The sequence below is a fragment of the Micropterus salmoides genome, unplaced genomic scaffold (genome assembly GCF_014851395.1).
Source record: "Micropterus salmoides isolate LMB-PRFRI ecotype aquatic unplaced genomic scaffold, ASM1485139v1 Ms_hic_scaffold_16, whole genome shotgun sequence".
Taxonomy (NCBI): Eukaryota; Metazoa; Chordata; class Actinopteri; order Centrarchiformes; family Centrarchidae; genus Micropterus; species Micropterus salmoides.
In genome coordinates this window covers 18,855,184-18,908,319 of record NW_024040707.1, presented here as the reverse complement: position 1 = coordinate 18,908,319, position 53,136 = coordinate 18,855,184, and the positions used below count along the sequence as shown (strand labels likewise).

The window sequence follows — 53,136 nt, the reverse complement described above, 5'->3', positions numbered from 1 at the left end:
GACAGTGCAGCAAGTTCTGTAGCTCTCTGGACACGCTGCTGGAGAAAGCTGTGTAGATCCACGGGTTGGTGCAGGAGTTCAGACTGGCCAGCAGCATCAGGATTGTGAATGCCACTCCTGCAGAGGACACACACACACATTAACAAGACAAGTGCATAAACATAGACAAATGTTACATACAGTGAGTACATATACACAAATAAAAATGTAAATTTTCACATGTACAGTTTGTGAGCTAAAATATTCTTCCAACTAGGGACAAATGATCACAGATTGCACATTGTTCTCTTCTCTCTTATGAAACAAACATCAATATGGACAACAATTATTCAGGTTGAATATAAACCATTCAGGATTTTTGTTTTAATTTTCCTCCGGAATAGCAACAGAACTGTAAATATCCAAGAGGGACAAAATCCAACCTACTTCCCCTTCCAGTTTTTTTTTACTGCTATTAATAAGTATTTTATGTAATAACTAAAACATGCTTATTACAAAGCGGCCAATTGAGGACAATAGATAAGATAAGATAAGATGTGTGGTGTGTGTGTGTGTGTGTGTGTGTGTGTGTTCATGTTTTTTTCTAGGTGGGGACTTGAACCTGAATGCCCACTAACTGATGGGGACTTGTGTCACCATGGGGACAAAAATCCCCACGGGTAGAGACTGCTTTTGAGGGCTAAGACTTGGGTTTTAGGATTCAGGTTACAATTGGGTTATGGTTAGGGTAATAGGCTAGGAAATACATTATGTCAATGATATGTCCCCATGGGAATAGAGGAACAAACGCTTATGTGGGAGTGTTTGTGTGGAGCTGGAGTAAGGACTCATTCATATGTTTGCATAGTTGTATACACATGTGTGCTTGCATGCGTGTGTGTATGTGTGCAAGCTTACATGCATTGCTGCGTGCGTCTGCTTGTGATTTTGAGCATGTGTGCGAGCTGCTGGCACGGATCATTGCTGATGAAATATCAACATCTGGCTGTGTTGCAAAATCAGCAGGGGATATAAACAGGTAATTTACTGGCCTCTGATATTTGTCGTCAGCTTCAGATCAGAGGACACCCGCTCAGCCACAACTTAAGGCTACACTAGCCTTGCTTGCTCCATCACCGGCTGCCAGTAAAGACATCAACAGATGAGGTTTGTGTGCCAAAATGTACAGTGGCCAGAGATGTCATCCAGGGGTTTCTGATTGTTGGTCAAAACAAATGTTGTTTTTGACCTTGTATTTCACTAACTGTTACCACATCTGAGCTGCAGTTAGGTTATCTTGGAATAATGAGTGATATCATGTTCAGACTTGATGAGCTGGACAACAGTATTGATCAGAAGTAGGTGTTAGAAACCAGATCCGATTGTTTTGTTTTTGGTTGCCTGTAGTGCAAAACAGATTTAGGGCAATTAAAATGGATAAACTGGGCTAAGGATGATCAATCCATCTGAAGAAAACAACTTAAGTGATTCACTGGCAATGATTATTACCCAGTGTCTGTTGTTGTTGCTTTTTGAGGGTGAATTGCAGGTGAATCGTGAATAAGTATAAATCATGTATCTGACTGACCATGGTCTGGAGGGTTGGGGTCCCAGGCCGCCCAAAGCTGGACGATGAAGAAAGGTGACCAGCAGATAGTATAGACCAGCACGATGACCAGGGTCATTCTCACTGTCTTGGACATGGCCTTAGTGATGCTTGGAGGCGGAATGGTTGGAGGGTGAGGGGGGGCATAGTCAAGGGAGCAGGGGGGTGAGCCTGAGGCCAGCTCGTAGGACGTGTAGGACTCCTGGCAATCTGAGCCGCTCAGTGTTTGCTGTTGTGTTGGCGATGTTGTTGTCACATGTTCACCACGGCAGCTGTTGTAGTGAATAGCGGATGATACATAGTTGTAACACTCGCCTACTTGGTTGTTATGGGTGTTATTGTGAGGGTTGTTATTCACACCCTTTAAGAGCTGTCCTCCTCTCCCGTCCCTGCCCCCTCCTCCAGACGCCCTCCTCCCCCTCTCCCTGGCCCGCTCTTCCTCCTTCTTAAAAGGCTGGAAGCGGAAGAAGATTTCATTCTTCTTCAACTCAGCCATCACCATCCTCTCTGACTTCAGGTAAATGTTATTGTGAATCTCTCGGAAGATTCTTATCTGAAAAATAAGGATATTTTCAAGAATTAGCACAGTGTTCTGTGGGTAGCAGTGTGACAACACACTCCACCATTCAAAGACCCATGAATTAAGTTTTACGACTGGCATACACAAGATGCAGATGCTTGTCTTTGCTCTTTGCAGACAATCTTGTTTGCATTTCTGCTTGAACTGTGACAGGAAATTTAAAACGAAACAAAATGTCTGACATTTTTATGCAATTCCTAAACTCTGTTTCAATCAGAAAAGCAACCATAAAAAAACCCGCCAACCATTGCTCCTCTGCCTTTTTTTAAGATTTAAAAATAGTTTTATAAGAGCACAAATTTAGACACTGATATTTAGTTGAGTCAAACTTCCTTCTGCAGAAACTACATCATACTTAGAAGAAGTGTCTAAAGAGGCCTCTCAATTTGAAATCCGATAATGAAAAAAGGTCAGGGATTCTATGTTTGGCTGAGATCTAGTACATTCCACTTCCTGGCAGGAGGTTCTCAGAGTGGGCAGATTTTCTGTGCAGACGCTACAGCAGTGGTCCTCCAAGTGCTGTGTTAATTAGGGGAAATAACTGGACCCTGGAAATATCTTTCCCTAAATAGAGCAGTAGGGCTGATGGGAGACAGCCCAGAATGCCTATCCACTATGGGATGCTACATAATACCAACCACAGTCCTCCAAAGAGTACTGAACAATGCATGCCAAATGCGCCCTCCATGAAAACAAAACACAATTTCATTCATGCCATACGCTTCAGTATTGGATAATGGTCTTTGTGGATGGTGTAGAGATTGCGACTCCAGCCAGTACAACCAGTATTACCTGACAGATGGTAATAATGAGGGCAGGCAGGAGGAAGACAGCCACAGTCATCCAGGTGACGTAGGCCTTCAGCCCCCACGGCTCAGCAAAGTGACCCCAGCATTCGTACTCTCCAGGAGCCACTTCTGAGCGAGAGAAGATGAACACCTGACCAGACCGAACAAAAGAAGGGTGGTTAGCACACCCATAGACATGACTGTCAGTTTCCTCTTCAGTTTGCTGAACCGCAGTGACCTCATTAGGCTAAAAATAGGCCAACCTACTGAATTCTACTGTAGAAATCAGGGTGTGAATACCCGCTGAGGTCTCATTTCCTATTTCGCCATGTGTTTTTGTCTGTGTGTGAGGTTGTGTTTGCATGTGTGTTCGCCCCTCCCTACCTGTGGTATGCTGAGGAATAGTGCCAAGCCCCAGGCCACCATGACAGGGGTGTTCCAGCGGGACATTGCTCCACCACGGTAGGCCTGCAATGGGCAGCAGATGGCATGGTGCCGGTCTACTGTCATGGCAACTATCATGTAAGAAGAAGCAAACATGCCCACAATCTGCAAGTACTTGATGGACCGGCAGAGCAAGTCAGGCCCCTGAAACTTCTCTGTGATATCCCATATTAGTTGGGGAAGAACCTGGACACAGATTGAAAAAAAGAGTCAATGTATTTATATAACAGTGGCTCCTAGCAGATTGGAGCATTTTTTCTAGTTTGGCCCTTAGAAATGTAGAAGAGAAACACTAAAGGACAAGTCTGGGGATATTCTATATTTTCTCATTGTCAACAAAGAAAATATAAAGCCCAAAACCATCAATGAATTGATCAGGCTAACAAGTATATATAGCTTATCTCTCTATTGTACCATTGTTGTCCAAATTTTCATCAACATTAAAGAGCCAGGCCATTGCACACTGCATGACATGTTCCTTAATTACCATGAATATGGGCGTTGCAGTTTATTTTGACTTAGGCACACATACACTTTCCTGCAGTTGCTCCACAGAAAATCATAATAATAATAATAGTAATAATACATCATAATTTTTACTCCTGTTTGAGCAATGTGCCCAGGAAATTACAGTCGGTTAAATGATAAAAGTACATGTTTGTGAGTAATGTTGAAAGATTTACATCTTTACCAGGAACTTAAGGGCTTTCTACAGATAGGATGGGAAGGTCACAAAGTATTGAACGACTGACTAACACATTGTTGGATTTGGTCTTCTCATTGGATGTGTTGACAATGAGAAAAATATAAAATAACACCAGCCATGTTTAAAGGTCTTCTATTTTTTGCTATGGACAAGCCTTGCCACATACAAAGTGTAACTGAAACAGTGTAGCTGAAACACCTGTTGAATTTATTATCACTGAATCCAATGCCAGTTTTGTAGCTAAGCAGTCCAGACAGTATACCATCAATCACATTAATACTCTAAACCAAAGTTACAAAATCAGCTACACAACCAAGTTCAGCTAACCATCTATGCAATTTGCACTATATGTCATCTTAAACACATGTTATTACCAACTTACTACCCACTAAAAGGCGAGTTGCTGCTACCTGAATTAATGCATGAATAATAAACAAATTGGAATAATGCAGCAAGAAGAAAAGTTTAAAAATAAATAATACATTTAGCCAGGCCATCTCTTACTTATGAGCATCAATGGAACTCAGTACCATGATCAACATTATCCCATCCTATTACTCATTTCAGGGTAATGTTGAGAAATGGCTTGTTTATGCTTTTAACACAATGTAATTATCAACAATTGTATATTGTATTAGTTTTATTATTTTAGGATCCCTAACAACATCAGGCAAAGGGAATGCCGATGAAAAGTAGCCTGTAGCTAACTCGAGTACATTTACATTTTGTTTGAATGTTGATCAATGTACAGTGTCCCATTTAACAATAATTTGGCAACATTTTTCACGTGATGAATGCTGCATTGCTGTTGTATGTGAAAGTTTGACTGTTATTCTGCCCACTCTCACACTAAACATTCCAGCAGTGATCTCAAGTAACTTGTGAACTAACCTGAAAGAAGGCCACCACCAGGTCAGCTACACACAGGTTGACCATGAACACGTGCATCGGAGCATTGTGCTTCCTCCTCCTCAGCAGCACCCACAGCACAAAGCTATTCCCCAGGGTGGTAAGAGCCAGCACCACCCCGAGCACTGCTATCTCTGCCCGGGCCAGGCCCAGGTCCCTAATCCTGGGCTGGGGCAGGGTGTGAGGCGTGGTGAAGGAACCATTCTCAGGGAAGATCCCAAAGAAGGATCCCCCACTGTGAGAAGTATTGAGGGAGTTCAGCTCAGAGACAAACAGGGACGAGGAAGAGAAGTTGTTTCTTCCTGTGGCGACCAGAGAGGAGAGGGCTAACCCATCCCAGTCCGTTTCCACACTGATGCTTTCCATTCCTGAAAGACAAACAAACTGTTTGCGGGAAAGCCAATAAAATCTGTTGTTGTTTCTGGTTTGTTTAAACGATGCTCTGCGCAAAATTGTCACCAGGAGTCAAACTGGTGCAAGATCATGAGACTGTCTATGCTCAGATTTTAACCAAGAGCACATTTTTATCAACAAACAATTTACTTGTTCTTTGTGACAATATTAGCATCATGTCTGGCCTCTTTATTTAATTTCCTCTTATTGCCCTCAAATTTGTCAGCTGAGTAATTTTGCTCTTTTTCCTTATCGCACCGCTGAGAATCAAAAACCAAAACACTTGGGTCTTTTATTTAAGACACATGTTGATGCAGAGATTAATCACAGGGGCTCTTTGTTTTTGGTGCATCTGTTCATTTTCACAATACACAAAAATAGCTTATTTTGTGTAATTTTATTAAATTTGACTTAAAGTTATGAAAGACTGTACCAATCGTGCTGCCATGTGAATGTTGTTGTGTTTTGGGGCTCCAATTTTTTAATAAGTCTTCAGCATGTCTGTTTGTCCAGCTCTCAAAGCTTCCAGTTCTGTTTGACGCAAGTCCAGCAAGGTTTATTTTCTTTTTCATATTTTCTCAAGGTTGATTTGACAGCTTTCCCCTCTCTCCCACCCCTCTTATTCCTTCACCTCCGCTCTCATAATCGCTCTCATCCCATGCTTACCCCCATACATTCCTGTTCCCCCCTGTTTTTGTTCCCCCCTCTAACTTTTATTCATACACCCGGGCATTTTTTTTTCTCTTCCCCCAGTCACACTCTCTCTTGATCTCAATAAATTTCATGTTTATTTTCCTTTGCTTTAAATAAATGGCTCAAAAGAACAGAAAGTTGACAGGAATGAGATGACAATTTAAGAAACAGAGTCGTGAGATGCAGGGGGCAGCCTTGGTCAAATAAACTGCACGTAGAAGAATGTCTGGGATGAAAAATGAAGGAAGATGGAATAAGAGTGATGAAGGCAGTGTGGACAAAGGTCAAGCAAAGAACAAAAACAGCCCAGAAAAGGTCAAATAAGAGATTTGGGAAAAGGGGATGATAAGATAAGAAAACAGTGGGTGGCCAAATATATATCTCTAAAGAGGGCTATGTCCTGTTACTTGTCACAGTGTGTGTTGACTGATAGCATTGAGTATTATTTTGACTAATGTGCAAGGAGTGGTTAGGTTAGGTTAGGTGGACATTCCACTTCTAAAAATAGGAGGAAAACTACGGTGACAGTGTAGTCCAATTAAGTGTGACTAAGAAGACATTAAGTGTTGTTCTCACTACTCCACTGAGACCTAATGGCCAATTTGTTTGTAATACCGGACTCACTGCTGAGCAGGGGCGTTTTTAGGATCTTGAAACATTGGGGGCTTAGCCCAGCCCATAAAACTTCATATCTTCACATAATAATTGACCCTCCACCAAGCAGTAAAGCAACAGTAAACATCCTCTACTTATACGGCACAACAAAAACTCACAACAACACTGTTAACTGTGTCATGTCTGCTAAATTGTAATGTGACGTGTGTAAATCAAATTATATAACAACAAAACTCCGACAGTATGAAGCGGGGGGTCTTTTGAGTGTTAAACACTTAATTTCCTGCATTCTGGTGTTTTTCTGCACCAATTTATTGTGGACATTATTTATGTAAAGGGACACACAAAATTCAGGTAGCCCGCAGGGGGCTGTATCTTTGTTTCACTGTTGCTTTTAAATGACTTGAAGGCTGGCAATTCTGCCTTCAGATGTTATGACTGATTACTCGTTTGATTGTCCTTGTTGCTGAATTGTGGTGAATATTTAAGAACATTTTGATATTTTATGACCTTGTAAATAAAAAAAAAATAAAAAAAATGTATTCCCATCTTAAATTGTTCTACCACCTGCCTTGGCCAGGACACTCTTGGAAAAATAGTTTTTCTGGTTTAATAAAGGTGTAATAAAACAATTCAAAATCTAAAATTGTAATAGAATATAATGCAGAGCAGCTCTCAGCTTTCAGATATGTTTCTCCTGTAGATCAACTTTTAATATCATCACTGCTGAATCAACACACATGCAGGCGTGAGTTTTAATTCAGTTATAAACTCTGGGACTTTATAGCTCCTGTGTTTCAGCAGGTTTTCTGCTCATATTCAAAGTTCTGCACATTCAGAATCTAACTGGGTTCTCTGACGTTTCCAGAATAAAGGATATTTTCAGAGGTCAAACAGGATAAATCATCATAAACTTTGAAATCAATCCGCGGTCCACCTGCGTGCCGCACCATGTGGAAGGGATCCATACCACAGATTCTGCAACCCATTACACCACTACTATCCATGGTAGTGTGGGGATTTAATTCTTGCATGTTTGGTTGTGCAGGATCACAACCCTATGCGTCCACATGAGGAAAGGTCAAGATAGGCTATCAGAGTAAAAATGGACTGTCTAGACTAGGCAACTTGATGAGTTTTTAAGTAGCCCAATAAAATATTCCTGCAAATGCAGTGAATAAGCTGATTATCTGTAATTTAGCTATTTCTACAATTATTTTCTTTTTTAAATCTCCATGAAGGTGTTGATAAGATCACTTTAAAATATCACTTTTGCTGCCCACCAACGTTTGTTACCTGTGCCTTTTATTATGGAGATGTAGCCAACCAAACTGCTTGCACAGGTTGCCAATACAATGTGATTATTCCTGAAGTATCTAAATAATCTTCACAATGCAAAGAATTATTGTGGCAGTAACACCAGAGCAGCTCGTTGGTGAAGCAGGTAAACCTACATACAGAGGAAGCTGTGCGAAAAATAAATGTGAGTGACATTCTGTTTATGGAGTCACCGTCAGACATTGCTATAAAACAAATAGATAGAGTGTGTGAAGAAAAGAAACAGGCTAATGTCCACAGGACACTTTTAATATATCTCAGTCAATGCAGTGATCATCTGACATAGATCTTACAGTGTGTAGTCTTCATTTGCTATGCAGAGACTAAAGACGCTTTTAATGCGCCGTTAATGGAAAGTGAAAGTTTTTCACTTGACGACTTGTGAAAGAGCGACACAGGCTGCAGTGCCATGGTGTGCGTTCACTGGATTTCAGTTGTATTAGTAGAACAATAAAGCCTTAAACTGAAAAGATATTTGCCTGATTTTCGAAATGTTTGCATCTGCCCAGCTCTGTGACTGTGACAAGCGCCCGACCAACGCTTTACTGCGCACACAGCCTGGATCACAGCTCATTTCAGTTAATGAAGCAACATTCATATTACAGACTGGTTAAGTTATAAAAGGTATGAATGGAAAATGTAGCAAAATTAAAAGTACATTAGATGTACCCACCCCTGCTGCAGACATCATCACTGCTGCCTTCAGCTAGAAATAACAGCAGCACAAAAGAAATAATATTAATATGTAATATTGGGGCACTTTGCTGCACTGGCCTCCCTCAACATTTCTACAGGCTACATTTTGTTCGCGACTGATGTGGAGTGTGTGAGTGATTGACTGGTCACTTAGTAAACCGCCTCCTATATGAGCCAGCTCTGAAATCGCCTGAGCCAGAAAGGCAATGCGAAATAAAACTTTACATTAGGAAAGAGGGGGGGACAAAACATAGATTTTGAAATGAAACATGTATAATGCCTCCTCTGCCTATCAGGTGATTAACCTCACCACAAATCCACACAAGTTAATTTCAGCATACGTAATGTTAGTTAATCGAGTAAAGTAAAATTTTCGGCTTTTTGTTGTTTGTTTTTTAAAAATCCTTCTGAGAGCCAGGGCTTTTCAAAAAACATCCGGGGCTATAGCCCCGAATGCCCAGGGCTAACAACGCCGCTGCTGCTGAGTGTGTGAGATAACACAGCTGAACATATTGTCAAGCGTTACATGCTGGCTTTGCCAGAGGAATGTGCTCAGATGAATGCATGACAAGCCAGGCCAGCTGGACCTCTCCACCCAGCACGAAGGTAGGGACATGAGTCAAAGGAAGAGAATCCAAGTGGAACCATTTCTCTTAAGTCAAACGACGAGTCTTTGGTTTGAGTGAATCACCTGCGTCCCCATCAGGTGAACTCAACGCTGCTATAAATGGCTAAACCAAGTCAAACTTTAATTACCTTCCTCTAACTCTGCTTTGGAATTCTACTCAAATATCGGCCCTCTCCAAAGGTCTTTTGGATCAAAGCTAGTTGAGTACTTTCTTATTATCTGTTTATTATGTTTTCCTTTTCAAGTAATTTTTTTAAATTAGGGGTTTAGACAAGACCTTTTTTATCAGGGAATATCCAGGCCTCTCTTTGTCAGGACCTGAGGAGCCTTGTACCCCTCTCTGTAATTACAGTATCATTGATGAGAGGATTCTTTGCGGTGCTGTGGTCCTTTATACCTCCATACAATCCCATTATGCATATTTGCCCATGTGACTAATTTCTGATGTGAAATCCCTTTTTCAAGTATGCTTTTTCAAGAAAAGGTGTAATGACAAAGGAACCACACAGTATTACAGTAATACCAAAATAATTTCCCCAAATAGTACTCAATAAAATGAAATAAAAGGATAAATAGTTGGTATGAAGAACCTTCTTTAATGGTGTCAAGACTTATGTGTTGATCATAGTATATGGGAACGCATGTGAGGCATTTCCTTCTGAACGGATTCACAGAGGATTTCTTCATCTCTAAGTCTTGTTCTGATCAATTCTGGATTTGCCCTTGTTTTCCTGAACTCCTGAAGGACACAAGTATTTTCTGCAAATATGCTCATGTCTCATTTGCATGGCTTGTGCATCCAAGAAATCAAGATGGATTGTCTTCAAATTGCTCAATGGCTCCACTACAGGAGACCCATGCATAGCTCAAAAGTTTGGCACTGATGATCTCTGTCCTCAGAGGAAATTCCCTAAATTTAACATAGAAAAGGTAAACATTGCCCGCAGAAGTGCTGGAGGTAATTTTATGTATTCCGTTACATACCCCTGTCTCTGAAAATGTATTCTGCTTTGCTCTCTTTAATAACACAAGCACAGCATTCCTATCTGTCTGATCGACTTAATGTTAAGCACAAATTATTCCATCTCTCTGTGCTGGATGGACTGTAGACACAGCTTTTAGTAGTTAATGCAGTATGTTGCTTCCTCCCTTTACTTCACTATGATTAATGATGGAGCCTCCCTTGCTTTACTCTCCAGATGCAAACTGGTGTGCACATATTTTCATGTCCTCTCCATCCTATACCGCTTTCCTGCACACAAGTCTACAGTGCCTCAGGGACGACAGGCACATGGTAATTAAAGTGCGCAAGAAAACATTATAGCTACCTGGTCATTTACTTTGACAAACTACATCATCACTAGACACTGTCTGTGTCATAGTCCTCTTAAACAATCCTAAAGCATGTTGAGTGCCAAATGTTTTAAAGAAATAGATTTCTGGCAGGAAATAATAATCACAACGGTGTTATTTGGTTAAAATTACTCATTTGGCCATTTTGACAATAATGTAACAAATATTCAAAATAATTCAAGCCTAAAGGATACTTTGGTCATAACTCTGATTCCATGTAAGCATATAATTTCAAGATTGCCTGTGAATTGGACTCATGGACTTCACTTGTTCGTCAGCTGGAGAGTTTGTGAAACAATTTTGAACTAATACTCTTCATATTAAACAACACAACACAAATTGTACACATTAAGAACAATACCAGGATGTTTCCAAATGTCAGTATCTTATTCATTATATATTTCATTTTTGTGGATCATTTGCCAATACAGGCTCTACTATTATACAGTGTAAGATTTTTGGGGGGGCAATTTTTTTTACAGCCCAAACCTGTCATTGTTTTTCATTATTTTCTGTATGATATGAACATTAACATGCAGGCTTGACTTGACTGTATATTGCATAATCTGCCACAGTGAAAATCAAGTCTATTAATACATCAAGTCTATTAATACATATATATATATATATATTTGTCAGTGTTGCTTGCATATTGGTAATGCAGTTTGAGGACAGTTTGATATGATGCCTGCAGCTCACAATAACGCAGCTTTGACAAAAATCCTTGCAAACTTTGAAGGTTCACATAACTTATTCAAAATGAGTGGAATACAATGGATATCTGGAGTAGCAGACAAAGTACATTCAAATTTAGTAAGTAACAAAAAAAATCAGCTGCTATGGCCCTCCAAGTTGAGGTTTTAGTCATGGTCAAAAAGGAATAGAAACTTTTTTTTCAAAACAAGAAATTGAAATTGTAATAAAAGTAGAAAACATGAGGCACACTCTGAACCTCCTGTGCTTACTCTCTATTGTGTTTTGATTACAAACCATTGCCCGTCTCTAGTTCTGTCTTGCCGTATCTTGTGTGGCAGAGAAATACATTTCTCTACCTATTTCATGCACAGAATGCCTTACTTGCATTTAAAGACACTGACAATGAGGATGAACTTGGTCGGCAGATTTCAAGCCAATTTAGCAGCCAAGGTGAACTAGTGGTGGCAGCAGTGGGGAGAAAGACATGGTGTTTAAGCACTACGTGCAATAATCCAAACATAATGAACGATCCATCACTTGCTCGCCTGTCTTGTGTGTGCATGCCCTTGATTAGTTCCCTTTGAACAGTCTGATTAATGAGGACCTATCTGTCTAGTGTACATTCAAACAACCTGCTGCTAATTTCCCTCTCTAATCTGCTCTTCTTCTTCTTTTCTATTTCTTCAACTGTCCTGTTATTTTCTCAAATTTTTCACATTCATCCGCCCACTCTAGCTCTCTCCTTCTGTCCCAACCAATCCACCATCTCCTGTCATTAAGGATCAAACCGGCAGAGGAAGCTGTTTCTGATATGCTTGTTAATTTTGTTTGATTATAATTATCATCCTCATTAATAGACTTCAGCAGCAGGAAACAGGATTAAAATGGTCTGACCCAATCTGCACCTAAGATGACTTAAAATAAACATATGAATCCAGTATTAGATCGCACCATGTGATATACTTAAGCTTTGGTATTTTATACTGCTTTTCTGAGTATTGCAAGAGACTTTATTTACATACCAATCAATAGATTCTTTCACAATAACAATCTGGATGAGTCAGGTGGTTCCACTCGCGGGGCTGTGCAGCACTTCATCTGCATAATGAAGCAGATATGACCATGTTTTTTTTCTTTAAGCCCCACATGTGAGTAAATTAGATCCCCATTGGCACTTTCACATTCAGCATAGATTCACCATCTGAATGGTTCAGTGACAGGTGGATATATTTATGCATCTCACTTTGCGGAGGCACCTGCTGTACTCATTAAAAATCTGATTCACAGCTCTGTATCCATTATTTATTCCTCTCTATGATTGTGTGTCACTCAATCTATATTCTTTACCGCAGACCGCAGCCCATCGGAGAAACAAAAGTAACACTTTGTTCTTTTACTGTCTTGCCAAACCCATTAAATGTTAATAATGTGGAACCACAACTCATTGCACACTGATACAGTCATTACTTGCCCACATTTCATCTGTGTATGTGCTGCAGCACTCCTTGAGTTTTGTATTTGCAAACGTCATCATGAGTTTATTTCCATAATACAGTGGCCAGTGGACAGAAATCACTGTGTGGAAGAAGGTCCAAGTCCCCTTATCACCGCTGATAAATCCTGTTCATAAGACCACTGACTGTTTTTCTTGTCATGTATCATTAACCAGCACACCACCAACAAGCATGTGCCCTAAAGAAAACAGGGCCCTTTTCATGTCACACATGTGAGTATTCCCTCTGAAGAGTGGAAAATGGGCCTGAGTGTTACCACATCAGCTAACACAGGCCTGGAAGTTTGTAGTTGATATGGTCAGATCCGTGCCACATGATGAAATGAACACAATAAAATGATTCCCCGTTAGGGACCAGACTAAATTGACCATGAAAATAACAGTAATGATGATGATGATGATTTATCCTGATGGCGACTACAATCAAGGAAGTCATTTTGTGCATATTATAGACCGTGCCAAAGAAAAAAAATTAGGAAGTGTATGATTAATGGAAAAACCCTTATAAAGTATTTTGGTTGATACAAACAGCTTCATGCTCTCAATCATAAAAAATATTTTGCCAAAGAGTGATTTGGAGATTCAACTTACAAGCTAGTGAGATTTCCTTAATAGTTTAAATGCTTTAACAAAAGTGGAAAGTGACTGTTAAAAGGGAGTTTTTCCTTGCCACTATCGCTAAGTGCTTGCTCATGGTGGGAATTGTTGGGTCTCTGTACATAATATCACAAAGAGTACAGTCTATACCTGCTCTTTATGAAAAATGCCCTGCGATAACTGCTGTTATGATTGGGTGCTATATAAATAAAACTGAATTGAACTGAGTTGACTTGACAAGACAAACTGCTGTGACGGTAGAGATATAGGCTTTTGTTTAGATTTAATTATAATTTTGCTGTGATCGTTGCTTCACTGTGAAAAGAAACTGTTAATTTCCATTTATATTTTTAAGTAGTTAGTTATACAAACCTTTTGAGCACTAAATAAGTGACCTTTTCAGAGTCTCCTTTTTATCGTCTCAATTTGCCTTTTAAAATAAGGGCAAGTCACACATATGCACAAATAAACAGACATACAAACTTGCGCATGCCCATAAAAGAAGAGCACCCCAAGGTGAGTACATACGCCTTTTGTCCCCTCTCACCTTGTTGTCAGTGCATGGTAAGCTTTCTCACGCGTGTCCTTTTCTCTTGGTGCGTTTAGCTCTGGTCTCTGTGACTGAGGGACAAAGCATTAAGAGCCGTCACCATTACAGCGCATTAACATTACACGCTAGAACAGATCACATTAACAACCTGACAGTTCCCTTGAGCTTTTAATCCACGGAAAAACTTATGGGAACCACATGACTTTTCAATTAGGCTCTGCCATAAAATATTTACAATCAAGCATACTCGTGCCATTCTGTATATGTTAACATATATTACATATGTTGAAATCAGGGCTGACAGGCCTGACAAATACACACTGTAAGTCAAAAATCATTGCTTCATCAAAAGCTGAATGTTTCATGTGTCTATTTTTTTTGTCAAATCGATTGAAGGTGATATTCAATGATTTAACAGATGACCACACCTGGAAAATTGTATGTAGAAATCATATATCAATGCCATGTAAGCTTCTTTTCATGCCTTCTTTTCAACAAAGTATGCGGCACATTTTCCAAATATTGTTGTTTCCATACATTAATTCACTTCAGTCATAGGTGCAATTTCCAAAACAGGTGTAGTGTTATTGTAAACACATTTGATTTGTTTTCCTCTTTTTCAATATCCTTTCTTTTTAAAGATTTTTCTTCAAGAAAAACAAGACCTATACTGTTACGTTAACAGTATAAATGTTATGCTAATCAAAAGAGTAAGATTAATGATACTGATGATGACAACATAACTCTGTGTACAAATAGCCTGTACAGAAAATTTCAAAAATAAAATCAAGTGTAAAATACTGAAGACAGAGCTTGAGTTGCGTGTGTGCATCTTGTGTGGTCCTGGGATATTGTAGATGTACAGAGAGATGACCTAGATTAGTCAGTGAAGAAATCCATTCATACAAAGTGAACATGTTCCAACATACCTGTAAAGGGTTGTAAAGTGTGCTTAGTGAATAGAGAATAATAAGTGAAGGATTATGATTAAAAGTATTTGTACTAATTTCAGTATAAAAATAACTATCAATGTTAGAAAATCAAATCAAACAGGCTCCACGGAGTAAATAAATTAAAAGACACTTACTTGTGATCCACTTCAGTGGTGCAGCTCTTTGACAAGAAGCTTTCAGAAATTCATCATCACATTCATATCTTCAGCTGTCAATCCAGGTCCCTGTGCTCAGTGTAATATCAGCTAGCTCCTGGATGAATTAGGGAGAGCGCAAGCAAAAACGTCAGTGTGTCTTCATCAAAACCGGGTAGTTTTTCTTGTGTGACAACAAAGTTCTGCAAGTCCTTTGTGTGCCTGCTGACTGTGTTGGAGTTCACAAGTGTATGTCAGAGTAATCCATTTGATAGCCGTGCATGTCCCGGCTCCTTGTGCGTCACGATATGCTCTTGCAATGTGCTGTGCCTCCAGCACCACCAGCAGAAATGAATCCGAGCTCCGTCTGCTCTCACATCCCCCTTCCTCCCCCCTCCTATTCCCTCCTCCTGGGTCAACCAGCCTGTCCTCTATAAGGCTGAGGGTGGAGCGTGCAGCCAGGAGTGGAGGGAGGGTGTTAGACATACATATTAAGTGTGTGTGTGTGTGTGTGTGTGTGTGTGAGAGAGAGAGAGAGAGAATGAGAGAGAGGTAGGTGGACAATTAGACTACTGGGTTTATATGCATGTGCACATCACGTGGGGTATGCGTGTGTGTGCATGTGTATGTGCAAACTCGTTTTGAAGTGTGTGTGTGTGTGTGTGTGTGTGTGTGTGTGTGTGTGTGTGTGTGTGTGTGTGTGTGTGTGTGACTAGGAGAGAGCAGAGGGTAAACAAACAAGGACGTCCCCTCACTGCAATTGATTAATGTCTGGTGTAAGTCACTCATAGCCACACATGTTTTTATTCAAAGCTGTCCCCTGTTTTGTGCTCTGTTGCCTTCCATCTCCTTTGTTGCTAGTGGACAGGAGCCCTTACACCTATCCAGGAATGCCGATTGGCTGAGTCAGCCGGGCCATCAGCGGGTCACGCCTTTGGTGTACACACGGAGCAGTGAAGGTTAGTGCACAGAAGAAAAAAAACTTGCTGTCTTTAAATTTTAATGTCAAGGCTCTCTCTCTCACACACACAACACATACTCACATGTGATGCTAAGGAAATACAGTTAGCATGCACACAAACACTCACAGGTGTACACAATGAATGAATTCATAAATTCATGCACACAGACGCACACTCTTATGCACAAAAACACACACAAAAATCCAACCAAACAGGCAAATATCGGCCATGTACCCAAATTTATTTTGACAAGTAAATTGCAGCTTCCTCTTACTTTTTCCCTAAAAGCTGAAGTTAACACGGAAACTGTGGTTCATTGACATTTTACAAGTATTATATCATTCCTATTCAGTGCCCCCCAACAGCACACACACACACACACATACAGATAGACAGCTTGCTATGTCCATGGGTCACTGTTTGTCTGTCTAGCCCAAAGCCATTGATCCCAGGCCAGCAGGCACTAGTTGTCCCATGATGTCAGAAGACCTGGCCGATTTCCTCCAGCGGTGATGCTAGATTCACATCAGATGTTTCCCTCAGTCAAACCATTCTGTCCTGCCGCTGAGGAGGTGGGGCTATGAGCTCCCTGAGAATCACCCTAATATGATCATCTTGGTTGCTCTGGTCTTGGATGACATTTCGTCACACAGTGGTAAAGCAGTGAAATGAATCCACTATGCACTTTGTTCATTTAACAGCTACACATGTAAACTGATGAGCAAGAGAAAGTGGAAGGAGCGGCAACAAAGAAACAAGGAAATCACTTTGAATGTGTGACAGGGACATATTTAATGGTTTGCTCAGATTTTTGATACATATCAAAGTTAGCAAAATGTACCAACACCATCAGAAAAATATTTTATTTGGTAACACAATAACCCATGTTACATTACTTTTATATGTCTCCGGGTAGAACATCTCCTGCACATCATGTTCAGTCGCAGAGCAGCACTAAAGTTTAAAAGGAATGTTGAGACCTTTAAATATCTCTATCTATGACAACCTTTTCCTCTGAGATTTTCTTGCTGGACATTCTCCCACATGTTGGTGTTTATTTCCAGTTCCCAGTATTGTGCCAGAAATATAAAATGACAACTGTTTTCCTCTGAGAGAGTCTCTTCTGCAAAGACCTTTCACTCTTCTCAGGGACCTCTTTATTCGAACAGAGGTGTTGACAATTATAAAAAATCAGCTGTGCAGTCAATCAGGGGCCCTCTGTCTGGAGAAGAGAAAGATGGAGACAATCCAGTAAATCCAAAAACAGTCACTCAGTCAAGTTCACTTTTCAGTCCAAAGACTTTGGCTTCATCTCTGACTCTGTCAAAGACCACAAATGTGGCTACCATAAACCTTAACAGAGAGAGATGAGGCTTAACTAAATGTTCACTCAGAGGGACAAAAAGTCCAACAGAGCCATTTGTCTTCCTTTAGGACAGGTTGGTACAAAACAACACCTGGCCTGACAAAGTCGGCACTGAAAAGTTAAGGAACATCTGAGGGAATCATTAACTGTCAGTCTACTCATAAACAACAGAGAGAGATGAAGAATTTGGGATTCGACTTGTTTGAATCCATAATAACCAGGAAAAGATACTGTTGGAGATTACTTTTCCAATAAAGTGCAGTTTTATTTCCATCAAAGGCCCTATTACTGTCATTATGCTTAGAGCTCTCTTCAATGAAATGCTACAAGCATACATCACTGCACGCAAACCTGTCACTGAAAAGAACACATTCCACTTCCATTTTGAGCATTAATGCTCTTATAACAGAGCCACACAGGTGAAAAAAGAATTACTTCATTTATACTACAATAGAATTGTACTTAATGTATAGGGTTTGTTCACCTAAATCACACATGGTTTTGGTTTTATTTATACACACATTTTACTATCCTATATATCTATCCTGCTTCCCTGCCTCCAGCCCAGTGCAATGAAAGTGAAGGACATTTTGATGGTGGTGTTCCCGGCATTGAAAAATTCAATTACAAAAATCAACAGTAACATCTCTCAGCAGCAGCATTTTCCATGTTGTTACTCTGGCTAATCAACAAAACTGCTTTAACCATGGTACTATTTCTTTGGAAGAAAGTAGTTCCACTGAAAAAGGCTCACCGTGTGTTGTGACACATTGCTGTAGATTTAAAAAACCCAATATACTTTTCAATGTTCAGCATCACAAGTGAAAGGCCATTCATCTTCTTATATTGAGGTGGCAGCAGCGATCACAAGAGACATCTCAAACCAATGGTCAATAAAACTGATATATCAGGCTTGTTTTGAATGCAGTAGTGATATTGTAGAGGAGTAGCAGTTGCAGTGAAGTGGAGCTCCACTGATTTTACACATCAGAGTCTATCCTTGGTCTTGGTGAGTACTGCATACATGAAAAAAAATAGTATACTGCCCTCAAACAGCTTCTGTTGGGGCTGAAGACTATAAGTTTGAAAAAAATGTGTGTTTGTAAGTGAGCTTATCAGACCTGCGTATCCCTGTGTATCCTCATCTCTGCTTGAGGCTAGCGGTTCAAGACTACATTAGCCACTGCCAGCATAACACACCCAAATCTCCACCCAAACAGTCGGTGGCCAAATTGCATTGTGAGTAATGTAGGCACCAGGTTTTAACAAGGAAGAAGAATGTGTGCAATAAAAAGCGACTATATTTTGGATCCTGCTGCTTTGATCTGTCCATCGTGAGGCCAACAGTGTTATAAGAATGCAATGCTAAAGCAGTGGAGTTCTGTTTTAAGCCCAAGAAGTCAAAGGTTCACTTGTGTTTGTTTTTGTGATTTTATTTCTACATTTGTCCTGCCTTTACATTTTTAATCTATCTGTTGAATTCCCTCTATTCATTTATTCATTTCAACATTGTCTTTTTGCATCTTTTGTGTTATGAATTCCTTTTAAACTAAAACTGTAGCTACTGGTGGTATATTTGGAGATAATCAAATGTTTTGCATGATATTAAACTCCTTTTTACGAAGTAACTACAGCTGTGAGATCAACATGGTGAAGACTTTTTTTTAATTATGAGGCACTTTGGCAGGACACAGTGCTGTTGGCGGGATCAAGTTTGTGGTCTTTGAGTGATCTGTAAGTCCTGCAGCTAGAAAGTGCAGAATTGAATGTGTGTCTAGTTTACTTCAACTTACTTGTTCATTTCAAAAGACAGATTGTCGATGACATAATCTGTTTATGGAATCTCAAAGCATGAAGTGTGAAGTGGCAAATTAATTAATCATATCATAGCAAAATTTGCATATGGTCACGGCACGATAGCCATAACCACTTTTCATAGGGCAGCTATTGCTGCTTTGTGCTTTGTCATTCTGTGGAAGAAACAGATGAATAAGCTGAATGTCAGACCTGTGATTCTCACTGCCAAGTTGGATGTCAATGGAGGCTTGTCAAGACAGACCTGATCCACTGAACCTCGCAGATGGTTTACACAGGGATATCAAATAGATATGAGAAAAGAAATTAAACCTAACACCGCTGTGTGAACATGATCCAGAACTTTGACCAGCGACAGTAAATTGCATATTTTGTGTGCATCTATATGGGGGAGAAGAAAAGAGATGACTGGTGAGAGAATAAATCCAGGGTTAAAAGTATGTAGGCTGCATGTGAGCGTGTGGAATTCCATGTTCTGAGCCAATCAGCAGGATGGGGATCTGCACGATTCAGACATTTTGAATGGATTAATAAATGTTGTTTTTATTCTAATCCTTTGTTTATTTGCTCTGGGCATGCAGCTGCCAGCTGCCTCTCTTCCTGCAACAATTTGCTTGTGGCCATGCCTCTTAAGTACTGCTGTTGGTTAACAACTGCATTTCAACTTCAGTGTCTTCAATTTATGAAGCGAGGATTCCACAGATATTATAAAACAGATAAATAATGACATAGGAAACCATCAAAGAATCGACTTTGATGCAGGCTATATATTTTTTCAATACAGAACCAGTCAGCAGTCAAAGATGTAATAATTGCTTACAGCTACATGTAGAGATGTAATGAATACAATTAATATCATTTCAGACTGAAATCTCTATAGACATTAGGATTTAGGAAAAACATGGATCAGGACATTCCCAATTTGACAGCATGTGTGCACTGGCCTTTTCTGCAGGGTCATTCTAAGAATTCAAACCTCTTTTTTTCCCCTCTCATCTTTACCATCATTTTCTTCTCCTCTTTGTAGCCCATCTTTGGTTTATTGGCCTGTTTTTTTCTGCTCAGTCTGTCAGAGCCCCATTATCGCTAGACAGCAATGATGGATTTTTTTGTGTGCACAGCAAACATACAAAAGGCTCAGATAAGGGAAAAATAAACAACAAAGCAAATACATTGACAAGAAAGAGGAGACAACAGAAAAACAACCAGATTGAGAGAATGCACAAAAGGAAAAAATCATTGAAAGACAAGATGGGTAAACAGTGGTTTTAACTCTGTATGAAGATGCTTTTGAAATGTTTTGATCCACTAAAGAGAGCCACGTTTAAGTATCTGCCATTTGAACCGTCCATCAGGGGAGGCTGCAACAAAAACAAACTTTGAAAGCACTCTGCCCGAGAGTATTTTCCTCCCTCCTTTCCTCTGCACACACTGTCTGACCATCCATCCTGCACGATCCTGCATCTCCTCTGTGGCAAACAAAGTGGTTGGGAACAGGAAAACCAGGGTAGGCTGTAATTCAAGCATAAAAGATGAATGGAAGGCAGCTGAACGGTAGATATTAGCATCCTGGAAAAAGAAAAACAGACACCATGAGGAGAAAGAATTAGAGGGATTAAGCGGAAAGAAAGGGAGCAGGGTAAATTAGGGGGACTATCTGTCATTTAGTGAAGAGAAAGCAAGACATGGGAACACCAATGACATCATAGTGGAATAAGTACACGATTCAGGAGCATTGTGCCCTTTTACGTGATCACGCAGAAAGCACAATATGATGGCTTTGGGAGGCAGTGTGGTCGTGTGTGTACACAGAGTTTGTACATGAGTGATGAGCTCAGTGTGCCGCATGTTTCCATCCAGATGGAAGTTTGTTTAGACTAGCAAGAGTGTGAGAAGTGAGTATGCAGATGGAGATGTGGTAAATGGCACTCTGTGCACTTTGGGGGTCTCTGGGACAATCAGGCAGTGTCAAAGTGTAGGTGTGTGTGTGTGTGTGTGTGTGTACAGGCAGCAGACCATGCAGTATACATATTGCATCTTTATGTATATTATCTCTATATCTGCACTTCCATGCGTTAAGGTGCACTGAAAATAACTGCAGTCTAACTGACAGCAAGATTTCAACAATATTAACAAGTTATTTTTAAATGCAGTGCTTTACTGTTAATACAAAAGAAAATTTGTTAAATTACACTCCATTGATGTTTTTTTAACAGAACTATTATGCATTCCTAAAATACAACACTTTACTGCTAATAAACCATTCAAAGTACCTTAAGCAGCATTATCATGCAGTATTTTTGGCATTTTGGGAAGAGCAGTTTTACATGAACTGCACATGTGAACCTGGATAAGTTATTTTCTTCCTCGAATTGTTCCTTACCAATTATTTGGTATCAATCATATTTAATTCATAAATCTGTGCAATTGTTTGTTTGCATTACTTAAGTTGAATCAAATTCCATAGATGATTGCCTATTTATCTACTAAAGCCCTACATCCATTCAAATATTTTTTAAATTCCGTTTTCCAGTCATAACGGGATAAATATCTTGAGATCTTGAGATATTGAATGTTGCTTTCCCATGATAATGGGATAATTTAGCTCAGTTGGTAGAGCACAGGAGTCATTTTCTAAGGATTCTGTGTTCAATCCCTATTTTCAAAGAATCTTTTGTGTGTTTTTTAATAACCTCTTCTGGGAAAGACATTCAGGGGAATCCAATCCCACATTTCCCGACAGCTATTTCAAAGGTTCCGAAATAGCAGGAAATGTCTAAATGGATTCCCTTGAATGAGAAGCACCTCTGCCTGGGAATGATGGGGAAATGAAAAGTCAAATTGGTCTTAGAGGGATACTTTGCGATTCTAACCCAATACACTTTTTGTTAATTCAGTGAATATTTCCTCATGGGTCACTAACGCTCTGGTTTTTGTGTGCTCTTGCTACTTTTATATTCTGTTGTGTTTTGGACGTTGCGTTTGTGTGCTTACATGTTGTTCATTTGATGAGGTTTGTTCACTAATTGTAACTGTTGAAGTTACTCTCAATAATCCTACCGATACATAAACTAGATTCCGTGGCTTAGACTTCGGCTTATAAAAATAATTTGCTTCAATACATATTTAAACATTAACAGGCTTGATGTCACACCTTCTACAGTACTGCAAAAACATGCCACCTTATTGAGGCTAACGTGCGCTCAGCCAGCAGACTCTGTGGATTCTGACATTTTCAACAGCGTAGCACTGGTTGCCATGGCAACATGCGTCCATGAATTTGGGGGACAGAGCTTCTGAAGGAGCAGTGAAGGGAGTTGAACTCAAACATCAGCAAACTCTCTGCAGGTGGCTGAACGCTGGAATCAGAGGTTTAGGATCCAAATGCAGACACAGTGGTGAAAACTTACAGTGCAGGTGAAAACAAAGTCAGAAAAGTGAGAGAGTAGTCCACAAGAAACCGGGAAACAAGAGACTACATTGGAAACTACACAGGAGATTACACTGGAGGCTACACGTAAGAAATAAACACAAACAAAATCCACACTGGAAACACTGGTACACACACAAAATCCTCAAAACATCTACAATGAACAGCCAACCACTCAAAGACAGATACCCACTTAAATACACAGGTGAGGTAGAAACTAGTTGCACACAGGTGACACTACTCAGACAATTAGAGACAAGCACAGGACGTAAAACAAAACAAGAGGCACTAGGGCAGACCAACTGCAAACAGAAATTAAAGCTAACAGAAAACCACAAGGAACAATGTCACAAAATGAAACATAACACAGACAACATAAGTGACTTGCTGACAAAACCTAAAGAAGTAAAGAACATTAGAGACAGTAGAACAAGACTAGAAACACTGATGAACTCATAACAAGTAAACCTGACTAATAAGCAAATGACCAAAGTAACACACTACAGCGAAGAGCAAACACAATTGCAGGGAATGAACACAGAAACAAATACAAAACACACCCAACCAACAGCAGAATCGTATAGTATCCCTTTAAGTGAGTATCAAATATGCAACCCATTGTCTGAGAATCCTGTAATCAGCATGAAATTATCAATAATATAAAATGTTCCTGCTGACCCCTGTGTTAAACTATTGCTTTGTTATCTTGAGATCCCGAGAAAATTACTTAATAATAACATTCTGAGCCTGTCAGAGGCAAAAACAAGCACTTTATTAGGCGTACTTTAATGGGGGCACAATTGCCCACAAGGATTACATTGCAGCCCTGTGTTGCTGCTGTTGACTGCAATATGCTCACTCAGTACTCGACCAGTTGACCCAAAGACCCAAAATGTCAAAAATAAGGTCCAGATTGAAAAATACTGAAGACAACCTTTAAGGCAAAGTTATTTATAATATAACTGTTGCTTTGCTGTAACTTATTGCTTCTGTTTTTCTCACACCTCTATTAATTACATTGATTTTGACATGCTGAGAGTGCTGTAAAGGCCACAGAGCAGAATCTGTGGGTGTATTAATGGGACTACTTAGTGTTGTGTCATTTCAAAATGTTATGTCATTTTGATCTACATACACCGCGGGTCCCCCTAACATGGACATCGCCATGTTTCTACAGTAGCTCAAGTGGACAAAAGGCTCTTCAGAGCGCATTTCATTACTACATTGAATATGTACGGAGAAGAAAAAGAAGAAGAAGAATTACCATTAGAAGTAGTAGTAGTAGATAGTCTATTGGTTTATTAGAAGTAAGAAAAGAAGAGAAATTTGGACAAATGGAGGCCAACATGTATTATTAAGCACAAGAGCCGACAGCATGGTGCATTCATGTGGCGTGAATAATTTTTTCTCCTTAAATCTTTTAAAAGAAATATTAAGTGTACATGGGACTTCAAGAAGTATACAGAATGTTGGTTTGTGCTGATTGGTAAACTGAAGATTGAAAGCCCATAGTCAGTTGATTACAGATGCACATGACTAATTTGCCACTGCCATACTGTCATGTAAGGACTTGTAAGGGCTACTCAGGTCCCTCAAACATTGAAATAGGCAACTGTCAGGTGAACAAATCACCAACAAAACAGTCAATCCACAAATATCCACACTGCTGAGGAGACTCATGGACTTTAAGTGGAACTTCATTTAAGATGGCACGCTTACCCAATCCCATTACTCACACACAGTTTATTTATCAAAACAACAGCTTATCTCATTCTTCTAATTCTTTCTCCCTCGCAATCTCTCCCTCCTTCTCCCTTCCTCGCTCTCTTACAGAGTAGCAACGTCCGAACCCCTCTTCCATTCTCTCACTCTGAAATTATTTTTGATTGTCTCAATTGTTCTTTTACATTTTTCTTTTACACCTTGTATTTTTTTTTATTCAGTCATTCTCTCTGTGTTATTTGTGTTCTATTTCTGAAACTACATATACAACTGTTTGCATGTTCCAAGTTGGGATGTTTTGGCTGGCTGAGGGGTTAGTTCAGGTCTTGGAGATTTTTATGTTTATGGTCCACATTATGATAAGAGGAAATGAGGAAATACCTTTGGAAGTTTTATTTATATATTTTATTTCACATTTCTTCATTATTTGTTGTCTTGTTTTCATAAATATAAAAATGTTTGGATTTGTGATGTTGACACTGTTAACTGAATTGGTGTGGTGAAAAATAATAAACAAAATCTTTTTTGTGTGTTTTTGAATTTTGGGTATATTTGGGAAATGTTTGGGAAGTGTTTTTCTGTTATGGTTTAATATTTAGGACACGAGGTTAGAAAGTGCAGCTCTGTCTCTACCTGTCCTCTGTCACACTGGGAGCAGAGTCTCTCCTCTTCTGGTAGCCAGCTCTGTCTGTGGCGACACTTTTTCTATGGCCAGGCTGTGTTCACTCAGTCTGTATGTTGTCAACACTTTTCTTAGTTTAGGACATTTTTTTTAGGACATGCTCAGGTAATTTGCCAGTGTGAATTCTCTTTTTAAGGCCAGATGAAATTATAATTTACTTTGTGTTTTGGTTGTTGATAATTTGATTTGGTCTGCTTAGTGTTGCTGTCCCGAGGCTGGTGGAAACATGTTACTGCTAAGAGCCTCAGGACCAGCTGGATGAGGGGACTCTTCTTTGGTTTCAGCTCCTGGTATGTTAGGGCTTTGTGATGGTATTTCTGGGGGTTAATTAATTTTAAGTGATTGTAAAATTTAATTGATCTTTTTTGTATTTTTAGTAAGAAGGGGTAGTGGCCGAGCTCTGCTCTGCACAGATTATTTGGTGTTTTTCTCTGCACCTGCAGGACGCTCTTACAGAAGAAAGATTATTTGATTGTTTTGTCCCATTTGTCAAATGTATTATTTAGTTTTGGTTCCCAAATTTTGCTACTATATAGAAGTATAGATTCTAGCACAAATAGGAAAAGATTTCACTTGGAGTATAGATTTTAATGTTTCTTTTATTGCATAGAAAGCTTTCCTTGCTTAGTCCCACAGATCTTTCACAGCCATGTTGAGGTTTCCTGTGTATGTAATGTTGAGGCCAAGGTAAGTGTAGGTTTTTGTATGTTTTAATTTAGTGGTGTCCAAATACAAATACTGTGTGATTTCTGGATTGCTTCTGAAAGATCATCATCATCTTAGTCTTTGCTGTGTTGGCCCAGGTCTGACAGAATCCCTGCAGGAGATTAAGGTGCTGCTGTAAGCCTTCTTTAGTAGGTGAAAGCAACACTAAGTCATCTGCATACATCTGTCATCTGTGTCATTCAGGGTGAGGCCAAGTGCCGTGAAGCTCTGTAATTGCTTCGCTAATTCATTGATAAATAGATTGAAGAGAATTGGACTGGGGATTTCTCTCTCTCTCAGTTCAGTTCAGTTCAGTGTGTTTTATTGCCATGAATGTTTCATTTAAACAGTGAAGCCAGGTTGCGCCAAAATTAAAAAAGTTTACATCACAAGATTAATCCAATCAAGACGATTCATCATATAAATTACAAAAACAAACACATATTGCCATGTGTCCTTCTCCTAGAATTATTCTTACTTTATTGTTATCTTCAAGTTCTTGTTGAAATCCGGTATTAATAGATGAAATTTCTCAAAATATTGCTCTATAATAAGCTTCTATATTTACATTTATTCATTTAGCTGACGCTTTTATCCAAAGCGACTTACAACTGCTATTTATGTCAGAGGTCGCACCCCTCTGGAGCAACTAGGGGTTAAGTGTCTTGTTCAGGGATGTGGATGGGTCACAGTGGGAACTGAACCCGGGTCTCTCACACCAAAGGAATGTGTCTTATCCACTGCACCATCACCACCCCACATTTCAGGAAAAAACATGTCACCACTTCACCTGTTGTACAGAGCTCACATGCTCTATATTCTTTTGGTAACCAGGACTGATAGTAGAGAGATATCCAGCCATTTCATAATCTCTGTTTAGGGCCAGATAACATTCTAGTGTGTGTGTGACATGTTGCAGGATTTGTCAGTCTCAGGACTAGCTGACAGAAGGGACTATTTTCAGGTTCAGCTCTTGGGTTTTAAGATCTTTGAATTGGAGGGAGTCTAGGGGACTTGATGAGAGGTGCATCAGAAAGTGAGGTGCTTTTTTTTGGGTTTCATTTATCAGTGGAAACTAACTAACCTAATTCTGCCATACAAGCATTTGTAGGAGACTTTCTTTGTGTAGAATGTTTCTGCAAAATTCTGCGTGTAGGGTCTCAGTGGGATGGTTCTCCGATCTGTTGTAGTTCTGATGACTGAGTGGACCCCAACTTCACTTTCATAGAGCGCAATTGGCTTAACAACACTGTGATCCAGGGTGGTGCTACCTAGAGAGAAATGATCTCTCTCTCAGTGCAGTACAAAACATTTACAGTAACTTAATGGCAACCCTGCTGCCAGTTGTTTTTTCACAGCAAAGGTTTTAACGGTGTGGATCCGTTTCTCTGTATGTGTGTGCATCTGAATGTGTATAAGTGCTCATTTTTTGGGACCCCATACCCCCAGGGGCCCAAAAGCCCTTGGTTTCATCCTTTGTTGTTATTATTATTGTGTAATTAGAGGAACAAAATTCACATTATAAAACGGTCTAAGGATATAGGGTACATGATGAACAGATTGTGAAGGATATTGTTAGAATTGTGCAATTTAATTGGCCCATATAATTGAAACTGACTATGTTTTTATTCTGTCATGCTTTATTTGAATCTTATTTTGTGCTTCATGGTATTGATAGTTTACTGTTTAAAGGAATAATTTAGGGGAAAATGTATATTCACTTTCTTACAGAGAGTTAGATAAGAAGATTACAACCATTCTCATACTTGTCTGTTAAATCTAGCTGCAGATGGCAGCAGCTGGTTAGCTCTGCCTAGCATAAAGACAAGAAGACAGTTACAGAAACAGCTAGTCTGGCATCCAAAGGTAAAACAAAAAAACTACCAGCACCTCTAAAGCTCTCTAATTAACAGGTTATATTTGTTATCTTAGGTTTGTTTAATCTGTAAAAAAAAACAACAACTGTAAAAGCCGTGTGCCACAGTATTTCTTGGCTAGACGCAATAATTTCCTGTAGTTCTTTTTTAGTCATTTTTACACTTTAGTTTTTATACGGATTAAACAAACAAAAGGTATATTCATTAGTTCATTAGTTGTGGTAGGTGAATTTTATTACCTTTGGATGGCACCAGTTGTTTCCCCTGTTTCCAGCCCATCTTGTGCTTAGCTAGGTTAGCTGGCTGCTGGCAGTATTTTCATAGTTGCAACATGAAAGTGGTATCAATATACTCATCTGACTCTCGACCAAAAGGCGAATGAGGGTGTTCCTCGAAATGTAACAATTAAATTTAATTAAATTAAAATTTTCTTTGCATATCCCATACATACTGAATCTGTGGTCTATACGGGTGGAATATCTATATTTGCTGTGTATACACATGTATATATTGTTACATTACAGAATAAACCCAAACCAAACTATTACTCAATCTGCAGGTTCTGTCTTGGGGCATCTTGTTGTGAGACTTTTTAGTTGACATTGTGCTTACATGTTGACATGTTCCTAAATAAATTTTACTTTGATAACATTACCACAAACTCACAGCAAACCTGGGATAAGGTGGTATTCCAGCAAAGGAGTAATTGTTGGTTACTGGTACTCCAGGCAAAGTATAATCATCAAGCTGCCGTGCATGACCAGCTGTGTGCTCTGTACTTGATTGATACTTGGAGGTGAAAGGGAGGGTACAGGCTATACACAATGCGCAGAGGGTGGGAGGTGTAGGGGGTCTCTCGGACCCCATTAGCTCAGTTTTGCTGTGAGGCTGCCTATAGTGAGTTCCTCTGGCCATGGTTACTTGCATGTCTTTATGCATTACAGATTTTTAACAATCAGGAACAGTAGCGAGCAAGAATGACAGCTGATTAACCACAGGATAAGCTGCAGGTATTTGTTTAGACAGATCTCCCTGAATCATCAGCATCACTCTGTAAACCCCAGAAGATGGAGTTAGACAGGGTTACACAAACTGGTAGTGACGGGTAAAGAGCTGCGGCTGGAAAAACACTAAAAAGCATTGACGATAGAGATATATCAATTCCACTTTGGAAATTGAAATAGAATGCGTCAGAGGAAACCTTGGGAGAAAATCAAGCTAAAGTGTTTTAGTGTATGAATGCAACACAAACAAGTCCAAGGCAAAGTAAATCCAGGTTGGAAATCATCTCTGGATATTTCACCTAATGAGGACTGAAAGTGGAAGATGGATTGTAGCCCAAATGTAGACATGTACAAAACACACACTCATGCCACCTTAAAAGTGCTGTGCTTTCTATCAAAATGAGCATTTGTTTATGTCATGTCAAGAAACCTGTGTTCCACCCCACCAAGTGGGGTGTGTGTGTGTTTACATGCATTTGTGTGCATGTGCATATTTGCACGCATGTATGCGCCGTTGCATGCACTCCCAAGAATGCGTGTTTCGACATACCTACTTATCATGCACAGTTGTGTGTGCATGAGAGTGCTGACGTCATAGTGTTAATGATGATTATGATGATGGTGTTTATTCATCTGCAGAGGTGGAAAAAGGTAGATGTGGGTTGAATGAGTGCAGTGTCAGGGGCTGCAGAGGGCGGAGCACAAGCCTGGAAAAGTGAGGGAACGAGGAAGATGGAGAGTGGGGAAGAGGGGTGAATAATTCTCTGTGTGGGGAGTGAGAGAAAAGAGAGAGCCTCTTGTGGTATGTTTACATGTCAATGTAGTTCTTCGTCTGATTGATCGTATCTGTATTTGTGTATATGTCAGTGCGTGTGTCTGTGTCATGGGTTTCTACATAGACTTCCTTAGCTGTAATTTAGTGGAAACACTAGGTCTATTATGTACTGTAAGTGTCATGCGATGATATGTTGCTGCATGCAATTTCATTTAGTTACTCTTTGGACACTGTAAGTAATGTGAGGCCTATGCTAATGGGGGAGTGTATTAAAAAGGCTTGATCCTGGCTACTTCACCATTGTGATTTATCATAGCGTTAACCTACAAACCACCTCTTTAAGAAAGGCAGAGTAAATCTGAGCTTGGCTAGATGCTACTATATTTAATAGGAGAATGAACCAAATCTGATTAATGCTTAATGGAAATTAAATTTAACCACAAGTAATAATTCCACAATTTTACCCAACTGTTAACGTCCAAGACAAAACCAGTTTGTTTGTTTTTCCTGAATTGCACCAACCACTGCAAAGCAATCTTCCACTGTAATCAATCAACTTCAAATTAGACATACGTGTTGATACAAGAGTGTTATCAGGAAATAACCCATCAGCACAGTTCTAGTAATGTGGGAACAATTGCTGAGAGTCCTAAGTGCTTTTCAGCGTTTCCTGGGTTTAAAGCCGCTAAGGAGCTAGTTAAAGCTGGCTGGTTGTCATTATTCAAACAGAAAAGGGGGGGAATGGGGGAGAAGAGGTTCCCGGGGATGGAAGGATTGAAGGAGGATGGAAAGATCCAAACAGAATTCGGAGAACACCATATTGTGAACAGAAAAGGAGTCTGTTTGTTTTCGCCTTAAGGAGGAAATTGTTTGGTCATGTAGTGGAAAATCTCTGACATGAGAATACGAGGCAGGAAATGTACAAAAAGTGATGAAGATGATTAAAAGGGAGGGACACACATACACACAAAAAAAGACAAATATGCACAAATAAAAGAGCGTGTAGTAAGATGGTGTTCATCTCCTGTTACAGTCAATGAAACATTAAGTATGTCAGCCACCATTGTGTGTTTGTGAGGTTAGTTCCCTTCACAGAGAGGCCCTGCTCAAGTGGGGGTGTTTGCGTGTCTATGTGTCTATGTGAAGTCGTGCATGCCTGTCTACCCACTTCTGTTTGTTTAATGAAGCCCTCTCATGTGTAAAATGAGTCTTAACACCTGATCTGGCTCAGGCCGTCAGCCTGACAGAGGGTGCTAATCTGATAGAGTAACTTCGTTAGACCATGCCTAGACACGCATTAAGTCATTTTGTTTGTGCTAAGCATAGTAGTAACATCATGATCAACTGTTCACATCAAACAAAGTCTGATGGTGCCAATGTGAAGTATATACTGTAGTGTGACCTTGTTTATGGCAGCGACCCTAAAGTTCCTGGGTAGAGTGGGCTGTGGAAACCCGGCAACAGTTTGACCATTCAGGGCATAAAAAGGTATGCCAATATTCTGCTCCTCCTCTCCTGGTACAGAGGTGTCACTTCTGCTTAGGAGTTTGGGATGTTGGAACAAACTGTGTATAAGTCATAAGTCAAGTGTTCTGGCAGCGGGAGCTCTGTCTCTTTCTCCATCTGCTACTGCTCAGCTTGGGCTCCTGTGTTTATGACGACAAGGCTGTGACAAGGCAGCAATGACGCTGCATCAACCGGCCAAATGGGATGGATGACAAGTTTTCAGTGACTGACAGCGGATTAACTGTTCTCTCTCCCACTTCCTTCCTGCTGTAATAAGCCCTGTGAAGCAGTGAATGTCATCCTGAAATATGCCAAGTTACATCTTTTACAAGTCACTGAAGAACATGAAGGTAGAACATATAGATTGCTGTATGGTGGGGCTGAGATGAGGCTCTCACTGCAATGTAAACTCTCCCTGGGTAGCCCCCCATTCTTCCTAGCTCTTCTGCGGATGTCCTGAGTGCAATAGGGTTCATATAGCGTAGAGATTAACATAAACAACCCAGTCGCGCTCATGGGGTCATATGTTAGCCATCATGGTGGCAATTAGCCTGTGTAATTTTATAGCTATAAATATAAACCATGGCATTTGTTGTTGATGTTGAAACATTTTCTCAAGATTGAAGACATCATGGGGCGATGCCCAAGTAAAACCAAAGGTCTTGATTAACCTTTCATGAGCGTGTACAACAAGTGTGAACAAAGGTGTAAATAGATATATTTAGAACGCAGTCTCTTTGTTCCTCGTGTGAGTTGTTCAGTGGAACAAAGCAGTGATTAGGCTTGATTTCTGTACTATATTTCCATGGAAAACATCCCTCCACGCTCAGTTTCTCTCCAGCGTCTCTAATTCTACATGCCTGCTGGAAAGGCTCCCTTCTGTTATTTCCCCCCCTGTACGGTCTCTACAACTAAAAACATATTTGGGGGAAACACAAACACACAGCTTGTCTGAGGATTCCTTCCACAATTTGGTGTAATCATTTAATGACTGATATTTTAGTGTTGACACACAAGGACAGTGTAGAAAGAAGGTTTGTTGGCTTGTAGTTAGCTGAAATGAATGCCACACAGTGCCATGTAGAGACAGCATGCACACCTAAAGTTAGTGTACAGATGAGTTCAGATTTGGCAAATTCATAAAGTGCATATCTTGTGCACAGACTAAACTGTTGCTTTCAAGAAACGGCAACATACAGTGATTGCTTGGGAAATTACAGCATGAGATCATAGTAAAATCTGACAAATGAAGCCATGTGTAACAAATACCCTATATTCAGCTGGGCTCCTACTGTTATTCTACAATTAGGCACTAGGATGATAGGAAGCCATGGATAAGGGTAGTGGGGGAGCTTTGAAGTGCGTAAAGGGAAGGGGCTGGGCAGGTATGTGCACTTGATGGGCTGCTGAAAGAAACATCAGGTCAGCGGCAGTAAAAGAATGTGAGAAAAAAAAAATAGTCCAAGTGCCAAAGCTTTACCCTCAGAGCCAGTAACAACAGTGTTGGTTGTTTTGAGGATATGAATGTTGAATATCATATATTTTAAAAGTCACTTTGTTTATCGGTTTATAAAAGACAAAACCAGGCTTGGTCCATTATTTTGTCTTCATGCCTTCATGATTCTCCCAGGTGTTCTGTAAGATACCATCAAAAGCAGGATAAAGGTTAGAAATAAAACTGAAAACACTGCCATTGTTTTAATATTACTGCTTGAATATCAACCACAAAACATGACCTCAGTGATAAAACCTAATGGCAGTACATCAGTTGAGAACAGTCAAGTCAGAGACAGAGGATGCTTACTGTTTCATTCTGTCTGGATTTACCCAAAGACTGGGTTGATTGGTTCACTATTCAAAGATGGTGAGATAAAAGACGAGGTGGAGGGTAGGTCATCGCCAGACTTTCTGGACTTAGGTGGCTTTGCACTTGGTCATATCAGGTATGTCACCGATTAGCCAGCCCTGAGGCCAGGTGTGTTTCAACTGCCAGTTATAAATCACCTTCCTGTTTGCAGCAACCCTGTTAGTTCACCAGGATTGGACATGCCACAAATTCACTCATACATTCCTTGGATGGTGGAAAGTCAACATCACTCTCTTCTTTCATTATCCCGTATTCAATGCAACTTTGTCTTAACATAACATGAGCATGGTCTGCCACATAACCTCACAAACCCACTTCAGATTTTGTTAAAACAATGGCATTTCTCCCCAGCTCAGACTTCATATTTCATTCAGGAACCAGACGGCGTTTATGAAGAGCAACACAGACAAGAATCCGGCCAAACTGTCACAGTGAATGGAGATGTGTAATCAAAGCGGCGTTTTCTGGTGGATTTGCAGAAATCTGTTTTCATCAAAACTCTTTAGAGATGTTTTGCCTGAGGAGGGCGGGGAGAATACTGCAGAGATTCAAGACAAGGGAGGGGGTCCAAATAGATAGAAATCAGGAAATAGTGCCAGATTATATGGACAGAACAAAGGGAGAGACGCAAGAGAAACAGCAACTCTTAAAAGGGATTTGGATAACATTTAAATGTCACATTTCAGAGGGTCTGCACGCCTTTTAGAATGACATATTTTCTCTCTTTATAGCGTGTGTGTGGCAACAGGTGGAAGATGATCCCGGCCAGGTGAAGGAGATTATCACTCACTCCGCACAGAGTTGCGGGACTCAAGAGATTTATTTGATCAAACAATAGGAGAGTAACTGGGAAATATGCTTTGTTTTAGCAACCAAGAGAACACACTGTTTTTAAACTGGTGAACACTGGGCTGGAAAGTGGGGGTGTTTCCAAGTTGTCAAAATGCCAATAAGCTCATATTTCAGGGGAGCAGAGTTGTGATGACATCAGAGCAGTGTAATGCAGGTTGTCATGAGTGCAGCATGCTTGCCTTGATGTAATGAAACTCTGGCAGTGCCAACTGAACTCACAGCAAGGACACAGACAGTAAAAAGTTTCATAACATTACGGATAGAGCTCAAAAGAGGAGGAGAAACTGAAAAGAGGGAGAAAATAAGAAATAAATTGCAGGAGTGGAAGAATGGTTTTAGATGGAGCAAAAAGCCCAATCTCTGCTTTTACTTCTCCTCCCTTCTTTTCTTTCTAGTATACAAATGGCCTGTTTCTCTCTGGTGAGAGACAACATATCAACGTTTTCAGAAGAACCAGCCAGCAATACATGCACACTAATTTGTCACGAACATAAAACGAAACAGAAATAGCGCACAGGCTCCCCTCGCACTAACTCTGCCAAGAGGCTTTCAGTGCCATGGAGAAGGGGGGGGGGGTTAAGGAAAAGTCAGTGAGACAGGCAGGTTCCTATTTAGACACAATGCAATAAAGCAGCCCAGACGCATCCAACATTTAACCACAGTGGACCTCTGACAGGGCAGAATACCAGGGCAAATGTAAAGGGCAGGGCCATGTAAAGTGCTTGTAGGTCGTGTAGCACAGGTGGAATCAGTTTCACTGCCTGGAGCTAAGAACCTGGCCCCAGTAAAAAGCATATGCAGATGTGCACACATATATAAAACATATGCATGCATGTATATAATCATATACACACAAGTATGCACACAAACAAACACACAGCTATGCCTGGTTGGAGCTTCCCCTGAGGATACAATAAAACTCACTACGGACGTACACTTTTCTTTTACAAGGCACAAGATAAATGCTGGAGTCACATAAAACAAACGCGTGTGTGCTATATAACTGTATGACCAAGGCTCATGCATCATGTTGGCCTGCACAAGCTCTTTGGAGTGTCCTTATGCAAGGTAACGCAACCCTAGCAGTTGAAGGGATGCATACTCTGCAGGTGAACTAGCAGTCCATCCTCAAATAGGAGCAAGCAAAGAAAAAGGAAAAATAAAACTTGATGGGGATAACTTCACTTTTAGCAGAGCTGCGATGATAAGCATACTATGGTGTCACTGGGTAGTAACCCTCTTGTGTTAAAACCACCCTTGTAAAAAGAAATAACAGTGCAGCTCCTGATAAAGAGGCAGACAGGAGTCAGATACTTTATGGGCTCCTTTCATTTTGAAAGATAAGGGGGTGATGAAGTGTTTGAACTGCTAACTGCCCAGGGAACTCCCTGGTTATCAAACTAAATCAGCCATACTTCATCTTCCCGCTCACTGCCAACCAAAACGATACCATCCTCCCCACACTCAATTAGCCCATTACTCCGACTCTCCCTCTTGTCGTCCAGCTATGTCCACACTCTCCCCCTTCCATTCCTCTGCATGCCGTCCTCCTTGACCTGCTTTCTATACCCAGCCAGGCCCAAGTGGTGGAGAATAGCTGACCGCTGACGTAGCTTAATGTAGCTGAGCCATAGCTGTGTGGGGAAAAAGCCCCATTAACAGAGAGCAGTGCTGGTTGACTGGATACAGCTGTGCTCGGCAGAGCCTGATCAGAGGCATGTTGATTGATTGCAATCACCTGCAATGCAGTGCGCAGGGTAGCAGAGGTGATCAACATGAGAAGACGGGGCATGATCATATGAAGTGGAAATATCCCATTGGATCTAGGATTACACTGGACTAAAATAGTGTCTTTTTTTTGACTAAAATAGTGTTTGTGTGTAAAAGTGACAGACAGAAATAATGAGAAGGGGAGGACTCTGGATACGATCAGGAGCTAGCCAGGGCAGAATTATGGCCAATAATAAAACCACATGTTTTAATAACAGTCTCATATCTAGTGGTTTGACTCAACTGTTCAGATAAGCATTTATCATGTAGGAAGGCGGATGAAAAATACATGAGACAGGGAGGAATGAAGGAGAAACAGGGTGCAGATGCTGGAGAGGGAGCAAAGCTAAAAAAGACATCTAAGCTGGTAAATCAGCCAGCAGCTCCAAGTTTAGTGAGCGTTAAAAAGATAAAACACATCTGTATGAGTGGACGTGGTATGAGAAATGTCTACTAACTACATAAAATATCAAAACAGAATATCCCTTCATCAGCCTGGGCTGTCAAGTGCGCTCATTCCCTATTGTCTAGAAACCACACAGCAGGGACGACCAGAGCATGTGGAACATTTAAAGCACACACACACACGCCATGCTGATAGTTTTGGTTTAATTTGTGTGGGAAAGTTATCTTTCTGTGTGTCAGCCAGCCTCCACCCCAATACAATGGAGGTGAATAAAATGGTGTTCGTGGTGCACACATTATCAAAGAATAGTAACATCTTTTTCTCTGAGACGAAGTCCCCCATTACTCTAATCACAATATGCTGTGAACAGTTTTCATACAGACTATTTTAAGATCTCTGGATTATCCAGACTACTGGCGTTAAATTTTCCAAATGTGCTTTTCCAATGCTGTGAGCACTAAAAAAGAAATGTCACATACCTTACTTGTATTAGGAAGCCAGAACACATCTCAGAGATAGATAGGCTATCTATAAAACTGGGCACATAAAACTACAACGATCTGGAAGGCTGTATCTTTTTTTTTTTTTTTTCATTTTGCAATTTGGATAAGCCAACCCTTGAAAGGCAGCTATCGCGTCAAAAGACTTCACAGCAAGTTGGTCCGTTTCACATGTTTATACAAGAACTGAATGGTGGCTCGTAAAGGTCAAGTGGCTGTTGGTTTGTTGCAACATCTCTCTCTCCGACCATCTGCCTCATGGCCCGGCTCCAGTGGAGGCTCAGAGGGGGGGACAGAGCAGCTCGGGGGGGGGGAGGAAGAGGGAGACGGAGAGGGAGACAAAGAGGTGAGGGGTGACATAGGAGAGAGTGAGTAGCTCCATGGACAGTGATGAGAAATTATGTGAGGTACAGTGAGGTAAACAGCCCGAGTGGAATATGATGATGAGAAAAAGCTGGCCCAGAGTGAGGAGGCGCTTACACAAAGTACAGCAAAAAAAATGAAGACTGATTCTAAATGGGGGGGAAAAGCGACGGCATTTAAGAGCCAACTCGCTGTTTCCACAGGGCAAATAACTGACATGAATGGAGAGGGAGTAAACCAGTTAAAAACAGCCAACTGGCAGAGGCCAAGGCACGCATGTACTGATTCCTTGCACATTTCACGCACTGTACACCGTATGATTACGCATGATCGCTTATTTCAGAGGACGACTCCATCTAACAAAAGGAAGATGCCTCATCAAGGATTCCTTTGCTAAATATGCAGATGGAACAGTGTGTAACCTTCCCAGAGTTGGACACATGATAAATAAATTGTCCGGTGCCATCACAATGGGAGGTGCCCCTGTGACCGCAGGCCCTGACAGAGAAAGAAAGGCAGACTGGGATTATTTGTACAGTACATGTAAGCAGGAAGTCACTGCTGAATGATGCTCCACTAAAACATCTATCTGATCCTCCTTCATCTGCTCGCTCAAACAAGCAGGGCAGTTTTTCTTAACATGACTGTGTGGTAGAGTATTTTATTTTAAAAAACTAAATGAAACTAAGCTGAAAAGATATTTTCAACAGTGAGTAAAGCCACAATCCTTCATGTTTGTCTTAGAAACACATACACCGAAGCCAAGAGCCTGATTCCTAGAAAACACATGAAAAGAACAATTATTCCCAAGTGTTCCCAATTATGTGGAACAGTCCACCTGCCAGAGACTCTTGCATCCCATTTTCCCTGCAGCCTTTTCACACAGTAGTAACATACAGCATACAGTGATGACATATATTCTGCCTTTGTCCTTGTCAAACGATGTAAGACTATGTAATGGAGCGCACATGCATACAGTTGAGCACATCTTGCTCCAAGTTCAACTTTAGCGGCAACCCTGGAAAAGTGCTGTTGCCACCTAGTGATGAAATGTGAAAAAAACAGCAACATGTCATCCAATGTTGTAAGAAAGACACTGACGGAGCGTGAAATTGTAAAACAAACGGAAGGATCAGTGAGCTTTATCTTAATTGGAGCAAAATAATCTTTAGAACCAGGAGGCCAGAGCTACTTTCTCTGAAGCAGAGGCAAAGAAAAAAGATAAATCTTAACTGAGCTTAGCAGTATAAACGTCCTATTTTTTTAAACCATATATACACTCAGTTGCCAGTTTATTAGGTACAACAAAATAATGCTGTTTAATACCACAGTCCTGCAATAAATCCCACCTTCATGAAGGTTGTAATATTTTAGAGAGCGGTTTTGGAGGATGTAGATCACAGTGCTGATCAACTGCACAACATAATACAGGGGTGTTTGTTGGGTGTTTGCCCTAGCCTCATTAATGTAAATGAAGTAGATGAAATAATAGAAACAGTGAATAAAAACCTCTCTAAAAATAGTTCAATCAACTCAACATTTTAACCTTCAAGAAGGAATATTAGGACTGCTGCATTAGTGCACCTAATAAACTGGCAACTGAGTGTATATACACTTTGAAAATCTATTTACTTTAGCTTTAAAACTCATTTGAAAGGCGTTTCATATTCAAAAAAAAAAAGGTCACTTAAGGGTGGATTATTTCTTTATTGATAATATTTTTGTTATACAGTATTTCTATATTCCCATCCACAAATATGATAAACCCCAGTCTTTTCATATTAGGCTTTAAGAGCTCTTGTCTGATTAGAGACAACAGTATATTTTTGTGATGTGATCCAAACTTTAGGTGAAACCATTATTATGGCACAAGCGTAAAACTTCAGCTTCGACAGCAGTTACTTGATGTACACCTCCTCTCATGATACAGTATATATGAAATAGCTATATCACATTTTTTATAGTACAGTTGATCTGATGTGAACACACAGTATAGTACAGTGCAGTGTGTAACAGGCGACAATTAACCTTACAGTATGACAAAAAAAAAGCTAGACAAACATCGCACATTTTGGTTGATTGAAAAGGCTCTAATACAGTTGGAACTTAAAATAAAGTGATCCACATTGATGAATGCAGAGTGGGCAACGCATGTTCATACAAGGCTATTTTAAAATATTTCTGACCCCAACATCTGTTCAGGGATTAACATACTGCAAAAGATGCTTATTCATGTTTCATAACAATTTGCATGAACAGATGTTTGAATGAACCTGCTCAACTCAGGAAACATAACCTTTCCTTACAGTAGGCTTTATCATTTAATAGTAGCGATAATGGAAATGCCTGGTAAAGGCCATTATTATTGTATGTGAAGGTCGCTTGTACAGTCAACTGCTCAATAAGTCACGTGAAGAATAAAAAATAACCACTCTGATGTCAGCGATAAGACCGGATGCTACAGACACGCATCGACCTCCTCTCTCACATTGTGGACCTGTCACCAGATACAGCTGTTCCAACTCACACTTCTGATGAGTGTGTTTAGAGCTCAGTTGTGAGCTTCCCTTTACTCTGGATCATCCTCATGATGGACTGGACCACCTCTGATGTGGTGCCCTGACCGCCAATATCAGCTGTGTGCAACTGCAAGAAAAGAAAAAACAAAAAAACTTTTTAGATTTTAGGATTTGTCTCCGAGTGTTTGTATGCAAACTCGGGCTGTAACGGTTCTGAAACCGAGACCGAAACCTTGACACCAAAGTCCATGGTCTCGTGTCGTGAATCCGAGAGACAGAACCGAGACACAGCCTCATTGGACTGTTGAGCTCTCATTAGACAGTGCAACTGTGGCAGCAGCAGCCGGTAGGCTCTTAGTGGTGTGTATCTATTTTTATTGAAAGTAGGTTATTGTAGGTAATTTTCCACCTTATTTTAGTGGTTTTTATTACTTGAATCGGCTCCTCTCCCCTTCTCCCCACACTCTCTCACACACACACCTAGCCTGTACCTCTGGTCTCTCAGGGCAAACACGCCGTCTTGCTCCGCCTCTTTCTGTCGCTTTCTCCCTGTATGTGTCTCGTCTGACTTTCTCCATCAGCAGTACGTTTCATAAAGTCGCCCGTGTTTAATAAACTCACCCGCGATTCAGTTTTCAAGTGTGTGGCATGCGGATCGATAACCGAAAGTAACTTTAGTGAGTGACATCTGCAGTTTTCACTGTCGCTCCGTAATGCAACGTTTCCCCCGTGTCCGTTAACATAATACCAGATAACATCTCTCTCTGTGTTTCTCTGCAAAATGAATCGAACCGTGGATTTGGTGTATCGTTACACCCCTAATGCAAACAGTTTCCAACTGGAAAAAAAATAAAATACACATTACACATCATCTCACATAAATTCAGCCAAAGCAACCAGTCTGCAGCCTTGGATGATGAGCAGATTTTTAAATGAGCTCAAGGACCGTAATTAAGGCCGATGCCACACAATGAAAAAGCAGATACCATACACTGTAGCACTTCATGAGATGTTCGAGACATTGAAAGGGCACAATGCTGCTTTGTGTGAATGTATCATGATGCCCACTAGGAAGCATGCCAGACCTGCCACCAGGGCCTCTGAGCCTCCATCGCACAACAATGGCCTGTTAGGTTTATGGCAGCGAGGTGAGAGGTGAAGGAAGACTTACCCTGGTTTCATTCATGGTGGTGAGGATTGCATTTCGGATCAAACTTGCATAGTCATGAAGCCTGGAGACATACCGGAGAAATAATTTACACTACTGGTATACATTACAGTCACAACAATCCATCTCAGGTGGATCCAAAGGAAGGTTTGTACTGAAAGGTTAAATATGGAAAACATACTTAAGGTGGTCCAGCATCATGCAGCTGGCTAGCAGCATTGCAGTGGGGTTAGCAATGTTCCTGCCCGCAATACTCTTCCCTGTGTTCCTTGTGGCCTTAGAGAACCAGAAGAAAAAAGGGCAAGAAAGAGACAAAACTCAGAGTTACAACATATTAGACAGATATGATTCATGGATTTTTTGTATTTCAGAAAACGGACGGGACATTGCCCTACTTACCACGAACAGCCAAACACTCACCGTTTCAAAGACAGCATAGTCCCGGCCGTAATTAGCCCCGGGCACGAGGCCAGGCCCTCCCACCAGGCCTGCACACACGTTGCTCACCACGTTCCCGTACAGGTTGGGCATCACCATCACATCAAACTGCTGGGGCTTGGAAACCAGCTAAAAACACAAAACAAACAAGGTGGCAGGGTGAATCATTTCGATATGGCAACATTTAGAAATGGTTCCAAACTCAGATGTGTCATTTCCTCTTCTGTCACCTGCATGGTGGTGTTGTCCACGATCATGCTGTCAAATGTGATGTCTGGGTAACCAGAGGCCACTTCTCTGCAACACTGCAGGAACAAGCCATCACCGAGCTTCCTGTTGGAGCAGAAAAGCTACACTCAACATTTCCAGCACAGAGAAAAGTTGCAGTATTATTATGTAAAGCTGATGATATACAGGGCAACTTTTTGAGCAATGTTTCTGGGCAATCTTGCTAGCGGCAAGTCCGACTAGGTTTTGAACGGATAGCGGCGGTGCGGGGCAGGTAGCGGAGTGGTGGGGGAAGGGGATTACGGTAGTAATCTTTACTCATTACTATTGATGGCAACGTTGCCCTGCACAATTGCTCTAAAAGTTGTTCTGTGTATCATCAGCTTAAAGCTTCCCGGAGGCCAGACAGCTTTTGAATGATACTTTTAATACTAGACTTAAGACATTTCCATTTGATAAAGCTTTTAGTTAGAGCAGAATTTAGAAAACTTACAATTATTAATTTATTCTGATCTGATCTTGTGTTTTATCATACTCCTTTGTAATTTTATTCAGGTGTATTTTGTAAAGTGTTCTGGGACAATGTCATTTGGTGATTTTGCACTTTAAATAAAACTTGATTGATTAGTTGATAGATACATTTGGCTTGAGTAACTCACATGATGTTGGCCTTGTGTACAGCAGTGACCCTACGACGACCTTTCTCCCTGGCCAGTCGGAAGGCATAGTCAGCAACCCTGAGGGAATTGTTCCTTGTAATGATCTTGAGACTCTCCACTACCCCTGATACACTCTAAAAGAAGACAGGGAGGAGAATGACTTTTAAATGACATTATGACAAATGACAATTAAAGTTAAAGTACTAGTTGGTGATGTTAATCTTAATAACAGCACGTAGTCTTGACACAGATTCTCCTCCTGTGTAAAAAGGTAACAAGCAGGGTGTAACTGCACATCGCTTCTAAACTGTAAGTAGAGGTGTGTCCACAGAAAAACATTAATTTTAGGCTTGGGCAAACAACACGAATACAAACGCATCAACACGAACACAAAAGCCACAACGGAAGTGAACCACAATGGAAGTTGACAATGAAAGAGATGCTTAGTAACAGTGGATTACTCTCTGCGGAGAGTAATCACAGCTACACAGTAGTACAGCGGCAGTGTAGCCGTTCCACAATCAGGAGGTCCGGGTTCGAATTGTAGAAAGAACATTCTTTTTCAGGTGACTTTTTCCCGCATAACAGTGTCTGCCAAATCAGTAAATTTTTTTGTAAATTTTACAAAACTCCAATTTTGTTGCGCCGTTTGTAATCGTGTTGTGGCGTTTGTAATCGTGTTGTGGCTTTTGTATTAGGCCTGAAACCTACAGGCCACCATATGTATGGGTAGTACATCACTCCCATTTCAAAAGAAGGTAGGCAGAAAGAAAGACAGATGCAAAAGAGGTCTTTAAAAGAGAGAGTATAAGTGTGTGTTTCAGGAGACAATAGAATTGATTGTGTTTCTGTTTTGTCTGACCTCGTGCTCCAGATTGCTGTACTCTCCCTCTGTGTTCTCCCTGACGATCATGATGTCAATGTTCTTGTGGCGAGTCTGGACTCCAGGGAGGGACTGGCAGTGCATCACATTGGCATACAGGTCTAAGCTTGTGCTTTTGATAAACACGGAACAGGTCAGGAAAAAACAGTCAAGGGACAGTAGAAGACAAAAAAGACCGAATTATGGATGAAATGTAATTTTTCAATGAACTCTTACCGAAGGAGATTATTTCTGGATTTGACAGATGGCGCCATGGTATGTTTGGTTTCAATGTTACCTATGATGAGAGTAAAGTAATGTCACAGTCAAACTTTGGTGTCATGATCTTCTTATAAATGACACTCTTCTCATAGCTTTGCTCTGCTTTTTGTGTTTTCATACTCTGCTTGGCACACAGAAAAAAAAAGGGGTTTGCTTACCTTTGAGGGCAACTCCATTACGGCGGATGGCAGTGATGGCGTTATTGATATCATCCTCAGTCTCCAAAGCAGAGTTGACATGCACCACCTCAAAGTCCACCGGCACACAGCTATATCTACAGCATTAATACAAACCGGATGGTTAGGCAATCCTTACCAGTCTGTAATCATTCCTCTGAACAGGATGTAGTTTACGTGTAACCAACCTGAAAACCTCTCTGACATGACTAAGCAGCTCTGGTCCAATTCCATCTCCAGGTATGAGGGTCACTGTGTGTCTGCCTCCATACTTTGCAGGAGGGGGCTGTAATGTTGGCATTTTATACATTATTAACTGTACTTACTGTAAGTTGCTTTGGACAAAAGCATCTGCTCAATACCTTAAATGTAAATGAACTGGTACTGAACTTAAAAAGGAGAACACTGGTGGCTTTTACCATTTTAACCTGACTTCAAATCTCCTATATACATTGTTGCTCATGAGTTACCAAATGATGCCATATGTTTTTAGATTGATTTCCAACCTAAAACTTTTATATTAATACAGTGTACATTTAGTTTCTTGTATTTATTTTTGCGAGTTCTATTTTTGTTACAGGGTAATGCAGTTGCCAGCAGTTTGTGGTACTTTTAAAGATTCGATAACATTTTGATTATGCTGCATTTGCAATTTAAACCCAGAGGATAAATACGACATGGACATCCTGATAAGGATATTGTGAGTTTTGTAGTTTTTTGTATTAAAAAACAAAAACAAACAAACATTTAACACGAAAGAGATTTCAAAATGTCCTCTGCTAGCCACCACATTCCACTCAAGAACAATGCAATTTAACACAAAGGTATGTGGAGTAGTGTTCACTCTGGAGAATTGGCCATTTCCTGCTATTTCAAATATGTAAAAAGTCAGTTTTCATACTACAATGAAATTTAAAATAAATAATGGCAGCCTGGAAGGCAGGAAATTACCGCAAAAACAATTGGAATGCTTTGGTAAATCATGACAATGCACACAATCTATAATTAATGGGTTAGAAAATGCAAAATCACCAGTACATTTCCACAAGCCCAAAGAAACAAGAAGGCGTGAGGGTAATGCAAGATACTAAAAAGTTCATAGTGTTATTTAGGACTGGGAATATGTCACTGTTATTTAGCATTTGTTATGGCCGTCATGTTTTTTAATCATGGTTATTGTTAAAGTCTCCCCCCCCGTGAAGTGATGCACTGTAGTGTAATAAATCACGTCAGAGTCGGCTACTTACAATGTTTTCTCCCTGTTGTTGAAGATGGACAGCGAGGAAAGGAGAAGAACAAGAGTCAGCTTGACAGCTTCATAAAAAGGAATCCAGGAAGTAGTACAGAGTCATAATAACCTCTCCTCTCCCAACAGAGTGGAAAAACTGATTACGTTAGCACTCCCAGGTCACATCAAAACAGATACCAGCCACTCTCAAAGTTTAACCCAGATCCATACAGCTTGGAAAGAAATAGGTCAATGAGTAGAATTAGTTTTTGCCATCACTAATATTTTACATACTCATTCATTGGTAAAGTGAAAAAACATACACACCAGTGAGACATCATCTCACTCTACCAAGATTGAAACCCACAGAGATATTCTGATTCACTCACAGTAAGCAAGGCCTTTTTCCTGTGGCTTGTCAGAGTTGTTCCAAATACCTGAAATAAAAAAGAGAGGCGGTTTGGAGAGTGTTTGTGAGTGGATTAAATTACCAAAACGTGAATGCAACCAAATCAATCTCGGGGCTGCAGAAAAGATGTGGAAGAAGGGTCCTAAGAAGCCTGCTAGCTTTTTAACTGCATGACATGACCTTGTACTCGGGTAAAATAAACGACTTTAATATGGAGTCAAACAACAACAGTCCCAACCGATTGCAAACGCAATGTATCTTGTCTTACTTTAACCGTATTTCCAAGGCGTCCGCCCCAAAAAGGATTAATGAGTTTGGACACAGAGAGAACAGCACTGTGGGAAGCCATCTTAACTATTAAGCACTAGAGGGTGTGCTGTGTGCGCTTGTTGCCTTTTTCTTCTTTTTGTTTTAAGGCAGATTGCAACCATGACTTTTAAAGGTGCATATCGCCACCTACTGTACCGGAGCATGTGGCATGAATTATGTTCGTTGGGACGGTTGGGACTACTCTATATCATCAAAATAATAAAAACAAACACTAAATCCTATTATATATCCCTATATTCAGATATATATTCAGATATTGTATAACAGCTTTCTGTGTATCCTTTACCTCATCTCCTGTTGTGCCTAATAAACCTTCAAGGCTCCACTTTCTTCCTTCCTGCCTGACTTATCTTTTGATTTAGTCTCATGCTTTCATCCCTATATTTCCTAAAATGTAATAAGTTACTACATGTTCTACATTTTCCGTGGATTTACCTTTTTATATACAGTCCAAACATTCGTGTTGTGCGCTTGCGCTATAGTTAGCAATTAATTTCAAAATAATCGAAATATTTATTAATTTATTTATAGAGTGGTAGCTTGCGTGGAGGGAAAGTAATTTATTACTTATCTGTTCAACAATATAAACAATTGTAGATAATAAATACTGAAATAAAATGTGGTCACGTGAACTTCTTTGCTCAGTCACGTGGTCACGGGCTGTGGGTTGGCTGTTGGTTATCCGGAAGACAGAGGGGATAAACCCAAACCATAAACCATACAGCATTTTCCCCCATGCTCGTAGAAGCTGAACAATGACACTTGTGTAAATGGTCGGCTGAGTATACTGGCTTCAGCCTGCCTTCTCACTGAAAACTGATTTATTGCAGGAGAGCCTCAATGAGGAAACAGCGCAAGAAATAGTCATAGTCCCGGGTGGCAGGAGCAACAGCACTTCTTTACGTTCACCACAACCTAGCAGAGGTGAGAAGAAACCACAATACTCGCCTAAAGCGTGGACACAGTACGTAACATCCCTCATTTTTTTATTCTTCGTAAATGCAAGAGATTAATTGTGTTGTCAAATGATGTCTAATTTGTTGCCAAGTGTTTGCGATGCTTTGGGTTCATGTTACCACTTCAAACGCCATCTCCTGAAGAGCCATCTTGCATGGCCTCTGTAACACATTGAAGGCTTTCTGTTTAAGATGTCATACTAAACAACAAATTAATTGTGTCACAAATTCTGTACTTTTAATGTTTACATTTATGATTTACAAATACCGTTTTTTGTAAAAGAAAACCCACTCTAGTCGTTTTTTAAGTCCTTTCCTCTTTAACGTTACAAAACACAAGAATTAACGTTATAGCTACAAAATAAAATTTTATAACTGGCCTTAAAGAATTTAATATGCCTTTTATTATATTTAAACTGTATCTTTTTTATTTAAACTGTTTAAAACTAAGGCTGAACGACATGCCAAATGCGATTATTTTGATATTGCGATATGGTATGAAGTGGGAATTGTATATACATATGATGATGATGTGATTTTTTTCTCGGGGTCTGTACCAAACAATCATGTTCCCTATCTGGAGAATATGATTTGTAGCACCACAATTCTTCATTTTTAATGGTATGTTATGACACATTTGACTTTTTTTGACAAAAACTGCAGCTCCTGCAATTTGGATATTGCACTTGGCCATATTGCAATTTCCATAAATTGTTCAGTCCTATTTAAAACTAATCTAGCTCCTTTTTTTTTTTTATTTCTGTCCAGATCTATGAGAGGGTGAATCATGAGGGTAACAGGTTGGTTCAAACTCTTATTTATATATATATATATATAATATATATATATATATATATATATATTTTTTTTTTTGTTTGTTTGTTTGTTTATTTGTTTTTTGTTTAAACATTCCAGTGGGAACTTGTTGGTCTTGTTGTAATCACTTGTATCTTTTGCCTGAATGGACACTTTTTCATCCTGACAGGTCCCCTGAGAGCTGTGGCTGTGCTGCTGTTGGTGGGGCTCACCTGGCTGCTGGCCAACACCTTTTTTGGAGGGGAGGGTGGTCCATCTGTGCGGCATTTCTTCAGCGGTAAGAGAAGTAGCTCTGGAACGATGAATTGATTAGTTGATTGATGGGACATAGTTCTAGCTGCTAAATGTGAGTATTTGGAAAGTTTATCTTTTTTATATAACTGGAAATGTTATATTGTGGGATTTATGACTGTTGGTGAGGCAAAACAATCTATTAAATAACATCACCATGGGCTTTAGGAAGCCGTGATGAGCATTTTTCACTATTTTCTGACATTGCAGAAAGCAGAGGTAGACAAATTCATAAAGATTTAATTGTTTGTAGCAACCCTAAAGACAAGTAAAGTGTTGGTTTATTCTTGAAAGCCTTTCTGGTATGAGTTTAGTTCATTTGAGTGTGAAAACTTATTATTAAAACATATTTTTTCAGGTGCAAGTGAGGAACCAACACCTGGTAAGTAGAGGAATCTGCATGATATGACCATTTTATGACTACACTCCCTGTCAAGTATCATCATCATGGTGTTGCATCTTTATCACCGTTGACTAATGTATCATATGTTTTTAGTTGAACCCCGCCCTCGAAAGTATAAATGTGGACTTTCAGCACCCTGTCCCCCAAAACATTTGGCGTTCCGCCTGGTGTCTGGTGCTGCCAACGTCATCGGGCCCAAAATCTGCCTGGAGGACAAGATGTGAGATTCAGTGCTTACCACTTTCTTTCTGTTCATTTATGTCTTTGTGTCCCATTTTGTCTCTTTCCTCTTTTTTTTTTTTTTTTTTTTTTTTCTTTTTTTTGGTTTCACACTCTGTTCTTTTTTTCCCCTCTTTGCTGTCCTCCAAGGCCTCCAAGTCTGTCTGGGGAGCTGAATGCAAGTATTCTTTCAGTCTGTCTGTCCCCCATTTCTTTGGTTTTGTCTATAGTCTTGGTCCTTTTTATATTTGTTTTTGTTTGTTTCTTAAGTGCCAGGTAATGTGTATAATAGTGTAGATTTAATGACGACGTGCAAGGCAAGGAAGTGCTTCAGTTGGTGCATCAACCTCTCGTGTTTCTATCCCACAGGTTACTGAGCAGCGTGAAGAACAACGTTGGCCGAGGACTAAACATAGCTTTGGTCAATGGTAAGAGTGTCATCCACCATCTTTTAACCAATTGTGTTGTGTTAATAATTTAAGCTTGTGTTAATTGTGTTATCTGGTGTTTTGCTCCAGGGGTGACAGGAGAGCTCTTGGCCACTAAGACCTTTGATATGTGGGCAGGAGGTAATACAAACCAGACACTAATGTATAGTATATATTTCACATCTGGTGCATATGGCTTGACATTGACAAGTAAACCACAGTTCATAGTTCATCTGATGTTTGTTGTCAGATATTTCTGACCTGTTGAAGTTTCTCCGGCCGCTCCATGAAGGAACACTCGTGTTCGTGGCTTCCTATGATGATGCTGCTACAAAGTAAGAATCCATTATGCGCTGTTAGTTCCAGTCCAATACCTTACCCTTTTCCTCTTAGGTGAACCTCAAAGCAAGTTTTCACAGATGGTTATGTCATCAATTGGAAAACATTTTGTAGAGTAAAATAATTCTGTGGCATTGCTACAGAAAACAGTATTTTTAATAGCTAAATAATAGCAGGGCTCACAAGTCTTATAAACCAATCTGCTGTCAACGTTACAGTCAAATTCAACATTATACATGCTACTTTTCTGAGAATTTATTGATTTTTATTTATTCAAATATCTTTAATCGTCAATAACGCCATATTAGTATGTTAATTAGCATATTAATGTTGAAACCACATTATTGCCTGGTCTCGTGGCATTTTTCTTTGCAAATGCCGCAAGATCAGTCATTGATCTCAGCTCACAGTAAGCTGATGCAGGTAGAATTTGTCCAACTTGACGGCGCCGTTTTTATACCCCGCCCCTGCAGTCACCTGCAGCTAACGTTACACTATCAAGTTGGCGAAAGTCAACCGCTGTCATCTCGAACGCACCAATTTTCAATATTTTGGTGACATCTGGTGGCTGGTTCATTTGTTATTGGAAAACGTGTTTCACTTTCGGTAAATACACACTCTGTTACCCTCAAAGGCCTCATGGCCCTAAAAACATCAGGGATGTAAAGTGGTTCAACCTCAGAGTTGAACCAGACACTGCCATTGAGACGTTGTTAAAGCCCAAGAGGAGTTTACTGAGAAATGGTAATAGCCAGCATTTCATTAGAATTGAATTTAACAGAGGTTAAGCACTTATATCAACCCGCAAGCCTCTTGCTTAGCAGAACTGCAACCCCAATGTTAATAAACATTAACATGTTAACTTGTGCTCTTTTCCTGTGACAGGATGAACGATGAGTCTCGACGTCTGTTTGAGGAGCTTGGGAGCACGGCTGTGAAGGAGCTGGCCTTTAGAGACAGCTGGGTGTTTGTTGGAGCCAAGGGCATCGAGAATAAGAGTCCCTTTGAGCAGGTGTGTTACAGTTACATGTTAATGCTGAACAGAAGCATGTTAGATTTACATAAGCTAAGGTAAAATACAAAATGACTCGCCAGAGAATTTTATCAAGATTTGTTATTTACAGTTACAATGATATTATAATGCATACAATTTAATGATTTGCAATTGAACAATAGTGAAGATCACACATAGGCATATTGAACATTCATTCCACCCCTAAATCTGACAACGCATAATGACTGGTAAGGCTTCTATTTGCCAGCTGAGCCACTGATATCCTGTGGAGACCCTAGCAATGCCTACCAGATGACACATGTTTGCTTAGCCTGCAATATTTTCCAAGTCTCCCTCACAAAAAGCCTAAATGTCTTTTTGGATTCACTTTAAGTGTCTTAGAGACCTGCATCGGTCACACCAGCTGTGTAAGTACTTTCCAAAGTTGGAGCATAAAGTCGGCACTAGAGGCTTAGTAACTAATAGTTTGTAACTAAATCAGCTACTAAAATAGTTTGCGCCACGATTACTTTGGGCATGACTTAACTAGTTTAGATGTGAAGTCGTAACTTAAAACTAATCATCATGGTAGCGTGCGCAGCAGCTTTCTGGCTGGCATGAGCAAACATCGTTGTAAGCTAGCATAAACATAGCACATCGTAGTAAGCTAGATCGATCTTTAATTATCATATCAATAAATTAGGTCTCTGATAGATTACTGTGGTGCAAAATAAATATAGATAATGAAAAATTAGTGAGTATAACTCTGACATTTTATGATTTACACCAACCCTGGGGCACTTTGTTGCCCTTGTTGCATAAATCACAACTTAGAAATAATTTAAATTGTAACTAGGCTACGTTTGAACTTACACAGAGCTGGTGCAACAGGCTGCTCTGCTGACCATTTTCCAAACCTGTCTATAGTTCCAAAATAATATGTAGTTAAAAAAGGGCTTTTTTTGAACACTACACTTGATGCATTCATGTGCTTATAGGAAAGTCAGAAATGATAAGTCTTATAAATTGTATGCTTTGGTAAACTTTATTTGCTCTTCACCTGATGATGCCAGTATGTTTTGTTGACATCAGTTCTGTTTGCCCTTGGTTGTTCCCATTAGCGTATGAAGAACAGTAAAAGCAGCAACAAGTATGAAGGCTGGCCCGAGTCTCTGGAGATGGATGGCTGCATTCCTCTGCGGCCACCCCTGGAGGGATAATTCTGCCTGAATACACTCTTAGATAAAGTATAGCAACACCTGGAGTGTACACAGTGGATCCAAATGACCAGGGAACTGCCACATGGCTGAAACCATCTCTATCTGGGCCACAAATAACATTTTATTTTCACTCTGGTGGTAGAGGCATGAGCTGACTGCAAAGACTGTCTTGGGACTTCATATATTTAAAATAGCTGGAAGCTGTTGTAGAGGATTTGTGCATTAATCTTAGTGAGCCACCTTTTGAGGTGATGTAATAGAAACATGGAACATTTTTGTTTCGGGGAAAAGGGGCACTTGAGAGGCTAAATGTTTGATGACCAAAGTTTAACAGCGACAAGTGAATGAATATAGCTGGAGATGGTCTTCCAAAGCCGCTGAAGGAAACGGACGCATTTCCTCTCTGCAACACTGCCTGTAAGGTGTCAATATTTGGTGCTTGAGCAACAGGAATATGAAGCGTTTAAAACTTACACAACATTTGGAGACCCACCTAACTGGTTTCAAGAATTTGGAAACCTAATGTACGTCAGAATAGGAAACACTTTTGAGGTGCACTAGTAGTTAAAATGTTCTACCAATCACCATGTTTGTATGCTGATTTTAAATTTAAATACGTTAAAATATTTTCATCCTGTGATACATATATATTTCAGTGATATTATGGCTAGGGTTAGCTGCTGTTGTTTCCTTCGAACTTGACGCACTGCAGTTATTACCCACCAACTGTTTACAGATTTCTTTAGACAAGTTTGGCCTCAGTCATTTTCCTTTTGATAAACCTATTTATTTTAATATTTATATTAGAAAACACAACGGATTCATACTGTAGATTCATAATAACACCGCCCATGAATCTGATGTTGTTCTCAGGCCTGCAAGCATCTTTCTACTACTACTAGTACTTCTACAAGTACTTTGTATAAGGATTCAACCTAAATGTGTGGTTGTGTGTGGTGGTGTTTTGTTGAGCATATCCATCAGGCATCTTGCAAGCCTAACATGTAGGAAATGCATAGAAATAAAAAAATATATTTTGTATGGTTAGAAGTCCATTCTAGCTGACTTTGTCTGAATTATGTTATGTTATCCTAACTGTAAAGATATTTCTACAAAGCATTTTAGTATGTCTTTATGTTATGAAAACTATGCTAATGAATAAAAAAAAATGTCTGACTAATTCTTGAAGACATTCACCAGAGGGCGACAAAAGACCAAGTCTCACCGGGGTTATTCGGTTCATTCTGCTCAAGGCATTTGCTTCAGTAAGCATACGGTGGGGATAAACACTGCGCACCGAATGTGGAAGTCGTGTATATTATTTGCGGAAATCGTGTAGCTCGTGGAGTCGGCAGCCTGTAACGTAATAATGACAAAAACGATCAATTTTATTGTTCTATTGAAAGGTGGAATGTGGCCTTCAAGTGTTTTTAATAAAATTGAGATTTCGAGTTGTCTACTTTCAAATGACTTTAGTGACTGTGGGTTATGTTATGTTCAGAGGCAGAGACCATGACCACTCTTGTCAGTTACTGAGAAAGAATAATGATGTAGCTTATTGTTCAGATATTATTATCTGGACTTGTACACATGTAATCTTATTTATTTATGTCATAGTTAAGGTTTTAAGTTAAGATACACATTTTTAATTTCACTCTTGGGAATTAAAGTGTAACAGCAGCAAAAGTTGAGTTCTGTGTGCATTATAAGCATTGAATAAAAAGTCATTAAATATATAAATAGCCTTTACTGCCAAGGAGGGATATTTGTTTTCATAGCTGTATGGATTCATAAGAAAAACATAGGGCCTAAGGGAAATAAAAAAAAATATAAAATATATACAGTGGACATATGGTCAGAAATACATGTACATTCCTATATTTTTATACAGTGTATATATACGCTTACCAGCGGTGGAAAGTAGGCCTACTGTACTCGTTAAATGTTTAAATGTTGAGGCACCTGTATTTTACTTGGTTGTATTTACATTTTATGCTACTTTATACTTCAAATTGTCCCACATTTCACAAAGTAAGGTTTTTTGCTCCACCTGGACTACAATAGTGAAATGTTGATTGTGCATAAATGCATCAGTAATAATAATCTAATCTAATATACATAGTATATATATAACTAGGTAAGTTTTATAGTGTAAAACTTACACAGTTCCTTTTTTGCATTGAGGACTTTAACTTTTGATACTTTAGGTAAATTTTCTTATGATACTTCTGTACTTCTACTTAAAGGACTTTAACTTGCTGAACTACACTGCTAAAAAAAAATAAAGGGAACACTTAAACAACACAGTGTAACTCCAAGTCAATCACACTCCTGTGAAATCAAACTGTCCACTTAGGAAGCAACACTGATTGACAATCAATTTCACATGCTGTTGTGC

The 53,136-nt window shown here is 39.9% G+C and overlaps 3 protein-coding genes across 5 annotated transcripts in view; 1 reads left to right on the top strand and 2 right to left on the bottom strand.

Moving 5' to 3' along the window:
• avpr2aa (arginine vasopressin receptor 2a, duplicate a) overlaps nucleotides 1–15,592 on the bottom strand; it is a 17,416-nt gene extending 1,824 nt beyond the window's left edge. Inside the window, exons 1-7 of the mRNA XM_038723533.1 lie at nucleotides 15,172–15,592; nucleotides 14,082–14,155; nucleotides 4,995–5,380; nucleotides 3,338–3,583; nucleotides 2,958–3,104; nucleotides 1,568–2,138; nucleotides 1–117 (exon numbers count right to left, since the gene is read on the bottom strand). The exon at nucleotides 1–117 is cut by the window's left edge and continues 1,824 nt beyond it. Of these exons, the coding sequence (XP_038579461.1) occupies nucleotides 1–117; nucleotides 1,568–2,138; nucleotides 2,958–3,104; nucleotides 3,338–3,583; nucleotides 4,995–5,378 (1,465 nt within the window). The 5' untranslated portion in view covers nucleotides 5,379–5,380; nucleotides 14,082–14,155; nucleotides 15,172–15,592. The remainder of the gene's footprint in view (nucleotides 118–1,567; nucleotides 2,139–2,957; nucleotides 3,105–3,337; nucleotides 3,584–4,994; nucleotides 5,381–14,081; nucleotides 14,156–15,171) is intronic.
• Nucleotides 15,593–38,460: 22,868 nt separating this feature from the next.
• On the bottom strand, nucleotides 38,461–45,142 carry idh3g (isocitrate dehydrogenase (NAD(+)) 3 non-catalytic subunit gamma). 2 transcript variants are annotated; one of them, XM_038723469.1, is made up of 13 exons: nucleotides 45,011–45,142; nucleotides 44,723–44,770; nucleotides 44,353–44,364; nucleotides 43,294–43,391; nucleotides 43,088–43,203; nucleotides 42,885–42,945; nucleotides 42,648–42,780; nucleotides 41,786–41,919; nucleotides 41,129–41,231; nucleotides 40,881–41,027; nucleotides 40,642–40,736; nucleotides 40,464–40,524; nucleotides 38,461–39,419 (listed from the first exon to the last, which is right to left on the bottom strand). In XM_038723469.1, exons 1-13 carry the CDS (start codon nucleotides 45,089–45,091, stop codon nucleotides 39,318–39,320), a joined length of 1,191 nt encoding a protein of 396 aa, XP_038579397.1. In that variant the 5' UTR covers nucleotides 45,092–45,142; the 3' UTR covers nucleotides 38,461–39,317. The 2 variants fall into 2 exon arrangements, with proteins under 2 accessions (XP_038579397.1, XP_038579398.1); XM_038723470.1 differs by lacking the exon at nucleotides 44,353–44,364.
• Nucleotides 45,143–45,745: 603 nt separating this feature from the next.
• Nucleotides 45,746–52,189, top strand: fam3a (FAM3 metabolism regulating signaling molecule A). 2 transcript variants are annotated; one of them, XM_038723515.1, is made up of 10 exons: nucleotides 45,746–45,996; nucleotides 46,797–46,828; nucleotides 47,014–47,121; nucleotides 47,494–47,517; nucleotides 47,632–47,758; nucleotides 48,127–48,185; nucleotides 48,276–48,326; nucleotides 48,436–48,520; nucleotides 49,410–49,536; nucleotides 50,640–52,189. In XM_038723515.1, exons 2-10 carry the CDS (start codon nucleotides 46,816–46,818, stop codon nucleotides 50,736–50,738), a joined length of 693 nt encoding a protein of 230 aa, XP_038579443.1. In that variant the 5' UTR covers nucleotides 45,746–45,996; nucleotides 46,797–46,815; the 3' UTR covers nucleotides 50,739–52,189. The 2 variants fall into 2 exon arrangements, with proteins under 2 accessions (XP_038579443.1, XP_038579442.1); XM_038723514.1 differs by having other exon boundaries at nucleotides 45,746–46,036.
• Nucleotides 52,190–53,136: the final 947 nt, after the last annotated feature.

Coding starts and splice junctions, on each gene's coding strand:
- idh3g (XM_038723469.1), bottom strand. CDS start 45,091: ATGGCTTCCCACAGTGCTGTTCTCTCTGTGTCCAAACTCATTAATCCT. Junction 42,781..42,884: donor TCCAGAAATAATCTCCTTCG/GTAAGAGTTCAT, acceptor GTTTATCAAAAG/CACAAGCTTAGACCTGTATG. Junction 39,420..40,463: donor CCACCATGAATGAAACCAGG/GTAAGTCTTCCT, acceptor CTTTTCTTGCAG/TTGCACACAGCTGATATTGG.
- fam3a (XM_038723515.1), top strand. Junction 48,186..48,275: donor AAACATAGCTTTGGTCAATG/GTAAGAGTGTCA, acceptor GTTTTGCTCCAG/GGGTGACAGGAGAGCTCTTG. Junction 49,537..50,639: donor ATAAGAGTCCCTTTGAGCAG/GTGTGTTACAGT, acceptor TGTTCCCATTAG/CGTATGAAGAACAGTAAAAG.